The sequence below is a fragment of the Saimiri boliviensis genome, chromosome 2 (genome assembly GCF_048565385.1).
Source record: "Saimiri boliviensis isolate mSaiBol1 chromosome 2, mSaiBol1.pri, whole genome shotgun sequence".
Taxonomy (NCBI): Eukaryota; Metazoa; Chordata; class Mammalia; order Primates; family Cebidae; genus Saimiri; species Saimiri boliviensis.
In genome coordinates, this window is record NC_133450.1 from 11,698,423 (window position 1) to 11,769,812 (window position 71,390).

Here is a 71,390-nt window from a genome sequence, read left to right on the forward strand (position 1 = left end):
ATCTCAAAAAATAATAATAATAATAATAGGTTGCATACATATCTGTATCTGTCCTCAAATCGCCATAATCATGCTGCATAACAACCCAAAACTGCAGATTTGAACGTTTATTATTTAGCACAGAGTTTGTGGGGTTTGGCTGATCTGGGTTGGGGGTCTTTCCCATATAGGTCAGCCTGTCGATCTACGATGGCTCAGCTGGGATGACAGAGGGGACTTGGCTTGAGGCCTCATCTAGTCCTTCAGCAAGCTGGCCCAGCCTGGTCTCGTGACAATGGCAAAAGAGAAAAAGCCAAAGGGGAAATGCGCCAGTGCTTTGTGAAGCCTCTGCTATGCCACATCAGCTACCATCCTATCAGCCCAAGCAAAGCACAGGGCTGAGCCCAGAGCCCAGGCTTGGCAGAACATTTTACCCGGGGCCGGAGGGTACTGCAGAGTTACTTGGCAAAGGACATAGTTACAGGCAGTGGGGAGGAGTAGCAGCCCCTGCATGTGGCTGATCTGCCACCACGTCCCTCTTCAACACTAGACCATGCAGTTGTTCCCGAAGGGCTGACTGATCTTCAGTGGACTCAAACTTCTGCTCAGGTTGATTGGATTTGGGTGTGAGGACAAAAGGCAGAAAACTCGCCATTTCAATCTTTATTACCTTGATCAAAAACATCTGACTTCTGCTCCAAGTCCTGGTTTCCTCATTTGTAAAAAAAAAAAAAGGAAGATGGAAGCCTGCCCTCCAATGTCACAGAATTATAGGAATGATGGCGACCTGGGATCTGCCCTGGCCATAGAAAGTGTCGCTGCATCAGACTAGTGATTCATCATGGTTCCAGGCTCCCACCCCGAATCAGCCTTCCATTCGCTCAGGATGTCGCAGACACCCTGTGGCCCCCAAGGCCCCGAACGTCCCGTTCCTCCATCCTCCTTCTCTCTCTCCATTCATTCCCTCTTGCTTGCCTTTCTTTCCTGCCCACAGGACACAGGTCTAAGCTGCTTCTGGAAGTCCCCCTTCCTATTCTTCCTCTGGCCAACTCACCTCACCTGTCCTGTCTCGGCAGAAGGCCGGTCTTGAAGCAGCCTGGGGCAGCACAGCTTCTGGAGTGCTGGGCCACACCACCGCTCCACTCTCCTAGCCGTGGATCTGGAACAAGCCTTTCCACCTATTGAGACTCAGTTTCCTTACCTGGAAAATGGCGAGAGCAGTGACACTCACCCCACAGGAACGTGGTGAGAATCCAGTTATCAAATATCGGGTGCTTCGGATGCTGCAGCCACACAGCAAGTCCTGGCCTTCGGGAAGAGTCGGCGCTCATTATTCACTCTCGTAACACCTCGTTCTTTTCTTTCCACGCACTTGCTAAATTTAGTAATTTTGGTCAGGTGTGGTGGCTCATGCTGGCAATTCCAACAAGCTGAGGTGGGAGGGCTGCTTGATGCCCCAGCCAGGGCAACATAATGAGCCCCCTGTCTCTACAAAAATAAAAATTAAAAAAATTTAGCTGGGTGTGGTGGTGCATGACTGTAGTCCTCCTAGTTACTTGGGAGGCTGCCCAAGCGGGAGCCTCCCAAGTCGGACCAGAGAATTGCTTGAGCCCAGGATTTTGAGGTTACAGTGAGCTATGATCACACCACTACATTCCAGCCCAGGCGACAGAACAAACCCTGTCTCTTAAAAAAAAACCTGTAGTTTTGTGTTTATTTGTATTGATGTGTGTGACTATTTGTTTAAGACCTTTCTCCTCCATGTGGACTGTAAGCTCTAGGAGGGCAAGACTCATCCTCATCTGGAACTGTATCCCCAGTGCTGGGAACAGAGACGGAGCTTAAAAAATGTTTCTGCGATGGCTCACGCCATCCAGCACTTTGGGAGGCCGAGGTTGGGTGGATCATGAGGTCAGGAGATCGAGACCATCCTGGCTAACATGGTGAAACCCCATTTCTACTAAAAATACAAAAAAATTAGCTGGAAGTGGTTGTGCTCACCTATAATCCCAGCTACTCAGGAGGCTGAGGCAGAGAATTGCCTGAACCTGGGAGGCAGAGGTTGCAGTGAGCCAAAATCGCACCGCTGCACTCCAGCCTGGGTGACAGAGAGAGACTCCATCTCAAAAAAAAAAAAAGTGTGGAATGAGTGATGGCATGAATGAATGGTGGATGAGAGGAAGGAGGGACTGTGGCCAGGGAGGGCACAGACACAGACCCGGTCAGGGGTCTGGCGGGAGTAAAAAAGGCTTCATCATCTGTGGCCGGTGTGGCCTATTATACAAGGTTCATCACCAAGTCTAATCTCTTTCTATCCGCAAATCTTAAATGTCACAGAAAGCTGCTCCGCCCACTCCCAGGCCCTATGCAGGGAATGCACCCTCTCCTAGAAGTTGATCACCCCAGCTGCAACCCCAGTCCTCGGCACCCTAAAGCCTGGAGTCTCTCCCCACCACATGGGGAGGATCATGCAAGTGGGCTCACTGTCCACTCTCCCTATCCCTCACAGCAACCCGCCAGGGGGCTGAAACAGCTACTACTTCCATTTCGTACAGGAAGAAACTGAGGTTGCTAAGTGAACGAACAAGTCTGTCCCACGCTCCACCAAAACATCCAAGAATTAGCCCAGAGCGCCCCCGGGTGAGTGGATGTTGAGCAGAACCAAGCTTGGGGATGCACAGCCTGCCCAAGCCTTCACCCCTGAGAGTGTTGGGGAGAAAGAACCTCAGGCTGGACGGTTCAGCAGAGATGGGTTCAGCCCTGACTCCAGCCCGTAAGGGTCGCCATGGAGGGGACTCATTTTCTGCAGCTTTCAAAGTCCTCTACCCCCAACCAAAACTCAAGTCCATATGCTCACCAAGCAGGCTGCCTGACTGCCTCAGCCTGGACCACAGCTACTCCGGGGGTGTCTTGGTGATTTCAACCACAAGTGCTGATGGGCAGTTATGACGGTCTTGGATCCTTAGAAATGGGAATGAGGGGCCGGGTGCGGAAGCTTATGCCTGTAATCCCAGCACATCGGGAGGCTGAGGCGGGTGGATCACTTGAGGTTGGGAGTTCCAGACCAGCCTGACCAACATGGAGAAACCCCATCTCTACTGAAAATACAAAAAACGTAGCTGGGCGTGGTGGCGCATGCCTGTAATCTTAGCTACTTGGGAGGCTGAGGCAGGAGAATCGCTTGAACCTGGGAGGCGGAGATTGCAGTGAGCCAGTGAGCTGAGATCGTGCCACTGCACTCCAGCCTGGGCAACAAGAGCAAAACTCGATCTCAAAAATAAAAAAAGAGAGAGAGAGAGAAATGGGAATGAAGATTTCTTCCCTGGTACTGGGGAGTGCACTGACTTTCTATACTGAGGCTCTGCTAGGCTACTTTCTGCACACCTTAGAGCACCATCAGGTGAGGCTCAGTATTACCGTTAGGCAAATGGGAAATCTGAGGCTGGAGTTATTAAATGATTGGCCCAAAGTTACCCAACTAGGCAGTGATGGAAGTTGGGGTGTCTTAACTGTCAGTGGCTTTGGAACCATTTTCCACTTATTTGTGCAATTTCAGTTGCTTGGGTTGCCACAGGGGAGGGTTGGGGGTCATCCCCTTTTATGGAATTTTTCTTCTTCAAGGACTTGCCTGGCAAATGTAAAGCTTTCAAAATATGAGATGGCACGGGGGAAGTGAGATGGTTCCTTGGTTGATGTCCAGCCTTTACATCAGGCTCAAGTGTCCCCTGTAAAGGCCCCTGGCCTTTGCTCCTATTCTCTGGTCACAGGGAGCCCACCACTTTGGGGCTCAGTGCCTCTGTTCTGGCCGAGTGTGTGAGACCTGCCCTCCTTGAGGTTCCCAGACACTGCCCTACTCAGAGATGCAAACGTGTTCTCCTTAGAGCCCGTGGTCTCTCGTTTTCTGAGGCCAGCCCGCTCCTTTCCTCCCAGGGAGATCATATGTGCTCGCGTAATGGAGCTGTGGTTTCCACTCCAGCCTCCGAAGCCAAACTCTGAGGAGTTTCAAATATCCCCAAGGCCTCCAAGGAGGAAGGCCCTGAGAGTATCTGGGGAAAGGGCCTGCATCTGGTCTGCGTTATCCAGTAGCTGCTGCTGCCTCGAACCCTGTCAGGGAATGGAGGCCCTGATCGAGGGGGCACCTGGAAGGAGAGGTCTCTGCTCCCTGCTAGCCTTCCTCCAGCTGTGCCAGCCCTTTCCACGGGACCAAAGAGCTGGGGACGCCCTCTGCCCTCATTTCGACCAGATGCCCCATTTCCCAGGGTGGAAGCTGGGGTTGGAGGTGGCACGGGTAGCTTTGTGGCAGGACCATGAGGCACCCGGGGCTTCTGATACTAATCAAGAGTTCTTTCCACTGCCCCATGCCAGATGCTTAAAACCTGGCGAGTGCGGGGCAGGGCCTTCTCTCTGGAGGGGGACACTGCCCTGCTGCCTCCTCACCAGTCATGCTGCCTCAAGATGGCATAGGCAGGCGGCTGCTGGAGACCAGCCTGGGCGGAAGCAGAAATTGGCATTAGAGGTTTACATGACTTCAAGATGAAGTGGGGGAAAAAACACCCCAATGCTGCAATAAGAAGAAATGATTCACAGAAGACTTGTGCTTCCCAAGCCAGCAACAGACAGAGTTTCTTAAAAACACATGCTTTTTGACCTGCAGAAGCTCCTCCCTACCCCCAAGCCCATCTTCACAGACTGGGCTCAATCCACATTTCCTGAACTCCAGGAGCCCCAGGCCTGGTCCTCCCTCCCACCAGTCCCACGTGTCATCCCGGTGGGTTTTCCCAACAGCTCCACTTCACAGATGAAGGAACTGAGGCCTCTTCTCTCTGAGCAGGTGATCCTGTGCTAGACTGGGGAGCCAGCGTCACAGGCCTGGGTTCTGGGGATCTAGCCATTTATTTCAGTCGCTTCCCTGCACTTCTGAGCCTGAGCCGAGGCATGTGAAACTCCGCTCCTGGGGTTTGCTGGCCTTGCTTCCTGATGCCCGCTAGACCTTTGTCCTGGAGCTCCACCCAGGGCGCAGCGGGGAGAGGAGCAGACAGCAGAATGCTTACGACCTGATTTTGTTTGTGTGCCTGCTCTCCGGTCCTGAGAAGCCTTCAGCACAACACTTTATATAAACAAGAAAGAAAGAAGGTGTGTTTTTGGAGATGAGTTTTCTACCTCCCTACTCACACCCCACAACCTAATGATTTAACCTTTTTAAGTACAAAAACTTTAAGGAGTGCTGGAAAAATGTAAGCAGCGCTCGTTCACTATCCTCAGTTTCTGATTAAAAAATATGAAAAAAGGAAGAAAGAAAAGAGAAAGAGAGAGAAGAATAAAAAGGAAGAAAGGAAGCAAAAACCAAATGAAAACGTCCCAAAACCCATGCAAGCACAGAATGGGGAATAAGAGCTTCAGGCAATGCTGACACTGTCCTGTTCGGATTGTGTCTTGGGAGTACAGAATTACATGGGCTCCCTGCTCTACTATAACCAACATCCTCAGGGCACATGGTCCAGCCCAACGTGAATTCTCTAAACCTTTGGCTAGATGTTTCTTATTTTTCCCCATTATACGTCTGAAACAAAATTAGAAATACAGATAACACTGGAAACGTGAGGTGCCAATATTCCTACCATCTATTGCAATCAAGCACACACACACACCTACACACACATATACATTCAGCATATTTCTTTTTTCACTTAGCAACAGACTGACAGATTTGTTTTAAGCCCAGCTTCGGGCAGGTTGCTTTGTGCCTCTGTGCCTGTTCCCTCCTGTATAAAATGGGGATAACAGTCATGTCATAAAGAGTATGTGAGATAATGTATGGGAAGTGCCTGGCCCATAGTGAGGAAGTGGTTCATTAATGATTGCCGTTAATAATGCCGTCATCTTGGACGCTGCCACTCTAGTACCTCTTGTGGGCCCCAGGGGACTGAGATGACCTCTACACTCTTATTCATTCCATAGCCACTCAGAGGGTGTGTGCTCTGGGCCAAGCCCTGCGCTGGGTGGCAAGGGCCCAGAGATGAACATGACCAGGTCTTGCCCTCGGTCCAGGAAGGAAGGCAGATACATAAACAAGTAAGTGACCATCTTGGGTGACAAGAGCGATGGTGGCCACATAGGTGGGTGTTGTGGTGCTCCTGAGTTAGGAAGCCACTCAGACTCTGAAAAGAAGGTGATGGAGCAGCCGGCTCGGGAAAGAGGAGGAGGAGGAGATGTGTAAAACAAACACGTGGAAGGACACGTCAAATAGACGGGAGAGCAACTGCCAATCCCCAGAGGCCCAGAGGCCCTTCCTGGGAATGGCAAGTCCTCGACTGTGGCTAAACAAATCTAGCAATGTGACAAGTAGGAGGTCTCGTCCTCTCCCTCTAGCTGTCGGTTTCCTTGTCTCTAACATGAGATGATTAGGCCAGGTGACCTCTGCATCCTACCCTTTCCAGTCCTGATTCTCTCTAGGGTCCACGATGTGCACCAAACCGCTCGCTAGTCCTAGAATACACCATGCTTTAGCCATCCTCGGCCTGCTCGGGCCATATTCTTACCTTGGAATAGACCTCATCTTTGGAGGCTTATCTCAAACGTCCCATCTCAGAGTCTCTTCCCAGGCTTACCCCTCAGCGAAGCCTGCTCCACATTGCACTGCACCTGCAGGGAGTCAGGTCAGTGGTTTCTGCCCAGGAGGTTGGTAAGTGTAAGTCTCATAGACAGTGAGCCCAGGAGAGGGTCCAGTGTTGGAACTTCTGAGTCTCCAGTGACCAGCAGGGAGTGGTGTACAGCAAGAGCTCAGCTTTTTGTTCATTTTTTTCTTACTAATAATATGAGCGGGGAATATTTATTGAGGCCTTACCTCTAGCCAGGGAGTATTTGAAGCACTTTCCATGGAATGTCTTATTTCAACCTTGTAACACCCTACCCACGAGGTAGTCACTATTATTGCCCCTACTTTACAAATGAGAGACCTAGACCTGAGATTCAGAGAGGTTAAGTGACTGAACCAAGGTCACACAGCAGGTGAGTGATGGAGTCGGGATTGTATCCCATGTCTGTCAGGCTCCAGAGGCCCTGTTCCCTAGACAATGACTTGATTTCTGTCAGATATCAAAGCCCCCAGATGTTGCCCGGATGCCAAGTGCCGCTAGCCAGTGGTCACTGTCTAAGGTCATGGAACTCTGTAGAGCTGTCTTGCTTTTTCTTTTTTTAATTAATAGGCTTTATTTTTTTTAGTAACAGTTTTAGAGAATAATTAAGCTAGAGTAACAAAGTTCCAATATTAACATCTTGCATCAGTGTGGTACATTTTTTGCAACCAATGAACGAATATTGATGCATATTAACTAAATTCCATAGTTTACCTTAGGGTTCCCTCTGTATGTGGTTCAATTCTATGGGTTTTGACAAATGTATAATGTCATGTATCCAACATTACAGTATTATAACAGAATAGTTTCTCTGACCTCAAAATCCTTTTGCTTCACCCATTCATCGCTACCCCTAAGCCCCTGGAAATCATTAAATTTTTGAGTCTGTAGTTTTGCCATTTCTGGAAGAGTTAAATCACACAGTATGTAGCCTTTTCACACTGGCTTCTTTCACTTAGTAATACATATGTGAATGGCTTCTCGGCCTGTGGCTAAGATGGACTACAATAACATGCATTTGAGCTTCCTCCATGTCCGTTCATGGCTTAATGCTTCATTTCTGTTTATTGCTGAATAATGTTCCATTGTAGAGGTATACCACAGTTTATCCACTCACTTATTGAAGGACACCTTGATTGCTTCCACTTTTTGGTAATTATGGACAAAGCTGCTCTATAAACACTCATGTGTGAAGGTTTTTATGTGGACATACGTTTTCAACTCAACGAGTACCTAAGAGTATAATTGCTGGATTGTGTAGTAAGAGCGTGCTGAGCTTTGTGAGACACTGCCAAATTGTCTTCCAGAGTGGCTGGACCATTTTGCATCACCACCAGCAATGAAGAGAGCTTCTGTTGCTCCACATCCTGGCTAGCACATGGTATTGTCAGTTTGGATTTTGGCCATTCTAATAGTTCTGCAGTGGTATCTCACTGTTGTTTCAATTAGCATTTCCTTAGTGATAACTTATGTTGATCATCTTTTTTTTTTTTTTTTTTGAGGCAGAGTCTTAAGCTCGTCGCCCAGGTTGGAGTGCTGTGGCACGACCTTGGCTCACTGTCTTACTGCAACCTCCACCTCCCAGGTTCAAGCAATTCTCCTGCCTCAGCCTCCTGAGTAGCTGAGATTACAGGCGTGTGCCACCACACTAATTTTTTTATTTTTAGTAGAGATGGGGTTTCATCATGTTAGCCAGGCTGGTCTCAAACTCCCAACCTCGTGATCTGCCTGCCTCAGCCTCCCAAAGTGTTGGGACTACAGGCGTGAGCCACTTCACCTGGCCTCTTCTGCCATTTTAAAATGTGACTGTCTGCTTACTGTTACATTTTTTAAGAGTTCTTCATATATATATTTTGAGACAGGGTCTCACTCTGTCACCCAGGCTAGAGTGCAGTGGCAGTCATCACAGCTCACTGCAGCCTCTACTTCCTGAGCTCAAGCAATCCTCCTGCCTTAGCCTCCTAGAGTAGCTGAGACGACAGGCATGCACCACCATGCCCAGCTAATTTTTGTATTTTTTGTAGAGATGGGGTTTCACCATGCTGCCCAAGTTGTCTTCACATATTTTGAATACAAGTCCTTTATCAGCTACGTGTATTGCAAATATTTTCTCCCAGTCTGTCACTTGTCTTTTCATTCTCTTAACAGTGTTTTTTGCATAATAGAAGCTTTTTATTTTTAATGACGTTCAACCTAAACATTTTTTCTTTCATGGTTCACTGTTTGGGTGTTTTTTTTGTTTGTTTGTTTGTTTGTTTGTTTCTGAAAACTCATTGCCAACCCAGAGTTACCTAGATTTTCTGTTATCTTATGGAAATATTATAGTTTTATGTTTTACATTTAGATCTATGATCTATTTTAAGTTAACTTTCATGAAAGGTGTAAAGGTCTGTGTCTATATTCTTTTTATTTTCTTTTTTATTTTTTTGCATGTGGATGCCCAGTTGTTCCAGCACCATTTGTTGAAAAGACTATTTTTTTCTCCATTACATTACCTTTTGTCCCTTGTCAAAGATCAGTTGACTGTATTTCCATGGGTCTATTTCTGGGCCCTCCATTCTCTTCCTTTGACCTATTTGTCTATACTTTCATGAATATCACACTGTCTTTATTACTGCAGTAAGTTTTGAAGTCAAGTACTGTCACAAGTCCTCTGACTTCTTTTTCAGTAATTGTGTTGACTATTCTGTTAATATCAAAAATAATTCCACTGAGATTTTAACTGGGGTTGCACTGAATCTATAGAACAAATTGGGAAGAGTGATCTAATGATATTAAATTTTCCTATCTGTGAACATGGAATATCTCTCCATTTTCTTTTTCGTCTTTTCTTTTTTCTTAATGGAAGCATCTCACTTATTTCAGACCAAGTATTAGACTTGCCATTAAGAATTACCTCAAAGTGATTACTATTACAGTCATTACCACAAAAGCTAGTGAAGCAGGATGGAGGCAGATACCACAGAGCCACCAACATGCCCCAGAGCCAAAACCAGCCCTAATTCTTCACTTCTGTAGCCTCTTTCTCAGCCTTTCCCTTAGACTTCTCCACCTTCTCCTCCTTTTCCAGCATTGCTACAATCTCAGCCACCTGACTGGTAGAGATATAAACATCTTCTTTGTGCACCAGTTCAATCACCTTAATGAGATTGTCAGTGTTGAGCTTGCCATTCTCATTTTTATCCAGTGTCGAGGCCAAGCTTATCAGCTTGTTTTCTGGAATGTTCTTAATTTGCTTCATGTTGCTGATGAGCTCAGTGATACTGATGACTTTCTCCCCTATTCCCCCTGAGCCCTCTGCCTGGCCCAGCTTGCCAGGCCTCTGATCCATCTCCAGCTGTGCAATCAAGCAGTCTATCCACCAGATGATCTGCTGAACTCTCTTTGGCAGTCTCTTGCTGGCTTTAGGTTTTTCCATGTATTTTTCTCTGCTGGTCTCAACTTCCTTCTTGATCTCTTGCAAGTCATCACTATCGTCCTGGATATCCTCCTTCAGCAGCTCCATCTCCTCCTTCTCCTTGGTTAGGGACTTCTTTTGCTCCTTCAGTTTAGATCAGGCATCGTTAAGTACATCTATTTCTTCTTTAGTCATTTCCTCCTCCTTCAAGACCTCCAGCACAGGGGCAGTGTTCTTCAGGGCCTCTGAGGGCAGGATCACATCAGGCACTTCTGGCTGCTGGTCAGCCACTGGCCTCTCAGAGGTGGCTTCTTCCACTTCCTTTGTTTCTTGGGATAGCTTCTGCAGCTCCTTCTCCCTATGTTCCTGCGGGATGGCTGCCTCCTCCTGTAATGTGGCCTCCAATTTCACTTTGTTGTCCACCTGCTCACCCTCAACCTTGGCCACTTTCACCTGAGCTCCCTTCACCACTATCTCCAGAAGAGTCTGCAAGGTGGATTTAAGCTGGTCAGCAGGAGAGAGGGTGTCTGGGAGGCACATAGCGTAGGACAGTAAGAGCAGTGATGTAGGGACCTCTTGATGCAAATGCAGGTCCAGCCACTGCTTCAGCTGGATCCTCAGATGATTTGCTGGGAACTCAAGGGCCTGCATCCCTCGAGCTCTACCTGCCAACAGCAATTCCTTGATATTCAGGCTGTCTACCCCTTTCTCAGCAATCAGCTTGCTGTTGGCCTTTATAAACCTCAACCTCATGGTAAGCTGGCAGCATAGGAAGTTATTGATGCCTGTGGCCTGGAGATCCAGCAGCTCACACAATGCCACCCTCTGCTGGCAGGTGAGGTTATCCAGGGTGAGCTCATCCTCAAATAATTTGGAAAAACGCATGATTTCTTTCTTTGTTGCTAGGTCTTTCCTGTCTCTTGGATCTTCTGGAAAAACATGGAAAAGTCTTTGGCAGTGCTCCCCGCCCATAGCTGCTTCTTTGGTCCCTCCTCCTTGATGGGCTGGGTCTCAAATGTGGACAGCAACGCGTTGGGAAAGACTTTCGCTGCAATGGGCAACAGGAACTCCACGAAAGACACCACCACGAAGATCAGGAGCAGGACCCCGTGAAAGAGGTCAGCACAGACCACGGCAAACTGCCTGTGCTCCCGGCGTGTCAGCGTGTGGCCACTGAGAATCAATCCTCCAGAGCGTGCATGCGGCGATCCTGGTGTGATCCAGAGAAGGCGAAAGTCCTGGTAATAGTGCTTCAGGCCGTCCAGGACCCTCCGCCCCACGGTTCTCACCAGCACCTCTGCAGCGGGCCTTACAGGGGTCTGCCTTCCTCCAGCTTCCTGTTCTTGCCCTTGGGAGACTGACTACGGAGTCGTTGCCAAGATGGGGAGATGAATGCCAGCAGCGCGCAGGAAGGTCCTGAGGTCCCGTGGCCACCAAACATGGCGCCGCCATAGCCACTGCGTGCCAGCGCTCCGGCCTCACGGGGGCAACCGCTGAGGTGATGGCCTCTGAAGGAAGGTACACCGGGTAGGCGGGGGTGCAGCAGTCAAATAGAACATTCACGCGGCTTATCAGCCCGGCGATGTTGGTCCAGCGGAGACCTGGTGCACGATCCCCCTGGTTACCCCTCAGGGCAGCGATGAGGGATGGTGGGAGGCGGGAGGCCGCCCAGCCCTGACAGCTCCTCAGTAAGATGGCTGCCGTGGGCCACCTGCAGCGGCTTCCTCCTCCTCCTCCTCCTCCTCCTCTGAGGCTCCTGGGCCTATGTTGTGCCTCAACCTGGCTCGCAAGGATGGCTGACAAAGGCTGCGGACCAACAAAAAACTCCAGGACCGGGCATGAATGGCAAGCCACTCACAGACTTCCGGGGGCGAGGTGGGCAGAACAGGGACGGGGAGGGGCCACCGGGTTGCCGTTCCCACTAGGCACTTCCGCGCCTGCGCACTCCAGTTCTTTAGGTGGTTGATCTTTCATGAGTTTTATCACTTCCTTGTGTAGATCCTGTATACATTTTGTCAGATTTATATCTAAATAATTCTTTTTCTTTTCTTTTCTTTCTTTCTTTTTTTGGTGTTACTGCATTTTTAATGTCAAATTATAGTTGTTCATACCTGGTATGTATGAAAGCAATGGACTTCTGCATATTAATTTTTTTTTTTTTGCAGATGGAGTCTCTCTTTGTCGCCTAGGCTGGAGTGCCGTGGTACAATCCCAGCTCACTGCAACCTCCACCTCCCAGGTTCCAGTGATCTTCCTGCCTCAGCCTCTTGAGTAGCTGGGATTCCAGGCACCCATCACCATGCCTGGCTAAGTTTTACATTTTCAGTAGAGACGAGGTTTTGCTGTGTTGGCCAGGCTGGTCTCAAACTCCTGACCTCAAGCCTACCTCGGCCTCCCAAAGTGCTGGGATTACAGGCATGAGCCACCATGCCTAGCCTGAGTTTTTATTTTAATTTTACTAGAGCTGAGCTGTGTTTAAGGTTTGCTATAGCCATAGGTGCCAAAGGCTTTGGTTCCCTCTAGTTTCCTTGGTTGGTATTTTTCTCCATGGTTAAGTTTGGGTTTCCCTAAGAACTCCTTCTTAAAGAGTCTGTCTTACAGCTGTTTCCATTGTAATTCATTGTTATTATACTGAAGACCTGTTGTGGTGGTGGAAATAAGATGCTGGGGAGAGAAGGCATCTATACTCTTATTATTAAATCTTAGTTTTTTTAGTTGGCCTGAGCCCCTGGGCTTTGACCTTTAGAAGCATTTTTTGGCCCCATTATTTTTCCCTTCTCCTTAAATGAGACAGACTGAAGGCTGGAGGGGAGGCCTTGGGTCGTCTAACCCCAATCAGAGGAGCCAGTCAGCCAAGGCTCTGGTAAAGTAGTTTCTCTGGAGGGCTGGCCTTTGTTACTGGGAAAGCTCTGGAGGTATTTCAAAATGGTTATTTTTCCCCTTTCTGTCTGGAATGAAGTTTTGGTTTTGTTTTGTTTTTTCCTCTGATCTTCCCGGTGTCAGTCTGGTGGGGTTCCTGGAGGGAAAACCCACTTAAGTTTTGAAGGAAGACCTACAAGTAGCCCTCCGAAGTTTTAAATGTACAAATAAGTCATTTTTAATTTCCAGAAATTCATCAAAATTACCAACACCTCAAGTGTTCCCAACAGTTCCTGGTTTCCGCTTCAAGTAAGCCCTGATCTTGGCTGTATTCACTCATCTTCCGAGATTTCAGAGTGGCAGTTTGCCCTGTGACCTTAATTCCCTCATGAGAATTAAGAAACATTGTTGACTTTCAGTTTGTTCAACTTATTTCATGATGTGAGGATGGGCCTGACAACTTCCAAACTCTTTATACATCAGAGCTGAAACCAGAGGTACCCCCTGCTGGCGTTTTAACATATCTGCCAAAGGCCTGCCTCCCAGTCATGGGACAGAGGGACAGAAAACTGCAGGGAAAGCAAAGCCAGGAGGAGCCAAACCCCTGATAGATCCATTGAGTAGACCTGTCCCACTGCCCTGCGCAAAGGAGGCCCGACCAGGGGAAACCAAGGCCCCAGGGAAGGAGCCATAAGCTTCATGCTCCAGATCTCTCAGACTCCCTGTTCCTCTGCCAGCCCTGGCCTCTGGATCCCCCTCTGGGGCTTGGGTTGGTTTGCAGTGGAGGAGGAAGCATAGGGCACATGAGGGTGGCTGAGGTTAAGCCGGCCAGGCAGACCCCAGCAAGCATGAGCTGCACCCCTCACTAACTGCAAGACCTTGGCTTGGTCACTGCCTTTCTGGGGCCTCAGTCCTCATCAGTAGGTTTATAAAATAACAGCACTATCCTGGTATAACTGTGGCAGGGAGGAAAATGCCTGGCACTGAGCCTGGCACTGAGCCTGGCACTGAGCCTGGCACACCTGTGTCATACAAACACATTTCCTCCTTTCCCCTTTAGGAGTCACCTCCAGTACAGTATCCCTGCCTTCGCACTGCTTTTCCTGACTCCTCCCAGGCCAGCGCCACCCTCCCTGCATCCCACCCCGCCTACGGGCCACCCAGAGGAGGGAAAGATGGAAGGCTGACAGCAAGTGGCAAATGTTAATGGTGTTATGTGCCAACCATTCTTCTAAGCATGTTGTATTTGCTTCGATCAGGTGTCCCCAAACTTTTTACACAGGAGGCCAGTTCACTGTCCCTCAGACCGTTGGAGGGCCGCCACATACTGTGCTCCTCTCACTGACCACCAATGAAAGAGGTGCCCCTTCCTGAAGTGCGGTGGGGGGCCGGATAAATGGCCTCAGGGGGCCGCATGTGGCCCGCGGGCCGTAGTTTGGGGACACCCGGCTTAGATATATGCACCAAAAGAAGGTATGATCTAGAAAAACTGTTACCGCTATACTACAGAAAAGGAAAATCAAGGTGCAGAGAAGTTTAGCAACTTCCAAGATCACAGTCAGTAAGTGGCGGAGCCTGGGTTAGAACCCAGAACCCACATTTTAGGGAGAGACATAAAGGAAGTGAAGATCTTCCACCCTGGGAAGGGGCAACTCAGCAGGGTGAGAGCATCCCACTCGCTGTACTAGTTTGGCTGTGGGGTTTTAAGGGCTGGAGGCTTCCTCCAGTGACCTCAACTTCCTGGATTAACTGAGGGGATGCTTGTGCCAATGAGGAAGGCAGAGCCCCTGTGGAGCTGCACCGAGCATGGTGCAGATACCAGATCCCCGTTATCCTGTAGTGGGATGGGGTCAGGGATCTGCCGGCGTGCCTGACTCAGGACTTCTTGAACTTGAATGTGCCCACAAATCCCTGGGGATCTTACTAACATGCAGATTCAGATTCAGCAAGTCCCAAGTTGGGCCCATGATTCTGCCGTTTTTTTTTTTTTTTTTTTTTTTTTTCTGAGACGGAGTCTTACTTTGTCACCAGGCTGGAGGGCAGTGGCACGATCTCAGCTCACTGCAACCTCTGCCTCCCAGATTCAAGCAATTCTCCTGCCTCAGCTTCCCAAGTAGCTGGGACTACAGGTGCGTGCCACCATGCCCAGCTAATTTTTTTTTTTTTTTAGTAGAGATGGGGTTTCACCATCTTGGCCAGGATGGTCTTGATCTCTTGACCTCATGATCCACCCACCTCGGCCTCCCAAAGTGCTGGGATTACAGGCGTCAGCCACCGTGCCCAGCTGATTCTGCATTTCTAATAGGCTCTAAAGCATTGTTGATGCTGCTGGTACAGGGACCACATTTGGAGAAACAGATCTCTGTGGGACCCTATATCTCTCACAGGCATCACTTCCTTCGGTTGTCTTCCGGCTTCTCACTCCGCTTGCCTGATTCTCCAGTTCTGAAGTGATCGTTCTCCCCACTGCTCCACCTCTAAGGTGGTAGGACAGCTTCTGAAGGGCATTTGAAGAAAAGTTACCCGGGGAATGGCCAGCCAGATGCCATACTAGTTAGCCAGCATGGACCAATCTATGAGCTGGGCCTAGTACCATCCATCACTTCTGAGATCCCACAACTATGGCTTCTGGTGAAAAAGTAGCATTTATATCACCTGTGAAATGGAGATATGCTCATAAAACCTGACCTCAACAGGTTGGCTTGAGGACTAAACGAGTCGGCGTACGCAGCGCCGGCAGCTCAGTACCTGACACACAGTGAGCACTGCTCACACCTGAGATCTCACTTTGCTGAATGACCCTTTAACAGCTGTGGCTTTGATGTTGGCCCACAGATGACTGCATGCAGTAGTCCTCAAACTTGAGCATGCATCAGAATCGCCAGCAGGGCTTGTTAAATACGAATCGCACCCCAAGGTTTCTGATTTAGTAGGTCTGTAGTAGGGAGCTGAGGATTTGCACTTCTATCAAGTTCCCAGGTGTTGCTGATGCTGCTGGCCCAGGGACCAACTTCGAGAACCTCTGATCCAGGAGCAGCTCCTGCCCCTGCCCTACAAGGAGCCTGAAGGCCAGCGCTGGCGGTGCTGGGCCAGGTCACACCGAGAGTTAGAGGCCCTACCAACCAGGTGCCCTGGGCTCCAAGGACACCAGAGAGGGGCTTGTCTGAGGCCCGATGTCCCTCCACAAGCCTCTCCTGCAGGCCCCCTGCCTCCCTCCTGGCCCAGTGCCCTGGCCCTCGGAAGGCCCCTCCACCCAGCTTTGTTTGCATTCCTGGAGCCTGCATCAGCCTGGGCAGTGGGCGTGTCTATACGGGCTGGCCTGGAGCAGCTCTGATGGCTGGTCCTGCACTCGGGGCCTTCTGGGCTGGGGCCACAGTGGCCACGCAGGGCTCACTTTGCAGGCTGGTGACTCATGCTTCCTCCCGGATTCCGGGAAATGCCTTCCTGCTGCTGCTGCTGCTGCTGCTGCTGCTGCTTTTTTCTGGTTTAATGAGAAGTTCTCTGCAGACTTCCATGACAACCTCAGGATGGGGAGGCAGGGGGAGGAGAAGACCAAATCCATTCCCAAGAGAGGCCCCAAGAATTCCCATCTCTCTCACACATGCGCACAGGCTCCACCCTGTTGCCGGCCCCGGCCTGAGCCCCCAACCCACCATGGCGCTTTGGTCCTGGAGGGCCAGCCCCAGAAATGCTTGCTTTTATTAAAAAGGAATGGCCTCACAAAGGCACAACTGTAGGAAAGGTTGTAATTTGCCCAAATAAAACTTAATTTGATCCATGAAATAGCTGTGGTTTATTGTGTAATAGATGTGCTATGTGTTTCAATTTAATAGAAGTCAATATCATAGGGGCGCAGTGGCGGCCTCCAGAGGCCCACCTCTTCCCCTACTCACCGTAGGGCCATGCAGCCCACCCCAGTGTTGAGACCCTCCACCAGGAGAGGATGGAGAGGGGCTGGCCAGAGACCTCTGGCCCAGACCACGGAGGCTCATGGGAGAGACAGCCTGGGGACACGGCGAGTGTGAGTGCTTGAAGGGGAAAAAGGAGGAAAGAAATGAGAACCACCCTTTTTCCAAAGCAAGGCTGCGGGTGTGCGAGTCTGAGGAGGGGGCCGTGGGGGCTGAGTCACTTTCCGGTCCGCTGCTGGAATTTGGAGGGGGGGGGGCGCCTCTGCTAGGGGCTGTGGGAGAAAGAAGGCTGGGTCTGTCAACATGCAGGAAATGTACAAGGAAGAGTATGTTGAAGAGTATGGAGAGTATGTTGAGGGGATCTCTTTGAAGAAGCCTTCAGGGACAGTTCCTGGGGTGGCGGGCAGCTGCTCCGGTCCCCAGAGCCCGTGTGTGCAGCCTGTGCTCGGGCTCAGAGCAAAGGTAGTACAAGCCAGGGGTAGGAGAAAGACCGGAATGGCACTTAGTCGGGTCTGGTGAGGCTCCCAGAAATGGTCCTGGCCAGCATCCTCTGCCCCCGGCCCACCCTGGTGGTGCAGACTGAGGCCAGGAGAGAAGGAGTGAACGAGCTCAGCTGGCCCTCCTCCCATAAATTCTTAGTAGGCACTTTGATCGGGGACGGGATTAGGGTGGGATGCCAGGCTGGCTTTATAGGACCCACCTCCAGGAGTGCGGAGCCACTGACAGAGCAGCAGGGGAAGGGACCGCAGGTATTGCTCGAAGCACGTCCTGTGTATCATCTCATTTAATTCCTCACGACAACACACTATGGTAGGTATTGGTGGCCCCATTTTTCAGCTGAGGATATTGAGGCTGGGGCACTGGCTTATCCAAAAATCACAGTGACCCCTCAACCCTCTGCTGCCTCTTGTGAGCAGAGACACCATCCACTCCATCCCCCCGTCCTTCTGGATTCTGGGTTGACCCCTACGTTTAAGTTATTCCTTATTCATTCCTCCCATTGGGTGCTTTCCTTAAAAAGGCCTTTATTTGGCTCACCGTAACCTTGGGCAAACTTCTGAGCCTCAGTTTTCTGATTTGTAAAATGAGAATTGCATGCATCTCACAAGGGCTATTCTAAAGGTTAAATGAGATACCACATGAAAAGCACCTGAGCCAGGGCTTGGCATTCAGTAGATACTCACAGGTACTCATTAAGCTCATCTGTTTCTAACAACCCCCATTGAGAATATCATAAGCCAGGTAAGTTCTGGATGTTAATTTGAGAGGGAGAATGACCGGGATCTGAATTCCAACGCTGCCATTTACTCATGAAGTATTGGAACAGGATCTCATCTTACCTCTCTGGATCTCAGTTTCATCAACTGTAAAATGGGCATAACATTACCCATCACAGGGATGATGGGACAATCAAATAAGACAATGGATGCCACATAAAAGGTGTTCAATAGGCCGGGCGCGGTGGCTCACGCCTGTAATCCCAGAACTTTGGGAGGCCGAGGCGGGCAGATCACCTGAGGTTGGGAGCTTGAGACCAGCCTGACCAACATGGAGAAACCCCAACTCTACTAAAAATACAAAAATTAGCCAGGCGTGGTGGCGCCTACCTGTAATCCCAGTTACTAGGGAGGCTGAGGCAGGAGAATTCACTCGAACCCAAGAGGTGGCGGTTGAAGTGAGCCAAGATCATTGCGACTGCCCTCCAGCCCGGGCAACAGAGTGAGACTCCATCTCAAAAAAAAAAAGGTGTTCAATAAACAACAGTTGTTATTCATCATCATTATTACTGCATTCTAAATGCTGTTCTGTGGGCTGGCCTCCAGGGTAGATGACCAACGTGTCTAGTGTGACGTTCCCCCCCTTAATCTTGCGCATGTTGGCTCCTCTCATGAGAATTTTTCAGTCTGTCAGTGAGCTGGGGTTCCTGCCCTGAGGCTGAGAGAACCCTCTGTGTCCTGTCTGCCCCAGAAACAAATCACACATGAATTCAATGACTGAAGGAACGGAAAGCGGTTACCCTGGAAGCATTTGCAGGACAGTCTTCTCTTTTGTTCTTCCAAGGAAATGCCACCGCCCTGCCAAACCCACTGTTGGGCTGAGAAGGGTGGGTTGGGGGGCAGCACGAGGGGGCGAACTTAGGGACGGCGGCAGGAAGCCTTCTCTGAAAGCCACGAGAGACGAGATGCCCCCAGCCCCTCACGAGGACCCTGGGCTGCTCCTTTCCTCACCTGCTGCTCTGACAAATCCCGCCAGTGCCCACTGGACCACAGGGAAGCCAGGAGGCCCAGTTAGAAAGCTGGGCTATGATCAGATGTGGTGGCTCATGCCTATAATCCCAGCACTTTGGGAGGCCAAAGCGGGAGGATCACAAGGTCAGGAGTTCAAGACCAGCCTGGCCAATATGGTGAAATCCTGTGTCTACTAAAAATACAAAATTCACCTTGCGTGGTGGTGGGTGCCTGTAGTCCCAGCTAATTAGGAGGCTGAGGCAGTAGAATCACTTGAACCTGGGAGGCGACAGTTGCAGTGAGCCGAGATCATGCCATTGCACTTCGGCCTGTGCGACAGAGTGAGACTGCGTCTCAAAAAAAAAAAAAAAAAAGAGAGGAGAGAGAGATCCAAGATGGCTGATCACTAGCAGCTCGGGATTGTAGCTCCCACTGAAAACGCAAAGAACGAGAGGACGCCACACCTTCACATGAATTCTTGTTGCTCACGCACCAGGAGATTCCCAGCGGAGGAGCCCCACGGGTCGCCAGCGCGACTCTTGTGACCGGCGAGGCGGTTTTGCCGGCGCCTTGGAGCGACGGTTCTTGGTGCAGAGTCAGAAAAGCACCATCCATCTTAACGCTGCCGATTTAGTCGGCGCAGTGGGTTGCTCAGATTTCGGCGCTGAGAATCAAGAAGTTGGACGTCCACTCAGAAACCCAATTACAAAGACGGTAATTATAAAGACCACAGATGGATAAATCTACAACGAAGGGAAGAAAACAGCCAAAAAAGGCTGAGAATACCCAAGATCAGAACGCCTCTCCCTCAGCAGGGGATCCCAGTTCCTCATCAGCAACGAAACAAGGCTTGATGGAGAACGAGTGGGTTCCAATTACAGAAGCAGGCTTCAAAACGTGGATAATAAGAAACTCCTGTGAATTAAAAGAACTTATGCTAACACAATCTAAAGAAACTAAGAACTTTGAAAAAAGGTTTGACGAAATGTCAACAAGAATACAAAATTTAGAGAGGAAAATAAGTGAATTGATGGAACTGAAAAACACAATACGAGAACTACGTGAAGTATGCACAAGTTTTAACAGCCGAATTGATCAAGCAGAAGAAAGGATATCAGAGGTCGAAGACCAACTCAATGAAGTAAAACAAGAAGACAAGATTAGAGAAAAAAGGATAAAAAGGAATGAGCAAAGTCTCCAAGAAATATGGGACTATGTGAAAAGACCTAATCTACGCTTGATAGGTGTACCTGAATGTGACGAAGAGAATGAATCCAAGCTGGAAAATACGCTTCAGGATATTATTCAGGAAAATTTTCCCAACGTAGTAAGGCAGGATAATATTCAACTCCAGGTAATACAGAGAACACCACGAAGATATTCCTCAAGAAGAGCAACTCCAAGGCACATAATCGTCAGATTCACCAGGGTTGAAATGAAGGAGAAAATACTAAGGGCAGCCAGAGAGAAAGGTCAGGTTACCCACAAAGGGAAGCCTATCAGACTCACAGCAGATCTCTCAGCAGAAACCCTACAAGCCAGAAGAGAGTGGGGACCAATATTCAACATCCTTAAAGAAAAGAACTTTCAACCAAGAATTTTACATCCAGCCAAACTAAGCTTCATAAGTGAAGGAAAAATAAAGTTTTTTGTGAACAAGCAAGCACTCAGAGAATTCATCACCACCAGGCCTGCTTTACAAGAGCTTCTGAAAGAACCACTACACATAGAAAGGAACAAACAGTATCAGCCTTTCTAAAAAATACCAAAAAGTAAAAAACATCAATATAATGAAGAATTTACATCAACTAATGGGCAAAATAGCCAGCTAATATTAAATGACAGTATTAAACTCACATATATCATTATCAATTCTAAATTTAAATTGACTAAATTCCTCAATTTCAAAGACAGGCAATTTGGACAAAAAACTAAAACTGTATGCTGCATCCAGACCCATCTCACATTCAAGGATACACAAAGACTCAAAACAAAGGATGGAGAGAGACTTACCAACCAACCAGAGAGCAAAAATAAATAAATAAAAAGCAGAAGTTACAATTTTTGCCTCTGATAAAATAGTATTTAAAGCAACAAAGATCAAAAGAAGCAAAGAAGGACATTATATAACGATAAAAGAATTAATGCAACAACAAGAAGAGTTAAAGGTCCTAAATATACACGCACCCAATACAGGAATACCCAGACATACAAGACTTATAAAATGAGACTTAGACTCCCACACAATAATAGTGGGAGACTTCAACAATAATATTAGACAGATCAATGAGACAGAAAATTAACAACGATATCCAGGACTTGAACTCAGATCTGGAACAAGTAAACGTAATTAACATTTATAGAACTCTCCACTTTACACAAAATATACACTCTTATCAGTACCACATCATATCAACTTAGAAGTTTAAACGAAATGTTGGTTGGCTCCTTGTTTGTTATTCTCTTCCCTCATTTTCTTTCATGTCTCCATTATTAAGGACAATTATAGACATACCCATATTTAGACTGCATTCTAGCCCGGGCAGCAAAGCAATACCCCCATTCTCTCTCCCTCTTCCTCTTTCTCTTTCTTCCTCTTCTTTACTCTTTAAAAAAAAAAATAATAATAATAATAATAATAATAATAATTCCTCATCCCATTCAACCAAAAAAAAAAAAAAAAAAGAAAGCTGGGCTATGCCTTGTTCATCGAAAGCTGCACCATGGGACTTGCATGAGACCGGAGCCCTTGAAGACTGTGATTCACCCAAGGCCACAGCAGATTTGTGTGTGTGCGTGTGTGCGTGTGCGTGTGTGTGCGTGTGTCTGCACCTGCTATATCCATATGTCGAGTGATTTTCCTTCATCTCAGTACTTCACAGGGTGAAGGGATCAAGGGAGGCAGTCATGTGCGGAAGTCCACTATTAAATGATACAAATGTGAGGATTTATTTATTGTCTTTTAATAGAGTCAAACTTCAATTAAGCAGAGCACTGGCCGCCAGGAATGTTTAATTGAGATTTAATGGCAAATCCTTTTTGTTCAACATTTTTCGTGGAGAAACTTTTTATAATTATAATTCATAATGAAGTTTAATAGAATGAAAATGATATATGATCTGTGTAGGAAATTTCAAAAATGTGGGAAATGATCAAAGAGAAAGGATACAAAAATAATTCCCAACTCCAGAACCCAGATATATTCACTGGTTATTATTTTATATTCATATATGCAAGCATTTATATCATTAAAATCATTATTGTAAATTTGTATGCATATATATATATACCATTTTATTATGCCAGGGATTGAATTCAGTGCTTACTACATTATCTATGTATATATGTATAAATGAAGTATCACATTATATGCATGTATGTTTATTACCTGCTTTTTTTTTCATTTGGCATTATGTAATGATAATTTTTCTTTTTTCTTTTCCTTTTTTTTGGGGGGGGGATGCAGTCTCTTTCTATTGCCCAGGTTAGGGTACAGTTGCACGATCTTGGCTCACTGCAATCCCTGCCTCTCGGGTTCAAGCAATTCTCCTGCCTTAGCCTCCCGAGTAGCTGGGATTACAGGCACTCACCATTATACCTGGCTAAGTTTTGTATTATTAGTAGAGACGGGGGTTTCACCATCTTGGCCAGGTTGGTCTTGAACTCCTGATCTCGTGATCCACCCACCTTGGCCTCCCAAAGTGCTGGGATTACAGGTGTGAGCCACCGCGCCCGGTCTCTAATGATAATTTTTCTACATAATGAAAAATATTCTAAAACATGATATTTTTCTTTGTAACAAGAATACATGTGTATGGTAAGGTAACTAGTCCAGAAAAATAGAACGAAGAAAGAAAACAACCTACTTGTACTGCTGTCTCCCCTCCCATTCCCCAGATGCAAGTGCTAGTAACAATTAAGCATAATGTTTAAAAGTTGCATAATATTTTGACACATAGATGTGCCATAGTTTCTGTAATTTCCTATTATGGGACATTTAGATTGCTTCAGAATTTTTTCTGTTATAGAAAAATGAATATTTCTCAGGAAAATCCCCAGAGGCAGCCTTGCTGGAACAAAGGGCACAAACATTTTTAAGGCTTTTGATCCAGATTGAGAAACTGATTTCCTGAAAGCGGCTGCCATTAGAGCCCCATCCGCATGGAAGGAGAACGTGCTTTTTGCCCATCTCATTTTATCTCGGCCCCACGGAGCATGACTTTAAAAAAAAAAATGCTTTGGCCCAAGTGATCAGTGAAAAACAACATCTCCCTGTTTTAATGGAATCTTTTGTTTTCTCCTGAGACGAAGCGTTTTCCCCATATACTTAGCCACTGAAATTTTCCCTTTTGATTTTGTTTTTATATCCATTGCCCCTTTTTTTTTTTCTCATTCTGGGTGTTAGACTTTTTTTCTTTTTGATTTGTAAGTGCTCTTTACATATTTCTTTTTATTTTCATTCTATTTACGGTGTGTTTTGATGTACAGAAGTTTCTAATTGTAAGTATTCAAATATACGCATCTTTTCCTTTATAATTCCTTCCATTACTGCTGTGCTTAGAGAAGCCCTTCCCATCCAGAGATCAAAATCATGAACATTTTATGTCCGTTATTTTATGATTTCATTGTTTTCACATTTTGCAGTCTCATCCATCTGGAATTTATTCTGCTCTGTAGTGTGAGGTGAACATGGAGTTATTCGCTCCCCTCCCCATCTCCCTCCACCATCGCTCCGGTTTCTCCAGCTCCCCTTCTTAAGCAAAGCTGCCTTTCCGGGGGAGTTCTGTGAAGTCCCAGAAGCAGCAGCTCCAGGCACTGTTTCCTCACCATCTGAAGACCCCCCTCAGTCCTCCAGCATCACCTACATTAACCCACCATGTGCCACTGCCCTCGCCTTCTCCTGGGGACACAGACCCTAACACGACACAGTTGCCACCCTCAGGCAGCTCCCAGGCTAGGGAGACAACAGGCCTGTGAACAGACAGTCACAATATCGTGTACGAAAGGCTGGAACAAAGGCAGGGGGCTGGGGACTGTGGGAGCCCTCAGGGAGGACTCAGGGGTTACCTGTGCCAGGTGAGGGGAGAGCCTTTAGGGGTTGCATCCCTGAGGAAAGGACAGGTGAGCAGGAGCATTATCAAGCCCAAATAGTAAAAGAATCCAAGGCACACACCAATAGGTAACCCCAGGGGATCACAGTGGCTGGGCCTGGGCGGGAGGAGACAGTTGTCACTATATGCTATTTGGTCCACGTGCATGTAGCTCTTAATAAAGACATGAAATGGGGCCAGGCGTGGTGGCTCATGCCTGTAATCCCAGCACTTTGAGAGGCTGAGGCGGGCACATCACAAGGTCGAGATAGACACCAGCCTGGCCAACACATGGTGAAACCCTATCTCTACTAAAAATACCAAAATTAGCCGGGCGTGGTGGCACACACCTGTAGTCCCAGTGACTCAGGAGGCTGAGGCAGGAGAATCGCTTGAGCCAGGAAACGAGTGAGCTGAGACCACACCACTGCACTCCAGCCTGGCGACAGAATGAGACTCCGTCTCAAAAAAAAAAAAAAAAAAAAAAAAAAAAGACATGAAATGTTCACAAGATCACCATTTTAAATGAACGGAAAGGAATTTCTGTTCTGCAATTCAGCAATGGAGTGGGTGAAGGGCCTTCTAGGAAGAGCATAAGCCGAGGCTTAGGGTCACAAACCAGGAAGGCGTGACGGCTCAGCCTAGGCAGGGTGAGGCGCTGCAGACTAGGAAGGGCCTTCCATTCCCTGGGAAGAGCTCGGACTTGGGTGGGCAGCCATGGAAGGCTTTGCACCAGCATTGTCTTGGCCAGGGCTGCATTTACATCACTCTTGGGGTAAACGGAGGGACCCAGGATAAGACAGCTCTGGTGATGTCACGGAGAGACAATTATGTACTCAGAGCCATGGTCCCGGACTGCCTCTTCCAGCCTGGAAGCTCCTCCTGGAAGAAGGTGAACCTATGGACATCTGGCATTTGGTCACTTTGGGATCCTACCACGGGGGAGGAGTCTGGGTCTGCTCTGCCCAGGCCCCAGCCTCAGTGTGCTTGGTTTCTCTGGCGGTGAGAATTAGGGGGCTAGAAAAGCTGAGGAGCCCCAAAACAATTAGTCTCTGCAGCAAGAAAGATCTCAGGCCAGACCCTGACTTGGTCTCTTATTTCTTGTGAGAACTTAAACAAATGACAGAGATCCTGCCTGCCAGCCTCATTTTTCTGTATCTGCACAACACGACAAAGGGGTAAGTGCGAGTACCCAGTGTGAAGTATGCCACTAGAGAATGTATAGAAGGTTCCATGTGCATGGGCTCCCATTATGTTACATGTAAAGTATAATACCACTGCTCTAAAGAGGAGGAGTGCTTCAAAAGGAGAGTCCAGGACGGGTGCGGTGGCTCACGCTTGTAATCCCAGCACTTTGAGAGGCCAAGGTAGGTGGATCACCTGAGGTCAGGAGTTTGAGACCAGCCTGGCCAACATGGCAAAACCCCGTCTCTACTAAAAATACAAAAAATTAGCTGAGCATGGTGGCACATGCCTGTAATCCCAGCTACTTGGCAGGCTGAGGCATGAAAACTACTTGAACCTGGGAGGCGGAGGTTGCAGTGAGCCAAGGTTGCACCACCGCACTCCAGCCGGGGCAATAAGAGCGAAACTCCATCTCAAAAAAAACGGTGGGTGGGGAGAGTCTAGAAGATGCACTGCTTAATTCAAAGCCGTATCTGGGATTTCAGGCGCAGGAAGGCAGCTCATGGGAAACCCTGGCCCAGACTCTGATCAGCCCTTTCCTCTCTGCTCTGTCCGTCCCAGGCCCTCTCGCACGCCTTTCATTCTCTCCTGGGCCACGTCTCAGACCACATCACTGTCCACATCCGTGCCTCCCATTTTCCAAAGCGCCTTCCTGTTCCTTAGCTCATTTTCTCCTCACCACAAGACCTAAGCATGTCTTAGATCCATTTCACAGATGAGGCAATGAAGATTCCCCTATGGGGAGGGGGTGTTGGGGAACCCACCGGCCGCTCCATGCTCCCCCAGCCATCTAAGCCTCCCAAGGGTGGTTTCCAGAACCAAGAGACATGAAATGCCACAGGACAGGGTCTGTGGGGCCCCTGAAAGAATCCCAGCAGTTGGCCAAGCATGGTGGCTCACATCTGTAATCCCAGTGCTTGGGGAGGATCACCTGAGGTCAGGAGTTTGAAACCAGCCTGACAAATATGGAGAAACGCTGTCTCTACTAAAAATACAAAATTAGCCGAGTGTGGCAGTGCATGCCTCTAATCCCAGCTACTCAGGAGGCTGAGGCAGAAGAATCACTTAAACCCAGGTGGTAGAGGTTGCAGTGAGCCAAGATCACGCCACTGCACTCCAGCCTGGGCAACAAGAACAAAACTCTATCTCAAAATTTAAAATTAAAAAAAAAAAAAAATCACAGCACCTTGAATGAGGGAAAACTACTGACGCTGAACTTCGGGAGCACTGGAACTGAAGTCACGTAGACCTGGTCCCAACCCTGTGCCAACACTTTGTTGTGTGACCTTAAGGAATCGCTTGACTTCTCTGATCTTTTGCTTCTCTTCTGTAAAGCAGGCGCCATCCGCCAGAAACTGAAGCATTACTGTGAGCATAAAACAAAAGGCCTGATGGCGCAAGAGTTATCTCTTACCTATGTAACAAATTATGTGTCTTTGAAAAGACTGCCTAAAGGCAGTCAGTCCAATCTGTCCTGTTGGTCTACACCACCAATCAGGTGCCATTCATCACTCCATGGGATGATGCACACTCCCCTCGCCTTCTAAGGCGTCAGAAGAACGATGCGTGTGGGGTGGGGCAGACATCCATAAGTGTTGACAGGTGTTTTGCATGGGAGGTGCAGGGGCTGGACTATCTCATGCTATTTCCTATAACTTCTTAGTCTTTCGGTAAGGTTAAGGGAAATGGCGATCAGATAACGGTCAGAGCCATCTGGCGGAGGATGATCAACCCAGCAGTCATTTAAATGTAAGGCACTTGCAACAGTTTGGGAGAGCCGCACCAGGCATCTTCCACTATGAGAAAGACTCCGGGATCTAAAGTGTCCACGCCTTCCCAGGTGCTGGGGTGTTGCTTTCTTCCACCAACCCAAAATCACCGTGTTCCATCGCAGTTGCTATAAATTCACCTTTTTTCCAGTTGTGCCCTACTTGTATTCACACCTTTCTTTCAGAAGGTTCAGGTACAAGAGCCACAGGATATCTGTAAAAAATTTAATCAGAATTCAGTTTGAACCCCCAAGAGACCAGCATGGGCAACATGGCAAAACCCCATCTCTACAAAAATACAAAAATTAGCCGGTGTGGTGGCATGTGCCTGTGGTCCCAGCTACTCAGGAGGCTGAGGCGGGAGGATCGCTTGAGCCTGGGAGGTCAAGGCTGCAGTGAACCTCTTGGCCAAGCTGGCAACTGTAGGTTGTATCAGCTAGGCTGGCCACTCAGGGGAAGTCAGAAGTACACGGCCCAGGAATTGCTAGAGCAGAATCTCAAATTTTCCAAATTGATCCTTTTTTTTTTTGAGACACAGTTCTCATTCTGGTGCCCGGGCTGGAGTGCAGTGGTGCAATCCTAGCTCACTACAGCCTCCACCTCTCCCAGGCTCTGCTGAGTAGCTGGGACCACAGGCATATACCACCATGCCCAGCTAATTTTTATATTTTTGTAGAGATGGAGTTTTGCTATGTTGCTCAGGCTGGTCTTGAAGTGATCTGCCCATTTTGGCCTCCCAAAATGCTGGGACTGCAGGCACGAGCCACCATGCCTGGTCTCAAAACTGGTCTTTATAATGCCCCTACCTTTTTCATCCTGGTCATTACCCAGGAAGTGGCCTAGAGTAAATAATCCCTTTGTGAGGTCAGCCAGAATCAATGATGAAACTGCCTTATTCAAGTGTGTAGACTAGGAGATGGTGAAACAGAGCTGGAAACTTCCACCCAAGTCTTGAGGAGGTTGTTCCAACTCTCAACAACAGTATCGGATGCCGGTGGATGGCAGGAAGCATGGAAGGTCATTGAATACCTTGATGGTCAGCCACTGTTGAGAGCTTTCTGCAATCAAACGCACATTCTTTCTTTTTTTTTGAGATGGAGTTTTGCCCATCGTCTCCTGGGTTCAAATGATTTTCCTGCCTCAGCCTCTCTAGTAGCTGGGATTACAGACGCCCACCACCACGCCCAGCTAATTTTTGTATTTTTAGTAGAGACGGGGTTTTACCATGTTGGCCAGGCTGCTCTCAAACTCCTGACTTCAGGCGATCCACCCACCTCGACCTCCCAAATTGCTGGGATTACAGGTAAGCCACTGCGCCAGGCCCAAACGCACACTCTCATCAAGCTGTAAATTGTCCAGAAAGCTGAAAACATGACACAGATAAGTTTCAAGGACTGCAATGTTGTAGCTAGAACTGGCTGGTGAGACTGCAGCAGCAACCCCAGAACCTGAAAAAGTGTCAAGAGCAGTGAGGGAGCCAACAGTAGCTACCAGATGGGGCCATCGCTCCAAGGTGGTCAATCTGCGATAAGCAGACGGAGGCCATGCCCACTGAGAGACATCCAGGTCAGCTTTCGGCAGGAGTCACGAGTCTGCCTGGCAGTGGTAGAGGCATGGAGTCCTTTACTTTGCATACCTCTATGAAGTAGGAGTGTTGCCATGTCTGGCAGGATGACAGGTCCAGGCAGCAATGGGGGCAGTCTGGGCAGAGCAAGCTTGCCAATCAGTATCAGAGCACAGGCCCCTTATGATGGGCATCTACAGGAGTGACCCAGGCAATTCAATCAGCAGCCTCAAACGTTTCCAGTTGGCAACCCCAAAGAGGGCTGTCTTTAATCTGCCAGTCTGTGGTTTTCCAAGTGGTAGATCAAAAAACCAAGCCATGGGTTATGTCCAAGAGTCAGCAAAAATATCACAAGCTTCATCAAAGGGAGTTGGCCTGAACTGTGAAAACAGCGTGAAGGTCTCATTTCTGGTTCCACAGAGCTGACACTGAGATTGGACAGTCATAGCAGCCTGGTGGACACCGTTGGGTTTTGGCCCAGTTGAACCATCAGTAAACCAGGTCAAGGCATTTGGGCAAACCTCTGTGGATCAGGGTCCACACTGAGCCAGTAGCTCCGCTTCAGGTGATAGAGTGGGGACTGAGATGCTGCTGGGCCAGGCGAGCTATGTTGTTGAGTCCACCATTTCCATTGGATGAATAGAACTTGTTGGACCCTTCCCACCTTGTAAGTCATTGAATCTGAGTTGACCCATCCCAAGTGGGAATATCAGATCATCCAGTCACAAGGCCCCTGCCTAGTTAGGTGTTCAATTGCACCAAGCCCAGTAGCAAGCTAACAATTTATAAAGGAGTATAAATCATATAAAGCTTCCCCCTTGGCTGGGCACGGTGGCTCCCGCCAGTAATCCCAGCACTTTGGGAGGCCAAGGTGGGCGGATCATGATGTCAGGAGTTCGAGACCAGCCTGGCCAACATGGTGAAACCCCATCTCTACTAAAAATACAAAAATTAGCTGGGCATGGTGGCAGGCGCCTGAAATTCTAGCTACTCAGGAGGCTGAGGCAGGAGAATTGTTTGAACCCAGGAGGCAGAGGTTGCAGTGAGCTCAGATCACGCCATTGCACTCCAGCCTGGGCAACAGGGCAAAACTCTATCTCCAAAAAAAAAAAAAAAAAGCTTCTCCCTTTAGCCAAAAGCTTCAATCAGCAAAATCACCTGTCACTTTTAGCTTATAGCTCAAAGGGGTTGTTAGGATTGTGGGGCCCTAAAGGTATCCGCACTTCTCTGTGTATGAATTTCCCCCACTGAGAGAATCTTAGTGGCCCTTGTGGGACAGGGAAGCACAAGCATCTAATCTACCAGCCATTTAAATGTAGAAGCCACAGTGGCAGTATATTGACTTGGCCCAAAGGATCATGTTAGTTTCCCTTCCCCTCAGTGAACCCTATTCAATGTATTAGCTGAATCCAGGATCTCCTCTCACCATGGGTAGGATGGTGATTTGGCCGCCTGTCTCCCACAAACCCATAAAAGTTTGAGTTCTTCTCTCCAGAGCTGCTTGGTGTGCTTGACTGAGAGAAAACTTCAGCCCTCTTGGGAACAAGAAGACTTTAGCCCCACCCCAATCAGCTTACTCCTTACAGCAGTTGAGGTTGGGATAGCAGAGGAGGGAGCGATCAAGGTGAGGAGGGAGAGATCAGAGGTGTGGAGGGAGAGAGGGCTTCCGTGCCAGTAAGCAAGGTGCATTGACTTTTGGCTTCAGCCAGCATGGTGGTTGCTTACGGCCAAACTAAGCAGTCCGCTCAAAGCCCTATATTGGGACATTCTAATGTTAGTGTATTAGGACATTCTTGCATTGCTTTAAGGAAATACCTGAATATCTAAGACCAGGCAATTTATGAGGAAAGATGTTTGATTGGCTCATGGTTCTGTAGGCTAGACAGGAAACATGGGGCCGGCATCTGCCTCAGGAAGATTTTACTCATGCGGAAGGCAAAGTGGGAGCAAGCCCGCCGTGTGACAAAAGCAGGAGCAAGGAGTGACAGCGAGGTGTCTCACCCTCTCTCACAAAGACAGCACCAAGCCATGAGGAATCGGCCGCCAGGATCAAACACCTCCCACCAGGTCGCATCTCCAGGACTGGAGATGACCATTCAACATGAGATTTGAGCAGGGACAAATATCCAAACTGTATTAAACAGTCATCGTTGTTGACACCTGTAGCTTAGTTTTAGTGATACCTTGACTCAGCAGCCGTAGCCGCATTACTTTCTGGCTGGGGCCAGGGGATTTATGTCCATAGACCAAGTTGGGCCTGATTCGCAGACAGTGCAGCAACTTGTTAAAGAAGATCACCTGAATCCAGGGCATCTGCTGCCCCAAATATAAGATCTGTTAACTTCGTATGCAGTTTCAACATAAGGACCAGGGGGATTTTCCAGGGTGGTGGGGTTGACAGCAAAAGTTTATCTAGATTTCTTTGAGTCAATTTGTCATTCTCTAATGGGTCACCATTGGTATTGCAAACCCAGCATAAAGCATTAAGAGCCCTAATACCAGCCTGGCATGGTGGCTCACCTCTGTAATCCCAGCCCTTTGGGAGGCTGAGGTGGGCAGATCACCTGAGGTCAGCAGTTCAAGACCAGCCTGGCCAACATGGTGAAACCCCCATCTCTACTAAAAATACAGAAATTAGCCAGGTGTGGTGGCACATACCTGTAAATCCCAGCTACTCCGGAGGCTGAGGCAGGTGGATCACTTGAACCCAGGAGACAGAGGTTGCAGCGAGCTGAGATCACACCACTGCACTCCTGTCTGGGCAACAGAGTGAGACTCCGTCTCAAAAAATGAAAAAATAAGGAGCCCTAATACCAACCAATTCTTCATCTATGGTGTCCTGTAGGAGTTTGTCTGTCTCAGAGAGACCCTCTCAAGCAGCCAAAACTCCCATCTATTCCCTCAGAGCAGCCAGGGCTCATTGTAATAACAGCAACAGATAAACAACAAAAAAACTGAGACCTATTGCCGTCATCTCCAAATGGATCTGAAATTGGCATGGTAGAGGGCAGGAGGGGCTGAGTGTTGTCCTTCTTCCTTCACAAGCGTCACGTGCCCATCCCCTCCTCTCCCGAGTGAACTTGCCTAAGTTGTAACAACCCTCTGGTCTCTGCCCACAGCAGGAGTGAGTTTCCCTCCCTTCACTCTCTGTGTATATGGCCATCTCTGCAATTGCTATCTGAAAGGCAGTGGCACCTTCTGTCCACCAGGAGAAAGCGTAGAGCTTCTTTGTTTCAGTGGGGGAGGGATTGAGGCTGGCCATCAGATGGGCAAGGAAGCCCAGAGAAGACGTAACAAACACCAAGGCACTGTTTTGGCAGCTGTCTTTGAATCTACTTCCCAGTACTCAGCCTGCAACCACCTCTCCAATTCCTTCTCATTTAACAAGCATTAAGAGAAAATAGAGGGTCACTTATTGCCCACATGACCATACAATTTGGTCAACATGTTTGCTGCTGATTTCCATAGACTTCCCACAAACTGCACACATTGGCTTGTGAGACCCTCATGTTTCCTCTTCAAGAAAGCCATTTCTCTGTCAGCATCCCATCCTGATCACCAAAACTGTCAAGAACTGTAAGCAATCTCAGATTGTATCCATTTTTTCAATAAGATAAGAAGTTAGCTCACTGCTTCATGAAAGACCTGAGAAGACCCAAGACTCCTGAGTCAGAGACAAAGGACTTCTTTCTGCTCCTCATGACACAGAACGAGCAGCAGCATCGTTTCCCTTGTGATGCCGAGAGAGACAGGTGATACCTGCAACGCTCAGGGGAGGTGCCTTACAGGAGAAGACCCCTGGACTTAGGGAACCCAAAGCTTTTATAGCGGGCAGCACACATGCCTGCCCTTTGTACCAAAGGGAGATACTGTATCTTCTAATGCTTGCGGCTGTCATGTATCCTTGAAAAGACAGTCCAGAACAAAGGCCATCAGTGCTTCTCCTTGCAATATTTGCAGAGAGACCCGTGGAGAATTGTCTTTAAACACAATATGCTTTCTCCTTTGATTCCTACATGGTAGAGGACATCACCCCCATTTTACATATGAGAAAATCAAGGCCCGGAGGAAAATAAAATGCCTAAATTCACACAAACTGGAAAATGATGGAGCCAGGATTCAAACCTGTGTCCGCGTTCACTTTCTCTGAAGCTGCAGCTCGGGAATAATGCTTGATAGAGAAGGCAGGGAAATCTCCCTGTTCAAGGACGGTTTTCATTGGCTCTGTGGACTTTAGGTGCTCAGCATCTCCTCTCTTCCCAACCGAAGAAACTTATGTCAAAGGCCTTTGGTTTCTCCTGGTCACTTGGGAGCCCACCCCCAAGGCTTAGAAACTGTCACAGAAGATGTTTGATGACATCTCCTGCTTCCTCTGGAACCTGGCCGACCCTCACCTAGCAGAGCACTCAGGCTCATATTCAGACAGAACAAAGCTTCCCAGACGTATGGACTGACAATTCCTCAATTTAAAAATCTGCATGGCTCAAGTCTGGTTCTTTTCTGCCAGCTGTGACAAGGACACCTCTCATCATGGCCAGGGTGGAGCAGGGATCCTAGACGTGGGCCCAGATGGTGCCAAGTGGCCCGGGAGCCAGACCTTAGAGCCCCTGGGCCCTAGAGTGATTAAGGCTCAGGAGCCACCAGGGCAGACCCAGTGCCACTCAGCTTCCTGGGGACCTGGTATGGCTTTTGATATTCACTGATGTTATATTTGGGGCAGCACAAAGCAGAGAATTCTTAAAGGGTCAAAGGAGTTGTCATCGGGGCCAGGAAGGCAAACATCCTTGCCCCATGGGTAGAGAAGGAAAGGAAATAAGGGGTCGTGGGGGAGTCACCACTTCCAAAAGATCGGCTTCTAATACACACGCTCTACTTGGAAAACACCAAACTGCTGCCCATTTTAGGCAACTTAAGGAACTTGGCCAACATTGAACAGCCTATTTTGGAGGAGATTTTTTTTTTTCTCCTCTACAAAGACTCACGAACAGTTGAGTTTCTGTTACAATGTTAACAAAAGTGCATCTTGGACTGAGTGCATATATGCGGTGGTGTTTATGTGCGTGTTTTCCCGGGTATTCCACAAACATTTTGTTCATTGCTCAGTGATGAGAAATAGAAAGCAAAACCGCTTTAAAAAGAAACAGTTCCAATTTGCTGGTTCAAGCAGAACTGACCAAAAAACTGTCAACAGACATAATACTTTATTTACTTATTTTTTAATTTTTTTAAATTACAGAGACAGAGTCTCACTATGTGGCCCAGGCTGGCCTCAAACTCCTAGGCTCTAGTGATCCTCCCACCTCAGCTTCCCAAGTAGCCAGGACTATAGGCGCACATCACCACACCTTGCCCAAATGTGATTATTTTTTTAAAAAATCAACAAATACTAAATGTCACTCACGACGGGCCAGGCCCTGCTTAACTACTTCACAAATATTAACTAATTTAATTTAATTTCCCTGACCACCCTATTCTTATGCCCATTTTAACAGATGAGGAAACTGAGGCTCAGAGACTGTAAGTATCGTGCCTAAGTCACTTAGCTCAAGGAAGAGCTGAGCCTGGAGCCCCAGAAGTTGGCTCCAAAGCCTGTGTCTCAGCAGCTGAGGAAAGTCAAGTTCAGAAGTGCTGCCACCAGCAGGGGTGTGGGGGTAGGAACACCAGCTCTGGAAAGGGATCTGAGTGTCAGATCCAGCTCTGATACTTACCAGCTGTGTGACCTTGGCAAACTTGTTTAACTTCTCTGAGACTCATCTATAAAATGGAATAAGGATTACATGACATAATATAAACATAACAAGTATATAACAAGCCCCTCAGTAAATGATAGCTGCTATTATGATCACTAAGCAAAGTAAGAGTGCTATTGCTAGCAATTGTCCCAGCTTCTCTCAGTAAGTTCGGCGTGAAACTTCACCTTACCTGCCTCTCTTGGAGCGTAAGACTTTTGGGTGAAGGGCAGGGGTTCTCCTGAGTTCCTAAGTTCCCCCAGAAGCCATCTGACCCAGACTTTTTTCTCTTCTTTTCTTTTTTTGAGACAGAGTTTTGCTTTTGTTGTCCGGGCTGGAGTGCAACGGCATGATCTCAGTTCACCACAACCTCCACTTCCTGGATTCAAGTGATTCTCCAGCCTCAGCCTCCCCAGTAGCTGGGATTATAGGCGTCCACCACCACACCCGCTAATTTTTTCATATTTTTAGTAGAGACGGGGTTTCTCCGTGTTGGTCAGGCTGGTCTCAAACTCCCGACCTAAGGTGATCTGCCCCCCTCAGCCTCCCAAAGTTCTGGGATACAGGCATGAGCCACCATGCCCAGCCAGACTTTTTATTTGAAGGGGCAATTGAAGCCTGGGAAGGGGGAAACTCTCCAAGCATCACTTACCCAGGTCTCCTATGGTGCCCCAGAGAGTCCAAGGAGGTCAAGTTGAAAACCAGCTCTCCTCGGCTGAGACCATAGATTCCCAATCTCAGGCTCAGAAATCCCGGACGCTTAATCTACACTCCACTAGTCCCAGTGATAGTTGTTTTGAAAATGGTTAGCGAGGCTATAAGGCTGTTTCACAGTCTGCCTAGCCTGAACACCCCCACCCCCAGCCTTCTGCAGCCCCCCAACTGGGCCAAGGTGACACGCACCCCCTCTAGGTTCTCAGGGCTGCTGGAAGTCAGCAAAGGCTCAATATCCCAGGGTGAAGGATTAAAAACCTGTCTTCATTCGCCTTTCATTGAAAAGCGTAGGGAATGCAACAATGAGAATGTGCTTAATGCCAAGGACTGCGCACTTAAAAATGGTTAAAAAGGCAAATTGTATGGTATGCACGTTTTACCACGGTAAAATGTAGAAAACACAGGGACGATGGAAACAATTCTGAAGATGGATGGGGGTGATGACTGCACAATAATATAAATGTATTTAATGCTGCTAAACTGTTCACTTAAAAATGGTTAAAGTGGGAAATTTTATTATATATATATTTCACTTAAACATGATTAAGATGGGAAATTTTAACATACATATATATATATATTTCACTACAATTAAAACAAAATGAAACATATGATCTGCACCCAACCCTTCTGGCCTCTCAACTGCTTTGCTCAGGCCAGTGCTGGCTTCCCAGAAGCCTTTGCTGCATTGCTGAGGCTGGCTCTGGAAGGAGCTTCAAGTCATGTGCTGGCCTCCATCTGCGACAGCCTTGCTGTGTGACCCTAGTTAGCACCCTGCCCTCTCTGGGCCTCAGTTCCGGGATAGCCATGACACTAGACGCACTCTGAGGCCTTTCCCAGTTCAGACGTTCCCCGAGTCTGTGGTTCTAATCCATCCCATGCATCCCTCCCCACCTCGTCCACCTCCCACCACGAACCAGCAATCCTTTTTTTTTCCCCTCCTGTACTTTAATAGATGCAAACAGCAATTCTTGCCACTACACTCTCAAGAAGGTAGAATAAGACTGTGGGGAGGCCGGGCGCGGTGGCTCAAGCCTGTAATCCCAGCACTTTGGGAGGCCGAGGCGGGTGGATCACGAGGTCAGGAGATCGAGACCAACGTGGTCAACATGGTGAAACCCCGTCTCTACTAAAAATACAAAAAATTAGCTGGGCATGGTGGCACGTGCCTGTAATCCCAGCTACTCAGGAGGCTGAGGCAGGAGAATTGCCTGAACCCAGGAGGCGGAGGTTGCGGTGAGCCGAGATCGCGCCATTGCACTCCAGCCTGGGTAACAAGAGCGAAACTCCGTCTCAAAAAAAAAAAAAAAAAAAAGACTGTGGGGCATGACCCTCCCCCGGAACCCCGGCCTGAGGGTGGAGGAGGGGTGAGTGATCCTCAGGGCCTGTAGGGAGAAGCCAGCTGGGGTTTGTCATGGAGACACATGATGCTAATAAACATAGCCCCCTCTACATGCATGCTTTGTCCCTCGGAGTTTACATAACTCGCCCACACCCACTACCTCCATGGTCTTTTCATTCCACAAACATTCAGGGAGTCCATCCTTTGTATCTGCCACTGGGCTGGCTCATGGCCACTGGGGCAAGTAAGATATGAGACATCACTAGCTCTCGGGAGTCTCCAGGGGAAGAAAGAGTAGACAGTGGTATGGTCAGAGCTGGGATGGGGCAGGCTGGGAGATGGTTGAAAGAAGGGGACCACTTGGGCAAAGGCCTGAAAGACAGACAGAGGCAGACAGCGAGAGGTCCGTCTGGAGGGCGGTGTCTGAAGGGGGTTGTCTGGGGCTGCGATGGGGCAGAACCCGATTCCCCTGGGGCCTCACTCTGAGAGGCAGGTCTACAGCCTGCGGGTACAAGGAGTCATCCGGGCACTGGGAGGAGGGGCGGGTTGGATCTGGGTACAGAGCATCCCGGCGGGTGGAGGATGGAGGTGGCAGGAGAGGGCTCAGGGGAGGGACGCGACTGTGCATCATTGATTCTACTTCCCAGCTGAGGAAACAGGGGTTCACACAGGTCAGGGGACTGCCCAAGGCCACCAATAAGTTGAGGGATCTGAATCTGAGTCTTCACACTTGAGGAGTCCCCACACCAAAGCTTTGCTCACCTTCCTGAGCTGCCTTCCAGGCCCCCAAGTCATACCTGTGAACACCTGAAGAGTGTCTATACCAGGTACCCCCAAACTTTTTACACAGGGGGCCAGTTCACTGTTCCTCAGACCGTTGGAGGGCCGCCACATACTGTGCTCCTCTCACTGACCACCAATGAAAGAGGTGCCCCTTCCTGAAGTGCGGCGGGGGGCCGGATAAATGGCTTCAGGGGGCCGCATGCAGCCCGCGGGCTGTAGTTTGGGGACGCCTCTATACAGCCCAGGTGTGAATGCCTGACAGGTACAAGTTCATCTAATCCTCCCAACAACCCTAGGAAGTAGCTACTCTTGTATTATTATTCCTCACTTTTACAGATGAGGAAACTGAGACAGAAAAGTCAAGTAACTTGCCCAAGGTCACATAGCTGCTAAGTGGCAGGGTCAGGATTAGAACAAGGCGGCTGCAGCCAGAGGCAGCTGGAGCTTTTATGTTCCTTGCAATGTGGGGGATGGGAGTTTGCAGGAGGGGACAGATGGGCAGGGAGTGAACTATGGCAGTGTGAGGCACCAGGAAGTCTCCCGAGATGAATAATGTATGTGCATGCTGTGTGACCTCAGGTCACTCACACCCCCTCTCTGGGCCTCAGTTTTCTGAGAAAAGAACCCCAAATCTCCAGGCTCCCTGCTCTCTTCCCATCTGTTTCTCTCATTCCTTCGGTCAGCCCCTCCATTCCTACCCTCAACATACACACCCAGAGACTAAGGCAGGGAAGGTGCCGGAGATCGGGGTGGGATATGGAATGGATGAGAGAGGAGAATATAGGGACTAACCCATCTCCAAAAACCTAGTCAATTGCAGGAATCCTCCGAGGGCATCACCTTGGTTTTGGGGGGCAGTAAGTCCTACCAATCTTGCCTCCCAGGGCCTGCAGGGACCGAGCTCCCCTCAACACTCTGCAAAGACCCAGGGCTTGTTTAGAAAGTGTCTCTGTCGGAGCCTGAGTCACCCAATCCCTGGGTGGTCTAAGGGAAACCACAAAGTTACTGGGAAGCCAGGAGCCTTGGAGAGGAGGGAGGACAGCAGGTCCCACCACCGCTGAACTCGGCAGCTAGACCAACTCCCAGAACTCGGTTTCCTCATCTGTAAACTGAGGGGCTGGAACTGGACTCTCAGACCCTCAAGAAGGCAGCCACAGGGCCTCTCCCTGACACTCGAGGCCACCCGAGGCCCCCAGGGAAGTTCTCAGCTTCGGAGCAGGAGATAGCTTCAAGGTTGAGATCCCTGGGTCCCCAGAAATCAGTCTTTCAGGTGTGCATGTTGTCCCCCAAGGGACAAGCCCACTCCAACAAAGCCCGTCACATCCAGGGCATGGGGAGAGCTCCAGACTGGCATTTGAGACGGGGGCTTGTTCCTTCCTCCAGGGAGCTTGGACAAATGACCATTAATGTCATCATCGGCTTCTTTATCTGTAAGGGCTCCCAAGCAGTGAGTGAGTGTCACTAGTCATTCCTCCAAGCACATTCTCACATAGAGCAGCCGGCTATGAGCCTGCAGGGTTCAGACAGAAGGGCCAAGGCCTGAGCAGGGCAGGGCAACAGACTGCGGAGAGAGGCCCGGGGACTTTCACGCTAGGTTTGGGCCTCGGGGTTGCAATGGGAAGGGGTGTAGGAGTTTGGGCTGGCAGCAGAACCAGGAGAGTTTTCCTTGAAGGGCAGGCTAGGGCCAGTGAGGCTTAGTTCTAAGAAGCAATGTCTGCCGGAAATGGTGGCTCATGCCTATAATCCTAGCACTTTGGGAGGCCCAGATGGGGGATCATCTGAGGTCAGGAATTCAAGACCAGCCTGACTAACAAGGTGAAACCACGTCTCTACTAAAAAAATACAAAAATAAGCCGGGAGTAGTGGCAGGTGCCTATAGTCCCAGCTACTCAGTAGGCCGAGGCAGGAGGATCACTCGAACCTAGAAGGTGGAGGGTACAGTGAGCCAAGATCGCACCACTGCACTCCAACCTGGGCGACAGAATGAGACTCCATCTCAAAAAAAAAAAAAAAAAAAAAAAAAAAAAGCAATGTCCTCTGCCAGGCTGGTCGCCCTCTGAAAATCTAGGGAACAGGGAGAGCCTGTGGGATCAGGAAACCTGGGTCACACTCCCAACATTCCTTGATTACAGGCTTGAGGTGAGCACTTCCCTGCTCCAGGCCTCAGTTTCCTCACTAATAAAATGGGGCTGTCAACCCCCAGTGATGTCAGATCATAATGATCACTTCCACGTCCAGGCATTGCGGAGTGGAATGGCGAGGAGCCGCTCTCAGGAGGCTGGCATTACTGGGCACCAGGCTCAAGGGGAGCCAGGATGGGTTCAGGGCTCAGGGGACCCTGCAATGATCCTTAGGAGGCCCAGGTCTGCTCATCTCCCTGGCCCACTGAGAAACCAGCTCACCTTCCCCACTGCCCCCTGAAGATCACCCCTGCTCCTCATCTTGGTGTTTGAGACCCCCCCAGCTACCTTTCCAGCCCTGGCCCTGTGTTAATAATACCGCCTGGGTCAGGTGCGGTGGCTCACGCCTGTAATCCTAGCACTTTGAGAGTCTAAGGTGAGTGGATCACCTGAAATCAGGAGTTCGAGACCAGCCTGACTAATATGGTGAAATCCCGTCTCTACTAAAAATACAAAAATTGGCCAGGCACGGTGGCGTGCGCCTGTAATCCCAGCTACTCAGGAGGCTGATACAGGAGAATTGCTTGAACCTGGGAGGCAGAGGTTGCAGTCAGCCAGCCTGGGCACAGAGACTCTACCAGAAAAAATAAATAAAATAATAGCTGCTGTGTCCTGATGACTGAACAGGTACTGCGTGGCATGCTTCACTCTCCCAATTCGTACCTACTTCTGAGGTGGAGACAATCTTATTCCCGTCTTACAAAAGGTAACACCAAAGCATGTCAAGAAGTCACTGAAGTCACTCCAAGGGGCAGAACTGGGATTTGAACTCGGGCAGCCTGGCCTCTCCTGCTTCCTGGTGTCTGCCACCCCCAAACTCTGCTCCTGCGCCTTCTGCCAACCTTAGCCTGCAAGCTTGCTGCTCATTTGTCCTGTGAGGACCAGAGGTCAAAGCACTGAGCCCTCCTAGGAGGCCTCCCGATTCCCCTCCTCAGCACTCCCACGGAAGTGGTTGCTTATTCCTTTTGGCTGTGCACCCACAAACTGCCTGTGAGCCGGAGGTGTCTCCCAGCCTGCCACTAGACCAAGAGCTCTCTGAATACTCACTCCAGTGAGACAGACATCTCTGCTGAGTGTCTTCAGAGCAGGGCCTCAGTGCGGAGCACCCTGGTGTGGCCAACTGTGGTCAGCCCAGAAGCACCGGCATGCCTCGGTATGGGGACAGAATTACAGGGTCGGGGTGGGGGTGGGGGAGGGGTGGGCAGTCTATTGGTAAATGACTTTGGGAAACAAAGTTAAACTGTTTGACTTCTTGGAGGATGTGGCGGCGCTCCTGGCATTCATGTCCTTGTGTGATCCCTCCCACATTTGTAACAGAGATAGTTTGTATGACCAGTAAGTATGGCAGAAGTGATGGTATGTCACTTCAGAGATACAGTTACAGAAGACAGCAGCTTAGGTTGGGCATGGTGGCTCATGCCTGTAACGCCAACACTTTGTGAGGCCGAGGTGGGAGGATCACTTGAACCCAGGAGTTCAAGACAAGCCTAGGCAACATGGTGAAATCCCATCTCTACCAAAAATACAAAAATTAGCCAGGCAGTAGGAGGCTGATGCAGAAGGATCATCTGAGCCCAGGGAGTCTGAGGCTACAGTGAGTCATGATGGGGCCACTGCACTCCAGCCTGGCTGACAGAGTAAGACCCTGTCTCAAACAAAACAAAACAAAAAACCAGCAGCTTCACCCTTGCTCTGTTGATCACTTGCTCTGGGGAAGCCATGTTGCAAGGAGCCCAGTGGAGAGGCCCATGTGCAGGGATCTGAGGGATCTGCCAGCAGCTACGTGAGCGAGCCTGGAGAAGGTCCCCCAGACCCAGTCAAGACTCAGATGACTGCAGCCCTGGCCGACAGCTTGATGGCAACCTCACAAGAGACCCTGAGCCAGAACCACTTGGCCAAGCTGCTCCCAGATTCCTGACCTACAGAAACTGTGGGAGATAATAAATGTTAGTTATTTTAAGCTGCTAAGTTTGGGGATAATTTATTATGCAGCAAAAGATAATACATAGGACTTCTCAGAGCACTTAATATGTTAATATAAATGTCCAAGAAAAAAGATATACAATGCAACATTCCTCTTCATTATCTGGCCAAGGAGACCTTCTTCTTCTTTTTTTTTTTTTTTTTTTTTTTTTTGAGAATATTCTTCAGAAAGCTGATCTAATGATGTGGCTCTGGTCCTACAATTTGATGTAACTTCGAACCTTGATTTTGTCTCACGAGCAAGTCATTTATCCTTCCAGAACCTCCAGTTTTCCCTTTTACAAAGTAGAAATAAACCATCTGCCTTTACATAAATCATTAATACAGCCCTGGGTAGGCAGATTCTGAGCTGTTTTTGGCTGGGGGTGGGAAATAGCCTGTCTAGGTCCTAAGAGAATCTACTCACCATGGGGCTCCAGATGGTTCTGCAAGGTGGCAGGTGGGTTCAAGGCCCATTTCAGTCTTTGCTCCCCAGGCCGTTTCCACACAGTGGTGACCAGCAGTGTCTTCTTCAGGCTTGCTCCTAGCTCAGAGACGGTGGGTGTGGGCCTGGGCCCGTCTAGGCTAGGACGTGAACCTCCTCCATCAGACTGGAAGAGCCTGTCCAGGATAGGCTCCCTTTCCCCACCCCCATCGCTATCCGGGAGACACACCACAGCCATGGGCAGGAAGGAACAACAGAACCTTCTCTGGTTTACTTCAGAGTAAATGTGACTTTCCTCCCTTTGCCATTTGTTCTATCTTTATCCAATAAAAGGGAAACTCGCAAACTGAGGTGAAGTTTCGGGGTACATGACGGGCTGGAAATCTGCTGAAACCCTACCTGCCCCTCTTCGTAAAAAGAAGACAGTTAAAAAAAAAAAAAAAAAAAAAAAAAACTATAATGCGAATACTTTATTATCGAGTGACTGGTATTAGCTTTTTGTCTGGGCGTTAATAGCTCAAAAACCATACACCAAACCCAGGCTCTTCCACCTAGCTCTGCTGTATCTTTTTTTTTTTTTTAATATATATATATATATAAAAAGGAAAGAAGAGGAAGGAGGAAGAGAAAGAAAATATATCTGTATTGAAAGAATGATAAGCCAAAGTGCGTCTTTCTTGTTCTGTCCATATAAACACATTGCACCATACATAAATAATTACATTGTAAAAATGACTCCATAATTACAAGTATAATATATATTTCCATATAATATATAAAACTTTATATTAAATCTAGGTAGATGATATCTGGGGGTTTTCGTCCGTGGGGGCTGTGTCTCTGGGCATCGGCCCCTCTCGAGGCCGGCAGGTGGCGGTGGCCGCCGCTATCTGGGGTTGTTGAGGAGGATCTCCAGCCAGCAGGGGCAGGAGGTGATGAACTGCCGGGAGTAGCAGGGCCCCCAGCCCTTGGCGAAGCTGATGCGGACGCTGTTGGGGTCGTAGGGGCCGTCGGCGGCCTCGGGCTCGGGCGCGTGCTGCAGGCCCGAGCGCTCGAAGTCGAACACCTTGATGGAGAAGCCGGGCGGCACCTTGCGCACGACCAGGGCGCGGCCGCCGGGCACGTCCAGCGTCGGGGAGTTGACGAAGATGGGGTGCTCGCCGCGGTTGTAGGCCCACACGCCGTCCGGCTCCTTGCTGAGCAGGATGCCGAAGCCGATCTTGCTGCGCGTTCGCCGCACCGACTCGCTGCGCTGCTCCAGGTTGAGCTGGCCCAGGCAGAAGCCGCTGCCCTGAGGTAGGTCGTAGAAGATGCTGACGGCCTGGTCGTACACCGCGTAGAGGCGGCCCACGCGCGTCCGGTGCTCCCAGTACGCCACGCTGCACCAGTGGCTCGGCTTGGTGGCGTCCGGAGACATGCTGGCGTCTGCGGGACAAGCACAGGGACCGCCGCGTTATTTGGGGTGGGGAGGTGGGCGCTGCTGTCTGCACAGTGGGAGCTGGGTGAGGTTTCCAGCATCCAGTGGTCATGTGGGCACCGACTGTGTGCCAGGTTGTCCTCGGGAAATGCAGCACACAACGGGACATCTTTCACGCACGCAACCTCACACGAAGGAAGAAACAGAGGTAATGAGCCCCAGAGTGCCAGCCAGAGAGTACCCGCCGCATGCTAGGTGCTGTGAACGAATCGACGTGAACCCAACATACCCTGCCCCTGACTCTTCCGCTAGCAGGACAGAGACAACTGCCTGCACCCCGGAACGGGGACTGACTGTGGGGCACCCACCGTGACCAGGCGTGGAGCACTGACTTCTTACTCATCACAGCACATGGGACTCACTCGGTGCTCACGAGCACTCTGCAAGGACGCCACCTTCTCCTCGTTCTGCAGAGGAGGGCACCCTGCCAGGATTTGAACCCACTAGTGCAAGTCCCAACCTGACAGGGCTAGGCTCTTGGGGGATGGGAGCGTTGAAATCACCACATTCGAGGACTCAAGCACGAGGAGGCGGGCTGGGGGTGGGGGGAATTGCCCCAGGATCCCTTCCTGCCTGGAGCAGTGGGAGTCCTGCGGTGGCCTTGTTATAAATATGACTACCTGACTGCTCCCTGCCTCAGCCTCAGTCTCCTGGTACCGCCCACCTGAGTTGGCTTTCTTGGCAGGAAATGCAGGTTGGCACCAGAACTATAGTCACTTCTGCATGGCAGAGGAGCTGAGGGTCCCTAAATGACAAAGAAAATGGCTCCTTAAGGGCTCTGGAGATGGCCAGCAATTCTGAGGTGTGTGCTGCGCCTCTCTGGGCCTCAGTTTCCCCACTGCATAGCAAAGGGGTAGCTGTTACTGAAACCCCTTGTCACTCTGACTACGGGCATCTGTGTGTCTGGAGGAGTTTAACAATTTTCTGAGAGCAAAGTTCTGACCAGCACAGGCCAGGTGCTCCCTGCTCTCATGTGGCCAGCTTCTCAGATTCTGACATCTGGCCTTCCCTTGGAGCAAGGCCTGCTCACAGCTCTGAGAAGCAGGCAGGCACCCTAACTGCGCAGTGAGCTGACATGATTTGCCTGCCACACCTGCTTCCACACGGGTCCCTGGCCAGGCCTGTGCAGAGGGAGGCATTCTGCTGGAGGCTTGGCAGAGCAAAAAGAGGTGCTTCATGGCTGTTTCTCCGAGGAAAACGGATCGAAGTCCAACCAAATCCCAGAGGACAACAATTCTAACAGCTTCACCTGGGAGCTTGAGTGAGGCCAGCTCTGGCTGCCTTTGCCTTGCCCTGGCTTTGCCCCTGCCTAGAGGCCCCAGAAGAACGGGGTGGCAGGGCCCCTGACATCCCCTTACACACTGGGAGGCCCACCCAGCCACCTGGCAGGAAGCTCTCTGCCTCAGGGGCATCCTGGAGGCTGACTGCTCTGCTGTGGCTTTGGGCTGGGCACAGGCCCCATGAGTGTGCCCCTTGCCCTGTGCCTGGTACTGAGGTCCCAGCCACAGGTCCCCAAGTCTGCTGGTGATAACCCAAGTTCTCACACCAGTCCGCGGCTTGGATCATTTGGCCTCACAGTCTCCAGCGAGGCCTCTGAGGCTTTCAGCTGATGGTCAGGAGAGGAGGAAGAGGTCCTGCATCCTGCCCTCAACCGAACTGCCCCTTAGCCAGTGGGCAACAGTGACAGAAACAGCTCAAACCCATGGGAGGTCATCAGGCTGCAGGCACCAGGCCGGTTTCAGCAGGCAGGCAGTTGGAAACAGCCAGACTGAGATCCAGCCACCCCATGCCAGTGCCCCTCTCCCCACCCATCTATCTGGCATAGGTCTGGGAGCCCCCAGGGGCCAGAAAAGCAGCACTGTGCCAGCCTGGCCATGAAACTCCAGTACCCACACTGCTCACCAACCAACAAGAATTCCATGAGTGTGCCAGGTAGGGATGCAAAGAGGCGATGCCTGGAGTACGCTGGGAGACAGGACGGGCAACAGCGTCCATGGGTGCCTTCTACGAGCTACACCCCTTTTTCACAACAGCCTCGTTTCACCTCTACTAGCACCCCATTTCACAGGTGAGGAAACTGAGGCCCGGGGTACACACCAGTGAATGCTGGGGCCGCCTCAGTGCTAGGCCACATTCTAGAGGGGAGCTCTTCTCCACTCTGCAGAGTGTTCAGCCCGGGCCCCTCCCTAAAACCTGTGCACTAAGCGAGTCCCTCTCCCTCCCTAAGCATCAGTTTCCCTATCGGTAACCATGACGGCTCTCATGGTCCGTGAGTCCTAGAGGTGACTTTCTACAAGCTGGGGCATCACTATTCCCACTCTTGGAGGACTCGCTTTACTCTCACTGAGGGAGCGGTCACTGCTGCCCTCTTCACAGACAAGGCTCTGAGACAGCTGCCCAGCCACAAAGTGACAGCAGTACCCTGTCCATGGAAAAAGGCAGAGTCTAGCTGGGGAAGGGCAGGGGCGCAGGGCATGGGTGGAGTGACTTTCTTTTTCCCAGCTTCTGAAAGGTTTCCGGCTGAGAAGTCTGGGAGGCTGAGGCAGGAGGGTTACTTGAGCCCAGGAGTTTAAGCCCAGCCAGGGCAACAAAGCAAGACCTCATCTCTATAAAAAAAAACTTTAAAAAATTAGCTGAGCATGATGGTGTACATCTGTAGTCCCAGTTACTCGGGGAGCTGAGACAGGAGGATTTCTTGAGCCCAAGACTTTGAAGTCACAGGGAATTGTCACTGTGGCCCTTCATTCCACAGAGACCGACCTTGTCTCAAAAAAAAAGCTTTTCGGCTGGGTGCGGTGGCTCACGCCTATAATCTCGGTACTTTGGGAGGCCAAGGCAGGCGGATCATGAGGTCAAGAATTTGAGGCCGGTCGCGGTGGCTCAAGCCTGTAATCCCAGCACTTTGGGAGGCCAAGGCGGGTGGATTACAAGGTCAAGAGATCGAGACCATCCTGGTCAACTTGGTGAAACCCCATCTCTACTAAAAATACAAAAAATTAGCTGGGCATGGTGGCGCGCGCCTGTAATCCCAGCTACTCAGGAGGCTGAGGCAGGAGAATTGCCTGAACCCAGGAGGCGGAGGTTGCGATGAGCCGAGATCGTGCCATTGCACTCCAGCCTGGATAACAAGAGCAAAACTCTGTCTCAAAAAAAAAAAAAAAAAAAAAAGAATTTGAGACCAGCCTGGCCAACATAGTGAAACCCCGTCTTCTACCAAAAACACAAAATAATAGCCGGGTGTGGTGGTGGGCACCTGTAATCCCAGCTACTCAGGAGGCTGAGACAGGAGAATCGCTTGAACCCCAGAGGCAGAGGTTGCAGCGAGCAGAGATCCCAGCCTGGGTAACAGAGTGAAACCCTGTCTCAAAAAAAAAAAAAAAGGAAGAAGAGGGAGAGGAGCGGAGGGGAGGAAAGGGGAGGGGAGGAAGCCTTTCCATTCAAGGACAGATGGGCTTCCTATCCCCCTCCTCTCAGTTGCCCCCACCCCAGCCAGGTCAAACTCCCCCCATACCCCCATCTCAAAACCTGTGTCCCCAGCCTAGCCCCAGCACTCCTTATGGTACCCTATGACTGGGGATGAAGCCACAGAGCTGCCCTTGGGCCTTGCCTGCCCCAGCCATCCAGCTCGGGGACACCCAGGGCAGGAGCAAGGCCCCATCCCCTGCAGCTTCCTTGGTTGAACAGACTGGGTTACACCTCATCAGGTCTGTGCTCCTAGCCGAGTCTCCCAAATTCAGGGAGACAGACTGCCACGTCTGGGAAGCCCTCTCTGACCTCTTCCCTCCTGGGGCATCTGAGCTGCAGCTCCTCCCTTGGCCTTAACAAGTGTCTGTGCTGCTGGTCACTGGCCCCCAATTGGTCTACACTCTCTGACTAGGAAGGGGTGGGTCTCCATTTATCCCAGGGCCTTGTATATCCCTAGGACACTCTCTTGGAACACGTTATTAGGTTGATGCAAAAGTAATCGTGGCTTTTGCCATTGCTTTCCATGGCAAAAGTCACGATTACTTTTGCACCAATCTAATAAAAAGGAAGGAGCCAGGAAATAAAACATGTCCCAGTACCTGCACATTGCCCTCACCCCGTGAGAATCCTGCCCAGCAGGTGGGCTGGTGGGCTCAGGCTCTTGGGCACTGAAGGGTGGTGGGTAAAAACTGAGGTCCCTTGTCTGATCCGGAGGGGGAGCCACCCACTCTCAGCCTCCCTGTCACCCCCCTACCCGCTCTCAGTCTCAGGACTTCAGAGCTTCAGTATCCGCCGACATTGTCTTATCCGGGAAGACCCAACACTTAGGGCTTCCACAAACCAACACGTTTTTTAACAGGGGAGTTGGGAATGACACAGGGTTACCACTGCAGCCTCGACCTCCCAGGCTCAAGCGATTCTCCCACCTCAGCCTCCCAAGTAGCTGGGACTACTAGAGGTGCCCACCACCACACTCAGCTTTTTTTTTTTTTTTTTTTTTTTAAATGTAGAAACAGGGTTTCACCACGTTGCTCAGGCTGGTCTTGAACTCCTGGACCCAAGCAATCTGCTGTCCTGTTCTCCCAAGTGTTGGAATGACAGGCATGAGCCACTGCACCTGACCTACCACTGCTTTATTTTGCCACGTACAGACTTATTTTCTAACTTATTTTTATTTCTTTCACCATGGACCAATGAAAACTTAGTCTTGAGACTGACCTGTTGGGACCACAAATGGAGTCCAATAATCTGGTGCCCCAAAGACAGCACCCTGAGGGACGTCGAAGGACTTGCCCAAGGACACACGGCAGGGGGCGGCAGACCTACGGCCAGAACTTGAGAGCCCAGAATTCTACTTTAACCCATGCTGCATGATCTAAAAGGTTTCCCAGTGAGACCGACCTAAGGCTGCCACCACGGACTGGATGTGTGGCCATCAATCGATACACTGCTAATGTCCCCAAACCTCAGTCTCCCTGTTTGTAAAAGCACTGATTCCTAATAAAGTGCCCCACCATTCACACATGGTGAATTTTGAATTTTCTGGAAACTCCAGCAAAATCAGCTGGGTGCAGAAGGAAGGAGCTACCTTGTTTACGGGCCCCGGTGTTGGCCTTACCCTTCAGGGGCCAGGGATCTTTAGTGGGGCCGGGGGTCATGGCCCAGGGTCACCACTATGGACGGTCTCAATAGTACTGTGGTGACAAGGCCCTCTGCAAACTGCCAAGCATTGTACAAATGTTAGGGCTTGGCCATTAGCCTGGCACCTAGGGTGGAAGAGGTGCTCAGTGAGTGACGGAACGGAAGAACAAAGCAATGAATGCCTGAATGTCTCCATTCCCTCACACACGTGCATTCAGATTTCATGTGGGGTGTCCAACACAAGCTGACATGCTCTCTGTGACACCACGAGAAGGTGGCGCCCCCCCTAACCCATGGTCTCCCCTCTGTACTTCCCACAGCTGCACAGCCCCTCCTGCTACATCTCTGAGTCATAAGCCTGGGCTGCCACTCAGGTGAGGGGACAGTCTCTTGCAGAAGGATCTTTTTCTCCTGGTGGCTCTTAGGTTGTGGCACCGCCATCTCCCACAGCCATCAGCCTAATTAGGAACCAGCTCTTTAATTGCAAATAAATACCAGGGAGTCAGACCCGAGTGAACAACATCAAAGATGACCGAGCTTTGACCGAAACTCCCGCTCGCTGCCCCCTGCTCAGGGCCTGGCCTAGTTCCCAGCCCTGCTGGGTCCTGCTGGGTCCTGCTGGGAGGGTTCTGTGGGGAGGAGGAGAGGAGCTGTGTCTGGGGTGGATCTGGCAGAGTGGCACTAACCTGGGAGGAGTCCTGTGTCCTGGCCCTGATCAGCAGGTCATCTCCCTCCTCTGGCCTCAGTCTTCCCATCTGAACAATGACATCATTACTCTCCCCAGCTCTAAATTTCCATGATTTAGTTAACGTTCCTAGGACTAGCAGCTCTAGTCCTAACCACCGAAACTCGCTCAGATATCTATCAACAGAAAACCGATAAACAAAAACTAGGCACATCCAGCCAGTGGAACACTACTCACCAAGAAAAAGGAGCAAGCTACTGACACCAGCAACAAGGTGCATGAATCTGAAGGGCATCCTGCTGAGTGCAGGAAGCCAGACACAGAAGGTTCATGGTGCATTTCCACTGAGGCAAAACTCTTGAGAAGGTCAACTAATCTACGGTGCTGTAAATCAGAACAGTGGCTGGGTGCAGAGGCTCATGCCTATAATCCTACCACTTCGGGAGGCCAAGGCGGGCAGATCACATGAGGTCGGGAGTTTGAAACCAGCCTAGCCAACATGGTGAAACCCCATCTCTATTAAAAATACAAAAATTAGCCAAGTGTGTTGGCCCACGCCTGTAATCCCAGCTACTCGGGAGGCTGAAGCAGAAGAATCGCTTGAACTGGGAGACAGAGGTTACAGTGAGGCGAGATCACGCCACTGCACTCCAGCTTAGGTGACAGAGCAAGACTCTGTCTCAAAAAAAAAAAAAAAAAAAAAAAAAAAGCCAGGTGTGGTGGCGGGCACCTGTAATCCCAGCTACTCAGGAGGCTGAGGCAGGAGAAGAGCTAAAACCCAGGAGGCAGAAGTTGCAGTGAGCCAAGATCATGCCATTGCACTCGAGCCTGGGCAACATGAGTGAAACTCTGTCTCAAAAATAAATAAATAAATAAATAAATAAATAAAGCCAATCAGAACAGTGGGGAGAGGAAGATGGCTGGGAAGAAGCATAAGAGAATTTTCCAGCATGATGGAAATGTCTGATTTCTTGATTGGAACCATGAGAACTTGGGCATCTGTGCTGTAAAAAGCCACACCCTGTACACTTAAGAGCTGTGGATCTCATTTTAGGTATGATACCTTGAAAAATCAAAAAGAAGAAAGTGGCAATCCTGTGGCTGTCCTAGAGTGGCCCCAGCAGGGCTCCACAGTGGCTCAGGGGACAAGCCCTGTTCCCTGGCTCTCAGTGGCACCCACATTCCTGCCACCAGAGGGTGGTGGCTGTCTGTGCCGAGGAGGAGGAGGAGGCGACTGGCCCCAACAATAGGCCTTCTCCCCTGCACAGAAATCGGCCCCTCCGTGGCTAGCATTCTTTCCTCTTGGCCTCTCTGCCCAGGGAGGGTGCTGTGAGCCCAACATGTAATTTTGTGGGGGCGCGGGGGCACCAAGGGGGCTGACTGCAGTCTGAGGGAGGCGGGGAGTGCTGAAATCCCAAGAAAAGCCTTTTGCTTCTTCGAATCAGCAGTTTTCTGTCAAAACAAAGGCCAGGAACGTTCCTGTGTGCTCCCCCGTGGACTGCATGCTCCAAAAGCCTGAGCACAAACTGCAGCCTGCTTTCTTCCGCCTTCCCGCTTTCCTTTTGGCCAGACTGCCCCGGACTCAGCCATCCCCTGCAGGAACCAGCGACGTGCCCAGCTTAGACTCCAGGGTTCAAGCCATTCTCGGGAGGCTGAGCCTGAGTCCTCCGGGTCTTCGGGGGTCAGGCTGGCGGTCCCTGCTCCTTCACCTTCCAAGTCTTTGCTGCTGCTTCACACCCACCTGGGCCACAGCAGCCACCCAGGTGGTTCTCTAGGGCTGCACAGAAAGGGACCCACTCAGCCCCTCGTTAATGGGCCAGAAACAAGGGCAGACAGGCCCAGACCCCACTGAGAGCGAAGAAGAGGTACTCGAAGTCTCAGAAGCCCAGAGAGGTTAAGTGACTTGCCCAGGGTCACCCAGCAAGTTGGTGGCAGAGCTGAAGAGGGGCCCAGGGCTGGCTTTTTCAATCTCCTTTGCACAGGGCTGCACTGAGGCCTCCCACCCCCCTGGAAAACTCCTTTCTTCTGTCCCGTGTCATGCCTGTGGCTTCAAGTTCCTGTCCAACCGGCAGCTTTTCATCTGTGGCTTCCAGGCCTGGGAGTAATTACGTGGCCCTGCATCTGGTTAACCTAACACCCCTTTTAAAGCCTTGTTTGCCCATTAGATAAGTAGTTTTTGTTATCAAACTTAGAGGGAAAAAGGAGTTTCCACTTAAGTCTCCTTTGTCATTTTAAGCTACAGAAATGGCTTCAGGTTTTGCAGCAAGTCTAGAGATGCAGCATTAATTAGATGCTCTTTTTCTTTTCTTTGTGAAAGGAGGGGAAGATCAGTTCTTTATCTACCGGGCTCCGGTAGTAAAAGCAGAGAAGCAATATGTAGAGGGCCCTGTTAATGGTCAACGGCTTAGAACGAGCCTCTCTGCTGAGCTCTTTCCAAAAGCTGGGCCCAGCTGACAGGAGTTTCCTCTTGTTCCCTCCCACCCACCCCTCCCCACCCCCAACCTCAACTCCAGCACCTTTGGCTCCTAGAGGAAGTCCAGCTTCCAAGGGGAAGTTCCTAATCGGTCATTACATCACGGGCGGTCTGGCCACCACCGCAGCCTGCCTGCACAGGGCCCACCTCGGGGTTCTTTTGGCGGCTGGGCTCTACACTGGCCACCACCCTGCAGACAGCTGCTCAGCTGGTCTGCTGGGGGTGGACGAACACCCACAAGACAGGGAGTGTGACGGGAACAGGGAGGCCGAGTGACAGCATCAGGAGGAGGGACACGGAGGAACGTGCAGTCCACATGGCTGAAGTGCAAAAACAGGCCCAGAGGTAAAGTGACTTGCCAAGATCACAGTGGAAATTAGCAACCCAGCTGGGACCAGGATGTCTCCTGCATAGGGTTACAAGCATGGACTCAGGAGCAAAGGTGCCTGCGTGTGAATCCCAGCTCTGCCACTCAGCAGCTGTGAAATCTTAGGCAAGTGCCTTCACCCTTCTAGGCCTCAGTTTCCTAACCTGTAACACCGGGATACAATCACTGGTTACTTCATCAGGGTGTCAGGATTAATTTCAAGTGTGTCAAACAATACCTGGCTCAAAAGAGGCATTGCATCATTTATGATTACTAATATTATTACCACCATGCAGCCTTATTTACATATGTATATAAATTATATGATAGAGTGACTCGGCCTGTATAGTTCATAAGGGTATTCATATTCGGTAGTAACACCTGCAAACATAGTATCTGCCAGTGGAGTTGAGAATCAAGGGGAAGTAATAGTAGTCATGATAATGTAATAAACTAGCTCACATTTAAGCAACCCTTACCAAATAACAGGCAGCGTCTGAAACCCTTAAAATGCACTACCTCAACATTCATTCTCCCATCTTTTTATTTATTTATTTTTTGAGATGGAGTCCCGCTGTGTCGCCCAGGCTGGAGTGCAGTGGCTCTATGTCGGCTCACTGCAACCTCCGCTTCCTGGGTTCAAGCAATTCCCTGCCTCAGCCTCCCGAGTAGCTGGGATTACAGGTGCCTGCCACCACGCCTGGCAAATTTTTATTTTTAGTAGAGATGGAGTTTCAGCATCTTGGCCAGGCTGGTCTTGAACTCCTGACCTCAGGATCCACCGGTCTCAGCCTCCCAAAGTGTTGGGATTACAGGTGTAAGCCACTGCGCCAGCCAATTCTCCCATCTTAAGATAAGACAGCTGAGACCTGAAAGTCTGGAAACATATCCCAACTCCTCAGCCAGGAAGCTGCAAAGTGGGATTTGAGCTTCCATCCATCTAGGCTTAGAGGCGTGGACTCCTTGCATTACTCCTGCGGTTGCAACGTGTGGGCTGCACAATCCGAGAGGACGTCAGGGCAATGGCACAGAGAGCATGCTGTAAGAAGCCAGCCACGTCCATTCCAAGTTATCACGTGGGGGTTCAGCAAATACTGGACGTTAAAAGGGGTCCTCAGGGGTGATAGCGCTGATGACACTGCCCCCGAGACATGCTGTCCACCTTCCTGGGAGGGCAGTGGGCTTTTCAAATACCACGCCCTAACAGCTATTTCTGGCCCCCTATGCAGCCCTGTAAACACACTTTTAGGCTTTTTTTTTTTTTTTTTTTGAGATGGAGTTGCACTTTTGTTGCCCAGGCTGGAGTGCAATGGAGTAATCTTGGCTCACTGCAACCTCCACCTCCTGGGTTCAAGCAATTCTTCTGCCTCAGCCTCCTGAGTAGCTGGGATTACAGGCGCGCACCACCATGCCCAGCTAATTTTGTATTTTTAGTAGAGATGGGGTTTTCCGTGTTGGTCAGGCTGGTCTCGAACTCCTGACCTCAGGTGATCCTCCCACCTCAGCCTCCCAAAGTGCTGGGATTACAGGTGTGAGCCACCACACCTGGCCGCTTTTTGGCTTTTTAGTTTCTCCCCCACACTCAAACATTCTGCCCCTCTAAAATGCAAAAATGAGTATTTCGTAGATGGGCTACACTCATGATAATTCGTCTTGGAAAAGGGTTACTAGCCCTGGATAGTCCCTGGGGAGTGGGAGGCGCTCTACACTCTTCATTCATGATCCTTTTTGAACTGTGCAAGTCCAGGAGGCAGAATCATCCCCATCCTCAGGACAGACCCAAAGTCAGAGTGCAGCACAGGAATCCTGATGGACCAGCCTGCCCCTGAGCCCACTGTCTCTCCACTGGGCCCTCCTTGGTGCTGTCATATGCTCCCTGAGCTCTCTGGGGGTGGTATCCAGAGTCCCCCAGTTGCAGGAGGGGTTTAGGAGTGATCTGGGCTGTCCTGACGGTCAAAGGCCACCTGGCTGGGCTGTACCCAGCCTTCTGGAGACTGAGCGTCTTCTGCAGGCTTTTCTCTACGGAAAGGCCTTTCTTTCAGCCTCGGCGCCCCGACGGCAGCCTGTTCGGCACCACGCGTCTCTGGCGGAACAAAGCGGTGGCCTGGGCTGTGATGGGTAAGGTTTCCATTCTTTTATCTCTTGCAGTACTCAAACAAATCCTGAACAGATGAACTCATCTTGCAATGACACAAAACAAGCTTTTTTGCCCAGGTTCTAATACACGGGTCTGCTCAGTGTCTCCTCCACAGACAGTTCCCCCAGGAGCTATTAGGCCTTACCACTCCAATGGCAAGGGGACCCACCAGAGGATCAAACCTGGGGCCCCACTCCCATAAGCATGCCTCTACCTGCAGCTCACCCATCTGGCCCTGCTAAGACTGTTCTGGGTGTCCAGGGCCCAGGCAGCATGACTGTTCTCTCCAGGTCCTGGAGCTCTGTGGTACAGGCTCCCTTCTTTACTGCACTCTCTGCAGGCAGCTGTAGCTGCGAAGAGCCACACGGAGGCTGGTGGCAGAGCTATCTCCTGCATCAAAGGACGCATCCATCAGACTCTGCACCAGAAACAGTGGTGCTGCCCTCTTAAAAGAAACCCCAACAACTTAAGCCTGAAAAGGACAAGACCACCTGGCAAGCAAACAGGGAGCCCCTCAGGCCCTTGGGAAGAAAAGGAGCCCCGGTGGGGGAACTCTGGTTCCCTGTGTCCTGGCGGGAAGGAGGGTGGACAGGGAGAGCCAGGGCAAGATAAGCAGATTATAAAATCAGCCCCAGTTTTGAGAAGGAACCAGTTTCTGCAACAAAAGCCTCTGAACTTTGCTCCCATTCCAAGTCCTCTTTTGTTTTAACACAAAGTCAGACTCCGGAGTGTGTTTGTTTGTTTTCTTACTCAGAGACCACCTGGGGTGGGAAAGCCTTGCTTTCATTATTGCCTTTGGAAAGATTCTAAAATGACAGTGTACAAGACAATGAAGCTGGGTACCTTGGTTCCCAGGTGGCAGTTGTGAGATGGGAAGGGGCCCCCAAATCCTCCCAGCCTGTGGGTCTGCACTGCCTATGGCCAAACTGCTAGATTCACTCTTACATCAGGCATTAAATGCCCAGTTTCTCCAACTGAACACAACCCTGATGTCCCTGGTTAATCTGAGACCATAGACACAAAATTGGCCCTTTAGGGGTTCAGAGAGGGACAGCTTGGGCATGCATCAGAGGTGCAGGGATGCCGGTTTGTAGCAGATGATGGTATGCTTCAAGAAAGCGCTTCTCAGCGCAGCGTGGTGGCTCACACCTGTAATCCCAGCACTTTGGGAGGCCAAGGCGGGTGGATCGCCTGAGGTCAGGAGTTCAAGACCAGCCTGGCCAACATGGTGAAACCCTATCTCTACTAAAAAGACAAAAATTAACTGGGCACCTGTTATCCCAGCTACTCGGGAGGCTGAGGCAGGAGAACTGCTTGAACCCCGGAGGTGGAGGTTGCAGTGAGCCGAGACAGCGCCACTGTACCCTGGGCGACAGAGTGAGACTCCATCTCAAAATATGTGTGTTTCTCAAATACAATGTGTTTTTTGGGAAAACCTACTACCTTAGACTTCTTAGACCCAATATAAAGCCATAAAAGCAAAGTACCTAAAAATTGCCCTCAATTAGCCTGTCTCAGCTCTCAGGAACAGGCACCCACACTGGTGCAGAAACGTCCCAGGAGGTAACCAGGTAAGGTACCCACAACCCAGCACCCTCAAATGCTTGGCCTCACCATCTCCTGCCACACTCAGTGTGAATTTCATCCATCCCACTCTCTTGATCTGGAATGCTTCCTGAGACCACAGTTGATGGAGAGGTGAACTGGTGCAAATCTTCACAGCCATGTTACTGTGGGCAGGTGACCACATCTCTGAGAACCAGGACCAGCTACCTAATTTTGAGGGCCCAGTGAAAAATGAAAATGTAGAGCCCCTTGTTCCAAAATTATTAAGATTTTCAAAATGGCGAAAGCAGAGCATTAAGTTAAGCAGAGACCCCTTCCAAGCAAGAGCCCTGAGTTACCCCATACATGGAACACCCATGGAGCAGGCCCTGCCAAGGGGTGGTTTCCTCCAGGAGATTACCTAACTCACAGGGGTTAAGGTACTTAGAGAAGGGCCTGACAACAGTAACCAGGACTCGGGTGACCATGAGTTTCCTTCCCCATTCCCCATACTTGTCAGAAACTTGCTAAACCATCCAGACACCACTGTCACCTCCTTTGGAAAGCCCTTGGGTCTGAATCACACGCCCCTCTTCTGTGACACTTTAATTTCTGCTGTCAACAGAGGGTATGTGTCTCCACCCAACTCATCCACCAGCGGGATGGCCTGGGATTCAGCTGGCCTGATCTCTCCTCTCCTCTCCAAGGACCTGGTACTGTGTGGCCTAACAGAGGTGCTCTCAGCAATGGGGAACTGAATATAAAAATTCAGAGGCTAGAAGGGGTTTTGGAAAGTCATCTGCCTGCTTTCAAACCCAGCCCCAGGTTTGAAAATGGCACTGTGGCAATATTGTTCCCATTGAACAGATGGTACTACTGATGCTCAGACGTCAGGATGTTAGGTAGGTGGGGAGAACCATTATCCCCATTGGCTGATCCTCATGATGCAGCCTAGTTAACAGAATGACAAATTAGCTTACTATGTGTGAGGCTTGTTTTAGTGGAACAAAATAAAATAAAATCCCCTAAAGCCTACAAGTCATCTTACCTGGCAATGGGGGTGGATTTAATTTCTCTGGCTTACTAAGTCTATGAAGGTAAATGGGACAGGGAACATGGCTTTGAATGGAAAAGCAAAGAATGGGGTGGAGGAGCTGGTTTTCTCATTTGCAAACTCTCAAACGCAAGCCTCATCTAACACCAGTTTGTTCTTATTTACCAACTAGACAGAATCGTGTGACCTTTGCAAGTCAGATATACCTGCCTCGTTTTACACTAAAGATATAGGCTGGATGTGGTGGCTCACGCCTATAATTCCAACACTTTGGGAGGCCATGGTGAGAGGATCACTTGAGCCCAGAAGTTCGAGATCAGCCCTGGCAACATAGCAAGTTCCCATCTCTACCCAAAAAAAAAAAAAAAAAATTATCCAGGCATGGTAGCATGCTCCAGTAGTCCCAGATACTCTGGAGGCTGAGTTGGGAGAATCACTTGAGCCCAGGAAGCCGAAGCTGCAGTGAGCCGTGACTGCACCACTGCACTCCAGCCTGGGCAACAGAACAAGACCCTGTGTCTCAAAAAAAAAAAAAAAAAAAGATGCAGCTTGGAATAATCACTCCAAAATTAAAAGTACAAAAATGGGGCACTAGATAATAATTCTTGCATTAAATCCTTTCCTTTAAAATAGCCTTTTAATCCACACCTCTTTGGTGAATGCAGAGGTCTATGCACTGAATTTTCTTAAAGTGAGGATTGCCTCGATAGATCTTGGGCTATTTCTGGAACAAACAGGAATGCTTTATAATTAGCAAAAGGCTAATATTGACTGGAGAGATTATTAATCCACAATTAAATACTAATATTTACTGCAGAGAATGCAGTAACATAAGACTTAAGCGTTCCCAACAAAAATGTTGCAAAATGCCCTACTGGCTTGGCAGAAGTGTACGGCTCGGCCATGGCTACCCGTCTATTCTCTGTGGCTGTGCTACTGTGCAGGCAAGTTGAAGCTGCTCGATGCATCCATGTCCAAGCATCCAAGCTGCCACGAAAGAGCTGCCTTGTTTGATCGGGGTGAAGGGTGCAGAGGAGGGAGAGACGGCCAACCAGTACGTCCATCCCACCAGGCCAATAGGCAGACACAGCCCCGCAGAGACCCCACGACCTACACCTCTACCCCAAGTCCAAGACTGGTTTCCAAGGCAGGAGGAGGCCAAGCTTGGTTCCCACAGCCCATGCCAAGAAGGTGGTTCTATCCTCATAGATGGTAATAGGGGGAGTATTCTTTTGAACTGTGGAAGGTTTCCCAATTCTGCAAGCCCATTCATGAATGACCTTGTTTTAGCTTATGGAATATAAAGCTCAGAGGTTTGGTGACTGCCCCGTGGCCCACAAGGTTAATGACAAAGCGATCAGATGTTCCTTCCGTTGCCACTGCCACTCGCCCAGCATCTTGGAGAAGGTGAGTTACTATCTCAGTAACAGTTTTCGTATTTCTCAGAGTGATTCTTTAGCCTGTTTCTGGGTAAAAGCACACACTGTGTGACTAAGACCAACACAGCAACAATAATGAGGCATCAATCACAATCGCCACCAGCTTCTATTTGGTCTTCTATCCCCAAGGTTAATCTTTCAGTGAAGATGGGCATGCCATGTTTTCCATGATACAGTTCATAACTGTAAACTTCTTCTAGAGAAGACAAGAGTCCCAGAGAGACATCTGGGCTGAACTTGATGATGGCAATGCCCAAGTGCCTTCTAGAATGGTCTCCCCCTCTGGAGGGCTGTTTGCAGCTACAGGGACCTACGTGATAGGTGGGAGGAGGGGGTGCCTTTCCTGAATCACAGGGAAGCCTTGCTGGGTAGAGTCTACCTAGCAAGCAACTTACATGCATGGGCCCAGCAAACATTGGCAAAGATTCGCTAAGTAGGGACCTTGCTTAGGGTACTGCAGACACCCTTTGTCGTCTCTGGGTCTCCTATGGGAATCCAGTGGCTACTGAGCACCTGTGTCCACACACCCCATCTCCTTCAATGCTGAGAACAATCCTAGGAGGCAGGTATCATTTTACAGAGGAGGAAATGGAGGCTCAGGGAGGTTAAGCCCCCTGCCTAAGGTCACACAGCCAACAAGCCCCAATCCGAACCCAGGGCAGCCAGACTCCGCAGCCATTCTTCCTGCCATTCATTTCTCTTCACAGAGTCCGTCCTGAACGGGGCTCTACTTCTAGCCTGTACCTAGTTCCAACTGGCAGTCAGCACAGTCCCTCTCCCTGAGGTCTCCCACGGGTATGACTCGCGCCTCCTCCACGAGGCTGGCGCCTGCCCCCTGCCCCCCATTCCTTCCTCTTCCCTTCCCCATGGGCACAAATGGCCCTGCAGGACGCCAGCGTCTGCATTCCTGGAGCACATGCCCAACTCAGGCTCACTAAGGAGGATCCTGAGTAATTCAGCCCATAAATCATGGCCATTGTGAATTTCCCTTTTAGCCACAGGCAAAGTCAAACTTTTCCTTCCCCCACTGTAGTTAACCACTCTTTGTTCACTGTATCTCTTTCAGCTCCGTCTGGCTGGGGGCCAGCTCTCAATTATTAATTAATCTGGGAGGCGCAGGTTGCATTCCTGGCCACCTAACCACTTCCTCCTCAGTGGGGAACTTGCAGGCCGGGCCTTTTGAGTTACATCAAGCGTCTCACAACATCCCAGCCCTGTCTTGTGGCCACTGCTGCAAGCAAGGACGCCTAAAACCAGAGATAAAGATAAAAGGAGAAAACCCGAATACCCAGAAGTCACCCTTCCCAGCTCCATCCCATAGCACCAACCCAACCTGCATGCCCCCATCATCATAAAGCCACGATGGACCTTGGTTTCTCTTGTCTGTGAAATGGGGAGATGGGCTGGGCGCGGTGGCTCACGCCTGTAATCCCAGCACTCTGGGAGGCCGAGGTGGGCAGATCACCTGAGGTCAGGAGCTCAAGACCAGCCTGACCAACATGGTAAAACCCCGTCTCTACTAAAAACACAAAAATTAGCAGGGTGTAGTGGTGGGCGCCTGTCATCCCAGCTACTCGGGAGGCTGAGGCAGGAGAACTGCTTGAACCGGGGAGGCAGAGGTCGTAGTGAGCCCAGCTTGTGCCACTGCACTGCAGCCTGGGCGACGGAGGGAGGCTCCGTTTCAAAAACAAACAAACAAAAAAAGAAACAAAGAAATGGGGAGTTGTTCCCCCACTGAGTAGGGCTGTGGTCTGTGTGTAGGAAGGGCCTATTAGCGAAATCAGCAAGCCCTCCCCTCTGGTAATTCTCGCCAGCCGGAAAGGGAGACACCAAGACTTCAGCAGCAGTGCTGAGGCTGGGCCAGAGCCGGGGCAGCTTCTCCCCTTCTCCACTCACTTTCTCCTCGCTGGATGAGGGAGAGTGCCAAGCGGCTGAGGTACAGGGGACAGCATGGGTGAGGGCTGCCACTCAGCCTTATTAAAGTCATTCAAGCGTCTTCAGAGGTAGTGAGGGAGAGGATAGACGTATGACCCCTTTTTGCTGGGTCAAGTTTTCAGGAGGCCTTTGCATGAACAAACACCCTGAGACACAAAGGGATCGACCCTGGTGTGAGATGGAGTAGGGCAATGAAACCCAGGGGTGAAATCTGAGCACAGTGTCTTTAATTGCTAAAAGTGAGAAAGGGCTTTCCCTCCTTTTAAGTTACAAGTTAGAATGGGCACTTGATGTCAGCAACAATGCTGAACCTTTGTTGCTAGCTGGATGGAAGCCATGAGATCACAGAAGGACAACAATGACAGAGGCAACCTACCACAGCAAGGACAAACACTTACGTGGTCACTGCCATCCAGTGTCCTAGCCTCGTTTTTGTCCTCTCCCTCCTCTGGACACATACACAGCTTACAGTATATGTCAACCTCACCCACAGTATCCACCGAGCTGTCAACTGTGACAGCTCCAAGGACTCAGCACCTTCGGATACACAGTCTAGGAAAGGTCTTTCAATCTCATGCTTTCTGCCTTCCATGTTATATCTGCTTTTGATGTGATAAGACAGATGACTTGGCCCCATGTCTTCACATACTCTAGGGAGGAAGGGATGCTTTTGTCTCTTGGCTTCCCTTCCCTACATACTGAGGCTTTCGGATAAAGCACGAATCCCACCAAGATAAATCACTGTGCGCATACAATAAAGTACCATTAATTAGGACTCATAAATCCAGAGTCTGTAATAATTCCGAAAGCAGCTGGGTCAAAGTAAAAAAAAAAAAAAAAAAAAAAAGTTTTGATAAACAAATGCAAAATATAAATAAGGTTCAGGAGAACTGTTTATCCTACTAGCACTGTATAAACAACTGGCATACCAATTACAAATCGCTCTTATCTGTTCTCGAAAGCAGATCTCTGCATGACCTCTAACAGGAAATAATATCCAGTTAGTATCACAGTCTATGGTATTTGGAAATCACAAAACCTGGTTTCTTAGACGGTAACCTTTTCAATCGCCTACCACCCAATCAGCCTGAATTGGTGAGGAGCCCCTGAGCTGTCACTGTTCTTTGCTCTGTGTATCTGGAAAGGAAGTCCCAGGGATGGCTGAGGCTCCCCAGCCATGCTCTGGTTCTCAGGGCCGCCCGGGAAGGAGCAGCAGCCCTTGGCTCTGGCATGCGAACATGCCACCCAGTTATCTCCATGCCCATCTTCGAGAAGCAGTGTTTCCTAGGGCGTCTGGCCAGGGGACCCTGCCAATACAGGCATTTCCAAACGGGCAGGGTGGGGCCCCACCCCTGAGTGGAAACCCCTCAGGCGTCAACTGCAGTAGGTGAACCAAGGACAACCCACGTTTGTGGCTTCCTTGGTGATTTTCACGTTAGCTGGGCCCCAGGTTCTCTCCCTGGGAGGAAGCAGCATTTCCAACCCTGGGAGGGACAGTAATCGTAATGAAGAGCGGGCGAGGGGCCCCAGATAAGCTGGGGAGTATGGGGTGGCAGGAAGAGGCCCTGGGCGAGGTGGTGAAGCCATCGAGTGGAGAGGGTGCGTCGGTCCTGGCGCGAGACGGACAGACTGCAAGGCCCCAGAGAGGTGGGCAGGGGGCCAAGCTGGAAATACCGAGGGCTGCTCCAGCTCGAGGAGACTGCCCTGCCAAGTCAGGGAGGCGGCACTGACGAGAGAATGGCAGGTTCCGGCCGGGACGGTCCCCAAGGGCACCGAGTCAGGAGCAACCGCCTGTGTCTCTGGGCACGTGGGGGCTGGAGCCATGCCAGGGAGACCCAGAGCCGCCAGTCTCCCCAGGGTGTCCCTGTCCTGGTGCTACCCTGCTGCCCACGGGCCTGAGGACCCCTGAGGACTGCAGAGCCCCTCCGAGTGGCACGCTGACCTTGTGCAGGGAGTCAGGCCTGGCCACCGGGCCGGAAGACTGCTCTTCCCCTCCTCCTTCTGTCTCCTGTTCTGGAGGTGCCTGGCAGAGCTCACCGAGCCCACTGTGCAAGGGGGCCCTGCTGCTGTTTGCCTTGAGGTCACTTTGGACAGCTTCTGGCTCAACAAGACCCTCACCGCACCCACTGGGTAAAGGAAGCGCCTCAGAAGGGGATCCCAAGACTGGCAGGGATCTCCCTGCTGTGTCCTTGGGGACAACGCCTCCTTTAGAACAGGGAAGCCAGGTGTATTGGTGAACTCCTTTTTCTCTCTCTCTCTCTACCAACTCCTCTGCATCTTCCCCTTGGGCTTCAAAAACTGCTAGCAGGTAAGACCAACAAAAGCACTGCAGTTGGGGCTTGGCACTGGGCATGCACCCTGCCACCAGATGGACATTCTGCCACAGACACCATGGGTTCTGAAGCTGACCCTTCATCAACAGTACAGTTTGGCAGGAAGGATTCTTCAGCCGTATGCCTGAAATCTGAGCATCCACCAGGTTCAGCCCTCTTTTCCCTCATGGCATTTACTCTAAAACTGGCAGACCCACACAGAGCCACTTCCCAGCTGGTCCTCCTTGTTGGAGTCTGACCACCTCTACCTCCCCCAAAGCCCCACTCCAGAGAGTGCTCCTGCCCCACCCCCACCCCCCCACACAGAGGGCTGCCCAGGCCCTGAACACAAGAGAGCTCCATCCAGAAACCCTGGAAGCAAATTCCCTGAGGGGAAAGAGCGGGTAGGATGTTTTCAAGAACCCTTCATTGTGGGTTTGGGTTTCAGCCAGCAGAAGGGCCACTGAGGTGCCAGAGAGGCGTTTCCCTGGGAGACTGGACCCTTCTCACCCGCTTGCTAAGCGCCTACTGTGTGCAAGGATGCACCGACGTAGGCACACGGGAGGGACGATGGAGGCCGTGGTGACGGAGGACTGGAGGTGGAGAGAGAAGAAAATAATGTGGGAGTCCAAGGAAATAAAGGAAATTTGTTTCTGTAAGCATCATTCCTTCCTGCTGGTCAGTTCCAAGTTTCTTTAGTGGGCGATACACGCGTTATTTTTTTCTCTCACATAGAAATAGCCCTCCCTCAGACTGGAAGAAGAACACGAACATTCTTTGCTGCTGGCCTGCAGGAGGCGAGCAGTCGCCCAGGACTGAGCTGACTGCAAGCCTGGAGACATGCCAGCCTGGGAGTTCTGAGCATCACTTCCTTGTTCCCAGTTCAAAATGGACTCTGGTGTCTGAGGAATCCACACACCACCCCAGTGGGTGATGTGACTGTCATGGCGTGAGGTGGGCATGCCACCCTTGGGTTGGCAGAAGCTCTGAAAAGTACAGGGTGCTGTGGAATGCACTGTCTAGCAGCAACAGCGTGCGTATTTCAAAGAAACCTGGAGGAAGTCAGGGGAATCTAAAGCATTCCTTGGGAATGTCTGGGCTGGAGATCATTCAGCCTGACCTCCTCCCTTTACAGAAGAGGGAACTAAGGCTCAGAGAGCAGAGATCACTCATCCAAGGTCATCCAGGAGGGTAGGGCCTTACAGCTAGGGCTGCTGCCTCCGAGGAAGGGCCCCCGTCCTAGATACCACCAGGCCCAAGGAACGGAGACAAATAATCCTGGTGAGTCCAGCCAACATGAATTATTTTTGCAAAATGGTCTGTTTATTTGTTCTTGTGGGTAGAAGGGAGAGAGTCCTTCCTTGCATTGCTGTCGGAACAACTCCCCGCCTGTGCCTGAGAAGTGACCCGCCCCGGCTGGCCAGCACCACCACCGACTCTCAGGCAAAGGATGTGCGTTGCAAAAATGGGGCAAAGTTTCCTATTCTGAAGATAACATTGTAAGACACAGGAAGTCTGAGAGCAGAGCCTGGTTTCCAGAAAGCCTCTGCACGCCCGTTCACAACCCCTTGCATTGTATGGGGCCACTAGAGATCCTGAGGCTGAGGGTGGGGCAGGAGGGACGGGGACAGTGCTAGGAAGTAACAGAAGCCACAGACCAGGTAAGAGCCCAGAGAGGGGTTTTCCCGGCTCCCAGCCTCACTGGGCCTCGTGGCCAGGCAGACGCCCCTCTGAGTTCCAGCTTCTTCGACTGAAAAATAAAAGGGTTAAAAGAGGCAGTGTTTCTCCTGCCCTGGTGTCCAGATTCCCAGGCCCCGCCCCTGGAGATTCTGATTCATGGGTCCTGGGTGGAGCCCGGGAATCTATGTTTTTAACAAGATTTAGGAGGCCCCTTTTGATATGTCATGATCCCTCGAGAGGAGGGTTCAACGGCCTGGCATGGTGGGGAGGGAGCTAGCTTCCTCTAGGGAGGGATGACACGGGCAGGAAGGAGATCAAACCAAGTTCACTTCATAGCATGAGATGGAAACATGGTTGGTCCCAGTGCCAAGCCTGGGAGACTGGCCGGGAAGGCGACACTCTGGAGCCGTCGCGGATGGCCCTGATGAGTATGTCTGGGTGTGTTTGAGGACAGGCCCTTGGGACAGTGTGTACCTCCCTGTGGGATTTGGAGTCAAGGCCCACAGTTCAAACCCTAGCTCTGCCACTTCCTAGCTGTTTGTCTGGGATGAATGCCTCAGCCTCTCTGGGCCTCAGGTACAGGAGACCAGGAACAGCCATGAGGATGAATCACTGGAATAGGGCTGAAGTATTAATCGCTGACAAGTCCTTTAAGCCTGTCATGTGCCAAGCACACCCTAGTTCTCTCAACAACCCTACAACATAGACGTTCTGAATTTTCAAAGTCACCGGTGACGTGGGATTCACAAACATCCAGTGTGACTTCTGCTCTGGCATGCAGAGTCTTCCCCCAAAAGCTGCCTTCCTTCTGTTCTCTGGATTCAACAGGCAGTCCCTAGCACCCATGACGGTACTGCTCTGCATAGGGCACCTGGAGACCGAGACACAGGTCTGCCAGCAAAGCTCCAAGTCCAACAGGAAGAAAGGGTGTGACCACAAAACAGTATTATAAATGAGGGCAGCAAGGCAAGGAACAGAGGGACATCACATCCATCAAGAAAGGAAGGTTAACAATCAGGGATTTGAAGGCTGAGTGCAGTGGCAGGGACGGTGGGAGGGATGGGGAGGAAAAGTGGCATTCCAGGTGTGGGGAATGGCATGGGCAGAGGCACACGGGCAGACGACAAGGCCAGAATGGTCTCATTTGACCAGACTGCGGAACCTCATAAGGGCTAGTGAAGAACAGACCACGCAAAGCCCTGATTATCTGGCCAGGAAAAGCTCCTGTGTTGTGGGCACAGGGATGGCAAGGTGTTGAGCAAGGAGAACCAGGACCCAACCAGTTCCCAGGTTCAGGTATGCACACCCCAACAGAGGGCAGGGACCCTGTTTACACTGCCTCTGGATCTCTGGATCCCACCGGGTGCTGACAAGTGGATGCGAATAATACTAGAAGACAGGTGGATTCTACGAGAGCAAACTTTAGGACTGTACAAAGCACTAAACATTCAGAGCTTTTGTTCCTGGTCTTTATTTGTGAAGCCTATTCAAAGGTGAGACAGACCACTCTAGTTTACAAAATAAAAGGAGTGGGCCAGGCACAGGGACTCATGCCTGTAATCCCAGCACTCTGGGAGGCCTAGGAGGGTGGATCACAAGGTCAGGAGTTCGAGACCAGCCTGACCAACATGGTAAAACCCCAACTGTACTAAAAACACAAAAAATTAGCAGGATGTGGTGGCACACGCCTGTAATCCCAGCTACTCAGGAGGCTGAGGCAGGAGAATCGCTTGAACCCAGGAGGTGGAGGCTGCAATGAGCCGAGACTGCACCACTGCACTCCAGCCTGGGCAACAGAGCAAGACTCCATCTCAAAAAAATAAAAAGAAAGAAAGAAAGAAAAGGAATGAACAAATATGCAGCAAAGTACAGTGGGACAAACATCTATAAACATATGCATATGCAGATCGTCAAATTTACTGTGCCACATGCAATTCACAATTGCAAAGATACAGAACCAACCTAACTGCCCATCAATCAATGCGTGAATAAGGAAAATGTGGTACTTGGAACACTACCCAGCCATAAAAAGGAACGAAATAATGTCCTTTACAGCAACTTGGATGGAGCTAGAGTCCATTATTCTAAGTGAAGTAACTCAGGAATGGATATCCAAATACTGTATGTTCTCACTTATAAGTGGGAGCTAAGCTATGAGGATGCAAAGACATACAGAATGATATAATGGACTTTGGGAATTTGGGGGTAGCAGGGAGGATGGGAGGAGGGTGTACTATATATTGGGTACAGTGTACACTGCTCAGGTGCCAGGTGTACTAAAATCTCAGAATTCACCACTATACGATTCATCCATGTAACCAAAAACTATTTGTACCCCAAAAGGCATTGAAACAAAAAAAGTTGACTGTGTTGTTCATGAATATTTCTCTCTCTCTCTCTCTCTATCTCTATCTCTTTCTTCCTCTCTCTCTCTCTGTCCACTAGGTCTGTCCACTTCTGAAAGCATGATTATAAAGCCCAACTTGGCCGGGCGCGGTGACTCAAGCCTGTAATCCCAGCACTTTGGGAGGTCGAGACGGGTGGATCACGAGGTCAAGAGATCGAGACCATCCTGGTCAACATGGTGAAACCTCGTCTCTACTAAAAACACAAAAAATTAGCTGGGCATGGTGGCACGTGCCTGTAATCCCAGCTACTCCGGAGGCTGAGGCAGGAGAATTGCCTGAACCCAGGAGGCGGAGCTTGCGGTGAGCCGAGATCGTGCCATTGCACTCCAGCCTGGGTAACAAGAGCGAAACTCCGTCTCAAAAAAAAAAAAGCCCCACTTTTCTGGGGGTTTATCAAATTCTCTTGTTTCTGTCCATTTTTGATTTAGGTATTTCAAAGATACGTTGTCAGGTGTACAAACACACTTGATTATTATACCTTATAGATCATTTTGGTTTCTATATAAATAAGGAATCCGCAAAAGAGAAATTTGGCCTGCCAGCTGTTTTGACCGACTTCTGTTGGAACGGAGGCATACTCACTGTTTTATGTATTATCTATAGACGTTCTCAGGCTGCAGTGGCAGAGCTGAACTGTTGCAACAGAGACTGTGTGGCCTGCAAAGCCTAAAATGTTTACTATCTTTTTTACAGAAGTTTGCTCTGAACTCTATAGAATATGCCTCTCGGTTCCTGCTTTTTTGCCTGGAATTTTATTACTTCATATTAATATTGCTTCTCTTGCTTTCTTTTTCTTCAGCACTGACTAGTAAGCTTTCTCCCCATTCCCTTCAGTTTCAACCTTTCTCCATAATTTTGTTAAGGTGTGTCTCTTCTAGATTAGCATGCAGCTGGATGTATAAAGACAAAATCTGAGAGCATTTAGCTTTTTTTTTTTTTTTTTTTGGAGATGGAGTCTCGCTCTGTTGCCCAGGCACAATCTCGGCTCACTGCAACCTCTGCCTCCCAAGTTCAAGTGATTCTCCTGCTTCAGCCTCCCAGGCAGCTGGGACTACAGGCACCTGCAACCATGCCTGGCTAATTTTTGTACTTTTAGTAGAGACGGGGTTTCACCATGTTGGTCAGGCTGGTCTCGAACTCCTGACCTCATGTGATCCGCCCACCTCGGCCTCCCAAGTGCTGGGATTACAGGCGTAAGCCACTGCGCCCAGCCCCAAGAGCATTTATCTTTTAATAGATTATTTTAACACATTCATATTTATTGTTATGAGTATTTGGACCTGCCATGCTGTTCTATGTTTTTTGACATTTATGTTTTGTTGTTGTTTCCATCCTGCTGAGCTTTGGAACTTCCTCTCAGGAAGATAATGGGATGGGGAAGAAAGAGAGGCTTCTGCTTTAGCAGTATGTCTAAATCCTATATAGAGAGAATGTCACTACACTACTTACATAATCATGTATTATTTCATATTAATAATAAAAAAGAGTTTTCAAGAACCAAGAGTCATGAGTGTACAAGGATTTCTGTGACTAATTCTCAGGTCAGCAAAAGTTCCAGTCACACTTTCCTGCCACCGCGTCCACCCACAGACACACAACAACAACAACTTTCTATCCATGGAGTAAACGTGCGTGGAGTTTGCTTTAAGGAGGGTCCCACACCCAGTCCATCAGACCAACAAGAAGCTGGCCCTTCTGGGCTCTGCTGGTGGCCACAGGAAAGTGCTGTCTGAGGCAGGCACGCATGCCTGAGAGCTATCCCTGCTGCCCCTAGTCAGGCCACCAGCACCACGTCTGCAGAGCCTACTGTGGTGCCCAGGACACCCAGCGCATTCCATGCCACTCTCTTCTCCTGCCAGCACTTCCTTCAAGGCTTGCTGGACGTTCTGGCATCCAGGCTGTGTGAGCAGAATGCAGTGCTCAGGGAAGCCCTGGCCAGACCCCCTCCAGGCACTGAACTGCTACCCTCGCACCTCTGCCGGAGGAGGGGGGCCCACCTTCAGAATTCTCTTCAGTCCTCCCCAGAGTGTCAGAGCCAGGCAGGACCTTCAAGAGACTGTGGGACAAGAGCCAGAAGGGGCCAGCATCAAGGCAGAGCAGCCCCTGGCCTGGGAAGCAGGGAGACCTAGCCTGAGGGTCCCACTGGACGCCCCTCCAAAGTTAGCCTGCGTTCAGCTCTGCCTCCAGCCAGCCCACACCATCTCTGGCCTCTGCTCACTCCCTGGGGCTAATGTGTCCACTGTCTCCTGAGTCCACATGAACCCCCTTATTCCAGGGGACTCCTCCTTAAAGAAAGGGTGGCTGGAGGGGGTCCCCAAGCCAAAAGTAAAGTGGCATTTCTTGCTATGTCTAACACCCCTAGATACCAGCTTCACTCCTTCAGAGGCAGGCCGGGGCTGCACACCACGCCTCCTTCTGTACCCTGGGTATCAAGAGTTGGCAGATGGTGAGGACGTTTATAGTGTTCCCTGGACGTCTGCTGTGTTTGCTGTGTCTCGCACCAGCCCCCTCTATTAGATCCTATGGTGTTGCTTCGAGATGAGGACTATCACCTACACTACAGATGGGGAAACTGAGGCTCGAGGAGATTAAGCAATGTCCTCAGGACACAGAGCTAGTCAGCAACAGAAGCTCCCCATTGCTAACCCAAAGCCTAGGGACTCCCAGTCGGAGTTTTTCCACTGCCCACAACCGTCTCAGGGAGACGTGAGGCGGGACTTCCCTCCCAACATACGATCATCAGGCCCAAAGCTCCCTGTAGGGGAAGAGGAAGGAGTCTTCCCAGGGAGAAGAAACCGCCAAAACAGCCACAGGGGTAGCATCTCCCACCCTCCGCCCTCACCTCTGTGCAGGGGACATAGCTCATGCTGCAAACCACTCTGCCCCGGATTCACTGTGTGACTTCAGGCAAGTTAATTCCCCACACTGGGCTTTGGTTTCCTCAAACCCAAGACGATTTGGTGTCCTACTGGAAACTCTGGCATCCCTTCTGGCCCCACCAGTCCAACCTCCACTGGCAGATTCTGCCATGTGTACGGGACCCTCCCCTTTGCGGGTGTGTGGGACGGAGGGGAGGGCAGACAGAACGATGGAAAACAAATATTTTCAAGGGATGGGAGTAAACACCACTGTTGGCATGGCAGCGCCAGTGGAGCTGCTGAACTAGAATCCTGAAACCGTTAAAAATAGGAAAAGAAACGGTACAGTTCACATATTTTGCAAAGCTAAGTTAAATCAACATCTGCAAAAAATATCCCTGTTAAACGGAATAGCAGGATTTCATTAAGTAAATTGCAAGTTGGCAAAAATTCTGAAAGAAAGGGGAAAAGCCACGGGCTGGCCTGTAATTTAAACCTTATTTTAACTGTGACAGCATGACTGCAAAGGGCTCCGTTTCCAAACGAAAGGAAAAAAATAAAATCAAATCTAAAAAAAAAAATTTTTTTTTAAAGGGCCTCCTGCACTCTCAGGCACCCCCTACTCCCAGCTTCCACGTACCCACAATATTTTCAGTAATTATAATGTTACCTAGTTTTCCCATGGATATAACAAATGAGGAACAGAGAGAAGGGGGAGGTGTGGGGAAGAAGGAGGAAAAAGTGAACACACAGACAAAGTCACCATTGTCACCTCTAATTAGTTTTTTTTTTTTTTACCAAAATGGCTTGAAGCATAGAACTCTGGGAATCTTTTCCTTCCTCCAGGAGGCCTTTCTGTTTAACCCCACTGTGGGTTCCCCTGGCATGAAGCCCCATACAGTGGTAGGGGCCAAGGCCAGCTCAGCCCAAGGAGGAGGAGACTGCCCCCTTCACTTGGTGGGATGACCCTGCTACTCACCTCTGGCAGGCTCCTCCCTCCCTGAGCCTCAGGTCCTCAGCCCTGGAATGGGGTGACAACAGTAGCCACTGCCAAGACCCCGAAGTACCAGCAGAGCAGTGCTGGTACTGCTCTGGAGGACAGGAAAGCCCTTTGTAAAACCCAGAGGACCCAAAAGTCCAGGCACAAGCTTGGGGCTCTTCCACCTGAAGCCCAGGTAAGCAGATGGCTGCAGTAGCAATTTCATGGACCTGTAAGCAATTGTGGACACAGCCTTCAACACTCAAGATCCTGCCCTACATCTTCTACTGGGCACTGCACCCTCTCCCCTCACAGCTAAAACCCAGGGTTCCCTGCATCAGTCCCTAGGGTGTCATTCAAGGATGGTTCAATACCTAGATTGTGCTTCTCATAAAAGAAACTTGAGCAGAAGGGATCATCTACTTGGCTGTTAAAAAATCTGTTTTCTTATTTAGCAACGGAACACACACTCATCTCTCTCCTCTCATAAAGAATCTTACTGTTGATGGATGCAAGAAACCACCACTGCACATTTATATCTACGTAACAAACCTGTACATTCTGCACATGTACCCCAAACTTAAAAAGTATAATTTTTTTTTTTAAAGTGAAAAAAAAAATCTTACTGTTAACTCTCGTACCTAAAAAGATCAATGTGAAGCCAGCCTATCATGCTGGCTGGGCCTGTGAGTCCATGAGAACCTGCCTGGCACCATCCCGTGAACACACAGAAATTTTTGCTGGATCCTCAAATTGGTGGTGACTCTTCAACATGGCAGTGGCCCTTTGTACTAGGCCATGACTCCTCCTCATCACCCCCAAACCTTTATGAAGGCCTTGAAGGATAAAGATAGCACTGGAACCAATAAACAGCTTTTTTTTTTTTTTTTCTGCATACAACTGATCTGCTGCCAGTTTCCAGAAAAAAGCAAAAATGGACTGCACAAGAGTGTGCAGTAATTTACAGGCCCAGAGAAGGTGAGGTGCTTGCCTAAGGTCACACAGCAAATAACCAGTAGAGGAGAGGATTGCAGGTAAGAATAAAGCAGCCTGTCCCTCAGCCCCTACTGGAATCTTATCTGCTTGGTGAGGTGAGACACATAGTAACCCCAGCCCACACAGCCTCCCCTTACCTAGCACCGCTACCTCTGCTGGGAGCCACAAAG

General features: G+C 49.9%; 2 protein-coding genes across 2 annotated transcripts in view; both read right to left on the minus strand.

Annotated features, from left to right (window-relative positions):
• Positions 1-9,612: 9,612 nt before the first annotated feature.
• Positions 9,613-30,927, minus strand: LOC101034736 (mitochondrial proton/calcium exchanger protein-like). Its single transcript, XM_074389600.1, is given in 9 exon segments — positions 9,613-10,920; positions 10,923-11,323; positions 11,326-11,370; positions 11,373-11,612; positions 11,723-11,790; positions 23,882-23,960; positions 24,074-24,112; positions 30,616-30,696; positions 30,798-30,927. Coding segments are annotated over 9 exon segments (2,391 nt in total).
• Positions 30,928-41,463: 10,536 nt separating this feature from the next.
• Positions 41,464-71,390, minus strand: part of SMAD6 (SMAD family member 6) — an 85,154-nt gene continuing 55,227 nt past the window's right edge. The window contains exon 4 of the mRNA XM_039469158.2: positions 41,464-43,194. Coding sequence (XP_039325092.1) covers positions 42,656-43,194 — 539 coding nt within the window. The 3' untranslated portion in view covers positions 41,464-42,655. The remainder of the gene's footprint in view (positions 43,195-71,390) is intronic.